The sequence below is a fragment of the Pinus tabuliformis genome, chromosome J, assembly GCF_031772625.1.
Source record: "Pinus tabuliformis cultivar Carrire ecotype Pingquan chromosome J, CPIR1, whole genome shotgun sequence".
NCBI classification, from domain to species: domain Eukaryota; kingdom Viridiplantae; phylum Streptophyta; class Pinopsida; order Pinales; family Pinaceae; genus Pinus; species Pinus tabuliformis.
This window is the reverse complement of record NC_142295.1, coordinates 436,309,959-436,382,047: the sequence shown is the minus strand read 5'-3', so window position 1 is coordinate 436,382,047 and position 72,089 is coordinate 436,309,959. Positions and strand designations below refer to the sequence as shown.

Genomic DNA, 72,089 nt, shown 5'->3' with positions numbered 1-72,089 from the left:
AATTTTACAAAGCTCCAAGCAAAGAAGATGATTACATTTTAGTTTTTTTTTCTTTCCATGCTCATACTCTTGTTGTAAAAATTGTTGTAAACATTATTGTTTTGTTTTCTTTGAATGCACATATTCTTGTTATAGTTTTTACTTTTACTTTTTATAGGGAAGCACTCATAATTTGGACATTATCAAATGTCCAAATATTCTTCTTGTAAAAATGACAGGGAAGTGCTCATGATTTGGACACTTCACTGTTATTTTCATTTCTTTCCAAGAATACAAATTATCTATTGCAAATATTCTTGTTGTAATTAATTACATGAAAGATTTCATTGTTATTTCCATTACTCTACTTCTAAAAATAAAAATAGAAAGGGATATTGCTCGTTCAAAACCTGGAACATAAAAATAGAAAGGGAGATTTCTCGTTCAATACTTGGAACATTGATGTCCTTCTAGGACATATTCTCCAACCAGTTCCTGTGTCTGGAAATAATCTCCCCTGCATTCATAGTATTCCCCATTTTATCCAGTAAGGAATCATTACTTTGAGGCCTTCATTCTTTATAGAAACCTCATAAAATTTTCCATATATGCCTTTGTTAGTTGTTTTCTAAACATAATTTTTTATTTTATTTTTTCCTACTACAAAAAATGGTTTTGATTCTCTATCCTTTATTGCTAGTAATTGAAATTTTCCATTTATTGTAGACACCATAGATGTGTGTTACAACCCCGACTTGCCCTCAAATCTATTACAACCCCAACTCGCCCTCAAGTGCTGATATGTCCTGACAACAGATTAAGTGTAGAAAGAGAGATATATCAACTCCAACGCATAGCCAGAGAGGGTGCGGCCAGTTTAGGAATGTTGAAAAACTCCAGCAAGGGAATACGTCCCCACTTGACTAGGAAAACACTATCAAACTCAACCAATTTTAAAGTATGCTCAACCAAAAAAAAATTAAAAAAATTTAGTACAGGGAAGAGAGATTATCGTTGGGCAATCAAAACCCCCACCGAGCAAATTTTCATAGAAACACTCACACAGCGGGCATGAGCTCATTATTTTGAGGCCTTCATTCTTTATAGAAACCTCATAAAAAAGTCCATATATGCCTTTGTTAGTTGTTTTCTGAACATAATTTTTTTTTTTCCTGCTGCAAAAAATGGTTTTGATTCTCTATCCTTTATTGCTAGTAATTGAACTTTCCCATTTATTGTAGACACCATAGATATGTGTTACAACCCCAACTTGCCCTCAAATCTGTTACAACCCCAACTCGCCCTCAAGTGCTGATATGTCCTGACAACAGATTAAGTGTAGAAAGAGAGATATATCAGCTCCAATGCATAGCTAGAGAGGGTGCGACCAGTTTAGGAATGTTGAAAAACTCCAGCAAGCGAATACGTCCCCACTTGACCAGGAAAACACTATCAAACTGAGCCACTTTTAAAGTACGCTCAACAAGAAAAAAATTTAATACACGAAAGAGAGATTATCGTTGGGAAATCAAAACCCCCACCGAGCAAATTTGCATAGAAACACTCACACAACGGGCACAAGCTCATAATTTTGAGGCCTTCATTCTTTATAGAAACCTCATAAAAATGTCCATATGTGCCTTTGTTAGTTGTTTTTTGAACATAATTTTTTATTTTTTATTTTTTATTTTTTATTTTTTATTTTTTTGCAAAAAATGGTTTTGATTCTCTACCTTTATTGTCAGTAATTGAACTTTTCCATTTATTGTAGACACCATAGATGTGTGTTACAACCCCAACTTTCCCTCAAATTTGTTACAACCCCAACTCACCCTCAAGTGTTGATATGTCCTGACAACAGATTAAGTGTAGAAAGAGAGATATATCAGCTCCAACGCACAGCCAGAGAGGGTGCGACCAGTTTAGGAATGTTGAAAAACTCCAGCAAGGGAATACGTCCCCACTTGACCAGGAAAACACTATCAAACTCAACCACTTTTAAAGTATGCTCAGCTAGAAAAAATTTAAAAAAATTTAATACAGGGAAGAGAGATTATCGTTGGGCAATTAAAACCCCCACTAAGTAAATTTGCAAAGAAACACTCACACAGCGGGCACAAGCTCTCCATGCCCTTTCCTATGGTACTAAGTCGTGCCCTGCCCTTTCTTTGACTTGGTGCTTTGTTTCCTCAATGCATGCCTCTTGGAGTGAAGCAAAATCCTCCCTTGAGCAAAGCAACATCCTCCCTTGTTACAAAGATCCTAAGAAGGGGGGGTTTTGAAATGATGTTTCCACCAACTCATTCAACAACCAATGCAACCATGTCACTGTAAGATTTTCAGCAATATGAAATATGGAACATGCCAACTTCAAGCTCTTCGTTAGAAAATTGTAGAAGCAATACCTAAAAGTAACTCCATCATTCAAAAGAAACCACAAGTGGCGACCATGCATTGGGTCTGATTGCCTTTTCTAGATGGCGAGGAACATGACAACTTTAAGCACTTCTTAAGAAAATTGTAGGAACAGGCCAGCTTCAAGCGCTTCTTAACAAAACTATAGGAACATGCCAGCTTCAAGCACTTCTTAAGAAAATTGTAGAAGCAATAGCTGAAAGTAACTCCATCGTTCAGAAAGAATCCACAAGTGGCGACCACGCATAGTGTCTGATTACCTTCTCTTGATGGCGAGGAAGAAATGAATGTCAAGTGGCCACCATGCATTGTGTCCAACTGTCTTTTCTAGATGGCAATGAAGAAATGAATGCCAATCAATATCATTTTCTAATAATTTTAAGAAAATGTGTCACATTCAAAAGCCCAAGAAAATTAATTTGAGCAAAGGATGGATCCTTCCCACCTCAGTGCCCCGATTGGTCCAACTAGCACACCTTCCTTTGTCGATTCTTCGATCTTGCCCGGGGAGAATACATCTCCATTTCGCAACCAATAAGTACCTTCCTTTGTCGATTCTTCGATCTTTCCGAGGGAGAATACATCTCAATTTCACAACCAATAAGTGGTACTATAGTAGGCAAGGAACTCCGTCAGGGCACGTCTTGCTTATTACGAAGGGTGCGGTCCATTCTTGGACGGGGTCTCGTCGAGTCTCAGGTATACCCCCCTCGTCGTAGCCACTTAGGCGAATGAAGGATCTCGTGGGACCTACCGCTCCCTCCCACGTCTAAAGGGGATGTCACAACATCTCTTCGAATACATAGAACCCCCGTATCAAACTAATAGAAAACAACTAACTGGGGACTACTTCAATCCATAAGATTGTGTATTGGTCATCTGCAGATCCAGTGCCAAAAATGCTTTGTCTAAACACGCGGGGCTCCCATTGCCGCAACTTGGCTTCAAACTTCTACTTTATGTTTCCAATTGCAGACATCGACAAAGACTTGCTGCTTAGAAAACCTCCTTATTGTATTTCATATTGTTTTTAATAATTTTCCTTAATTTTCAATTGGTATCAATATTTTTCAATATGTGTTTACCATAGTTTTTATTAATATATTAGTATTTTTTAATAGCTTTTAACAATTTTCCAGCATTACCAGTTATATTACCAATCAAAAGTTTGTCTTTCTTGAATTAGAGAGTGGTTATATGAATATATAATGTTATTATTTAACCATTTTCAATCACCTTTTTTCATAATTTGTGTGATACCTTTTTTTCTTTTGGTTTGATATTTTCTCTTCCATACTTGATCCATTTCTTCATTGTTGAGATTTTCAGTTTTGTATAAGATAGGCAAAATCTCAGTAGATGACACCAATAGGAATCAGTTCCTAGATTAGCTCCAGGTTGTTGGGAGATGATTAATGCCTCCTATATTTGATGAAAGTGAGTTAATGAAGTTGTTAGATTCCCTTTGCTATAAAACAGGCAACCATTCGGATTGTTTGAAGGGGGTGAGAGTTTGTGAGAATTGAATTATGTAATCTCTTGTTTGATTAATAAGATTGTCGATGCCTATGTTGTGTGGACGTAGCCTAGATTGGTTGGGTGAACCACGTTAATTCCTGTGTCTTTATGTGCTTGATTTATCTGCTGTGTATTTAGTTTAATTAGTTGTGCATCTGATCTCCAACAACTGGTATCAGAGCATGTTGGAGGCGTCATGTGAGCCTGAAGAAGCTGCGTGAAGCATAGATTTTTTGATACGTTGCTGGAGCGCACTGCTGTTGGTGCGTGGAGCGAAGCGCTGCTGAGGATTACTGCGTGGTGTGTACCCCTTGCTGGCAGCGTGTGAAGTTTGCTTGCTGGGGCGTGGCAACTCCTTGACGGGTTTGACAGTCACGAGGTGGTGTTTACGGATTGGAAGGGTTTCCTTCAGCGTGCCGTCAAACTCACGCTCCACATATCTTCAGCTCGCCACATCGTCACTCTGTCGTTTGAATCCATCTGCCATTTCAAGCCGCTGTACAGCACTGATATCTGTGAAATACTGTGGAGCGCGTGCTGGAGGTGGAGTGCCATAGATCAATTGTTGGTGCGTATGTGAATGGTGCGTTGCGTGGAGGTCTTACGCTGAGCACAACAAAACCGGTAATTATTGCAGCGTGGAGGTAAACATTATATGTAATCAATGCTGGTGTGTATTGCTGAGTTGATATTGGTGCGTATTGCTGAGTTGGTTATGTAAAATCGTGTTTGTTTTTGGAGATGCGACTTGATATTGAAAATAAAACAAAACTTGTATAACAGAAATAAAGTTTGTAATATGATAATATTAAGATCGGCACTCCAAATTGGAATCTGTATTTATGTTGCGCAGTTGCAGTAAAAGGAAAAATTTTGTTTTTTATTTAAAGCATAGGCATACGGCAGAAATATGTATGTGAAGTACAAAGGGCATATATTTGCTTGTTTTTTAAAGGCAAAGGCATTTTTTAAACACAAAATTCATTTATTGAAAGTTGTTATTTTGGAGATTATTGTGTTTTTTGGTTGATACAAAATGGCGAAAACTCAGAGTGCCCAGTTTGAAATTGAGAAGTTTAATGGCAAAAATAATTTTGAGATCTGGAAGGTGAAAATGTATGATTTGCTTGTCCAACATGGTGTGGCAAAGGTGTTGTTGGGAAAATACAAACAGCCTTACAACATCACAGATAATGAGTGGGCCGAGATGGATGAAAGAGCGATAAGTGCTATTCGACTGTGTCTAGCTGATGATGTCCTGTTTAATATCGTGTCAGAGAAAATAGCTGTTGGTTTGTGGACAAAACTGGAGAAACTGTACATGACCAAATCCTTAACCAATAGGATTCTCCTGAAGCGACAGTTGTACAGTTTGCGAATGAAGGAAGGTACATCAATTGTTGATCATTTAAATGCTTTTAATACTCTTCTTGTGCAATTACAAAGTATAGAAGTAAAAATTCAATCCGAGGATAAAGCTATTACTTTGTTGTGCTCGTTGCCCGAATCATGGGATCATTTTGTTACTTCTATAAGTCTTAGTTCATCAGAAACTATTGAGTTTGATGATGTAGTTGCATCCTTATTATCGGAAGAAACAAGGAGAAGGTTGCATTCTGAAACCTCTACATCAGAAGCTATGATGGTTAGAGGTCGTTCGAAAGAAAGACACTCCAGGAGGCCAAGCGACTCACGTTCAAAGTCGAAAGGGAAGAAGAGTAAGCTAAGGTGTTGGTTTTGTGGCAAATCAGGGCATTTAAAGAAGGACTGCTGGAAGCGACAGCAGCAAACTTCAAAAGCAGATTCTTCGACAGAGAAGAAGGAGGCAAATGTGACAGATACAGGTTCGACATCTGGTTCAGGTATGAGTGATGAAGTATTATCAGTTAATGTGTCAAATCATGGTCAACATTGGTTGTTAGATTCCGGTGCATCAAACCACATGTGTATCCATAAAGAATGGTTTAAGGAATATAAATCAATTAATGATGGAGTTGTATACATGGGTAATGATGTAACATGTAATATTGTGGGGATTGGGAGCATACAACTACAAATGTTTGATGGGACAACCAGAATATTAACTGATGTGAGGCATGTACCAGATTTAAGGAAAAATTTGATTTCATTAGGAGCACTTGATTCAAATGGATATAAAAGTGTAATTCAAGGTGGAGTAATGAAAATTTACAAAGGCATTTTACTAGTTATGAAAGCTAAGAAAGTAGGAAATCTATTTCAGTTAGAAGGAAGTACAGGGTTAGATTATGTGTCTACGGTGTCTGAACATGACAGTAGTTCCATTCACTTATGGCATCAAATATTGGGGCATATGAGTGAAAGAGGGTTAAAAATTTTGGCTGATCGCAAGTTACTTCCAAATCTAAAATATGGAAAGTTAGATTTCTGTAAGCACTGTCTGTTTTGAAAACAAAGTAAACAAAGGTTTAAAATAGACAAACATACTAGTAAAGGCATACTTGATTATATCCATTCAGATGTTTGGGGTCCAACTCCTACAACTTCATATGGTGGTTCATCTTATTTTGTATCATTCATTGATGACTTTTCTAGGAAAGTGTGGGTCTACATGTTGAAAAGGAAGTCTGATGTTTTTTTAGTTTTCAAGCAGTTTAGAGCATTGGTATAAAACAGCACTGGTAGAACAATAAAATGTTTAAGAACTGACAATGGTGGTGAGTTTACTTCCAAGGAGTTTGACAGTTATTGCAAGGATGCAAGGATCGAGAGACATAAGACCACGGTTTATACTCCTCAGCAGAATGGAGTTGCTGAACGCATGAACAGGACTCTTCTAGAGAGAGCAAGGAGTATGCTGAGTAACGCCGGGTTGCAAAAGGAGTTGTGGACGGAAGCAGTGGCAACAACTTGTTATGTGATAAACCGATCTCCATCAACGGCGATAGGCTGCAAGATTCCACAAGAGGTATGGAAAGGACACCCTTGTGACTATTCTAAACTCAGAGTGTTTGGTTGTGATGCATATGCTCTAGTGCCTAAACATCAGCGAACTAAATTAGATCCAAAGTCTAAAAGGTATATCTTTGTTGGGTATGGTGTTGGAACAAAGGGATATAGATTGTGGGATCCTACTACCCGCAAAATCATCATCAACAGAGATGTAAAGTTTAATGAATCCTCTCTTGTACAGTTAGATGTAGATAGTAGATTGAAACAGGATGATGTATCTGACTTTCAGCACATTCAGTTTGATAGCATTTCTAATGATAGTCATGATGACCATAGTTCAGATACTAGTCATGAACAGGTTTCAGAATCAGAACATGAATAGGGTTCAGGTTTAGATCATGAACAGGTCTCAGATACTGATCGGCAAGAAGTTCCTACAGATGGTAGTCAGCCAATCGAGGAAGCGCCAGAAACATCCTTAAGGAGGTTGACAAGAATCAAACGGCCACCAAGAAGGTATGATGATTATGTTACTTCAGTTGCATTTACTGCTAATGACGATGAACCTCTGTGCTATCAGGAAGCAATAGAAGGTTCGAATAGTGACAAGTGGAAAGCAGCCATGAAGGACGAAATGATGGCCTTGGGTAAGAACGGCACATGGGATCTGGTTGAGCTTCCGAAAGGCAGGAAAACTGTGGGGTGTAAATGGGTGTTCAAGCTGAAACGGGGTGTGAATGATACGGAAGACAGGTACAAAGCGCGGCTGGTTGCAAAAGGGTTTTCTCAGAAAGCCGGTATTGACTTTCATGAGATTTTTTCACCAGTGGTTAAAATTGTTTCAATTAGAATTGTGTTAGCATTAGTGGCTTTGCTTGATTTAGAGTTGCAGCAATTAGATGTTAAGACTGCATTTCTACATGGTGACTTAGATGAGGAAATTTATATGGAACAACCGGAAGGGTTTGTTCAGCATCGCAATGAGAAATTTGTCTGCAGGCTCAAGAAGTCTTTATATGGCCTGAAGCAGTCGCCTCGGCAGTGGTATAAGAAGTTTGATTCTTTCATGTTGAGTCATAAATATGTTAGAAGTGAATATGATCATTGTGTTTATTTTAAACAGATAAATAATGGCATATTCATTATCTTAGTATTGTATGTTGAAGATATGCTTTTAGCAAGCAAAAACATAGAAGAAATCAACAGGTTGAAGGCTCAGATGGCAAGGACATTTGATATGAAAGATCTAGGAGTAGCAAGACAGATTTTGGGCATGGAGATTTTCAGAGACAGAAGCAATGGTAAGCTATGGCTATCACAACAAAAGTATATTGAGAAAATACTTTTGAGATTTGGTATGAATAACGTGAAGCCTGTGTCAGTCCCTTTCGCTTCCCATTTCAAGCTTTCTTCGAGTTTATGTCCTAATTCAGATGAAGAAAAGGAATTTATGTCTCGAATTTCATATGCTAATGTAGCAGGGTGTTTAATGTATGCGATGGTGTGTACGCGACCAGATATTTCACATGCAGTTGGGGTTGTCAGCAGGTACATGGAAAATCCGGGTAAAGAACACTGGTCAGCAGTGAAATGGGTGCTTCGGTATCTGAGAGGCACAAGTAGTTATTGTATCACTTACAATAAGAGTAGTGAATTTGTTTGCGGATATGTTGATTCCGATTTTGCAGGTGACTTAGATAAGAGAAGGTCAACTTCAGGGTATGTCTTTACTCTTGCAGGTGGAGCTATAAGCTGGATGTCAAAGCTACAGAACATTGTCGCTTTATCCACTACTGAAGCAGAATACATTGCTGCTTCGCATGCTTGCAAAGAGGCGGTTTGGTTGAAAGGTTTGCTTGGTGAGTTTGGTAGGTTACAGGACAACATCAGGTTACTTTGTGATAGTCAAAGTGCAATACATTTGGCTAAGAATCCGGACTATCATAGTAAATCAAAGCATATTCCAATTAAGTATCATTTTGTAAGACAGGTTATCACTGAAAGGGGAGTCTCTCTTGAAAAGGTGCATACAAAGGAGAATTGTGCAGACATGTTCACGAAACCAGTTTTGTTAGAGAAGCTACGTTGGTGTTTGACTTCTCTTGGCTTGCAGAAAAGATAAAATAATAATAACAGGGCATCAGGCTAATTGTTGTCAAGGTGGAGATTGTTGAGATTTTCTGTTTTGCATAAGATAGGCAAAATCTCAGTAGATGACAACAATAGGAATCAGTTCCTAGATTAGCTCCAGGTTGTTGGGAGATGATTAATGCCTCCTATATTTGATGAAAGTGAGTTAATGAAGTTGTTAGATTCCCTTTGCTATAAAACAGGCAACCATTCAGATTGTTTGAAGTGGGTGAGAGTTTGTGAGAATTGAATTATGTAATCTCTTGTTTGATTAATAAGATTGCCGATGCCTATGTTGTGTGGATGTAGCCCAGATTGGTTGGGTGGACCACGTTAATTCCTGTGTCTTTATGTGCTTGATTTATCTGTTGTGTATTTAGTTTAATTAGTTGTGCATCTGATCTCCAACATTTATTAATGGTTTTATTTCCTTGCGGGTTATAGACAATATAGATGCTTCAATGTTTATTTAATTTTTGTGTGATATCACTATGTAAGAAAGACAATATAGACGCTTCAAAGTTTATTTAATTTTTTTTTTGTGATATCACTATGTAAGAAGAATACCTTACACACAAAATCCGGTAACCACTTGAAGTAAATGTTGATGCCATATTTTGATAAAAACATTTCAAATTTTGTTTAAGTTTAAGATAATTTTGTTTCATAAAATTTCTGAACGGGATGCTAATGCGATTATTATCTAGGTTAACTAGTGTTGTGTTTGTTACTAGTATGGTTGCATTTTAGAATAGGATAGTTTATATTTACCGTATAAAAGAGTTTTATTATTTATATCATTTGAATAATAAAGTTGTGAAATGATGGCTTTTTCTATTTGCCTATATATTATTAAATATTTATTATTTGTGTTTTTTTATATTATAAGATGAATTTATCATTTTTGCCTTTTGGATATTACATTTGATGGATTTAAAAGTTAAAACATGCATTTTGATGGCAATGTGATATTAAATTTAATTCAATCATTTTATTTTTTCATTATTTGTTTAATATAATGTTAAATTTAAAGTGAACTTCCTAATTTTATTGAAAAGTTTCAATATATGTGATCTCACACTCGAGACATCTTTGTGTCAATCTTCAACATAACATCTTCTGCTATTTGGAATGTCACAATGTTTTAGAACATCAATGTGAACCATATTTTTGAGTTTCGAAATGTAAGAATTGGAAATATTATTAAAGTCAACATCTTTTTTCATCTCTTAAAATACGATAATGTTTTATAACATTTAAATCTTGCACTTCATGAACACATGTTTCTTCTCATTTTATTATATTACAATTGATGAATGTAAAAATTAAAACATGCATTTGATGACTATGATATTAATTTGAATTCAATCATTTATTTCCTTTGTTATTTGCTTAATATATGACAATGCCATTAAAACAATTCACTTAAGCAGTTCATAAAGTTAGGTTTTTTCTCACTTTATTATGTATCTTAGTACCATTTCCTTTATATATCTTTTATGTTAATCCATATATTGCAATGTGGCAAAAAAAATTGACATCTCAGCAGGAGCAACAAAAAGTAGATGTTGCAATGTGACGACCATGAATTAGCATCACAATGCAATGATAAAAAAATAAGATTAGAATGTGATGAACAAAAAAATGATGCCAAAATATGATGAACAAAGAATGATGTCGCAAGGTGACGAAAAAAATTCACAACACAATTGGACAAATAAATATCAATGTTGCAATACAAAAAACAAATAGTGAACAAAAAATCAATAACACAATAATAAAAAATGAGAAAAAAATGAATAAAAAATCGAGAAAAACCAATGAACAACAAAATGTGCCAAACAATAAAGGAACAAAACATACAATGAAAAAAACATTAATGTCACACTGTCCTTAACTGAAAACAATTTTGCAATGCATTAAACAAATTTCAAACAAAAAATTGCATCACAAAGTGACGAACAAATATTTATGTCACAATCTCATAAACAAAAAATGAGCATATAATCAAATAAAAAGCAGACAAAGAAACATATAGAAAATCAATGTTTGTGACAAACCAAATCGACAATTTGTTGTGACAAACAACAAACGATGTTGTAATCAAACAAAAAAATGATGTCACAATACAAAAAATAAATATCAACATTGCAATGTGATGAACAAAACCATTATGAACCTTAGTCAACCATGACTAACCCACAGTTAAACATGCCCAGCCTTGATCAACATTGGACAACCATAGTTACCCATAGACAACATGGTCAACCTTAGTCAACAATGGTCAATCATAGTCACCCATAGACAAAATAGTCAACCAAAGTTAACATGGTCAAGTTGACCAAACTTGGTCAACCAATGTCCAACATGGTGTCACGACCCCAATGATAGTCATACCGTTTAGACCACTGTGGGCATGTAGCACTAGCAAGATTTTGTATCGAGGCACTCAACTACTCTATTTTGGCCAATGCCTCTAGCCTATGTGCCTTAGGGGAATCACTTGTAGACTTTGCAGAATTAAGTTTTCTAAACCAATACAACATAGTAACCAAAGACTTCCAATACTTAGCCAATTATTTAATTCAATCTTACTTTAGTTCATTTACTTCATAAACATTCAATTTTTGATATCAAAATTTCAAAAATTTATAACAATGTGCGATGAACATAAACAACAAGTCAAACATATACAGTAGGATGGGGAACTCCCAAACATAAACTTCTCCCCTTTTTGTATTAACTTCAACACCAAAACTGCAGAGTATGTTACAACAAATTTGTTACAACATTGGACAGTCGTTGGCCTAACCCAACACACTTGCAAAGACTTCAACAAATATACAAGTCCCACACCCAAGGCGTGCACAACCTTTATGGTTTGCACCTTGCCCAAACTAGAAACCCCAAAATTTTGTGCACTTTACAAAACCAAAAACCAACCCTTCAGAATTGCCCAAAAAACTTGCATTACTAGGCTTGCTTGGGTGAGCCTTCCTTCCTTTTCTGTGACCTTGCCTTAGTTGTGTTTCCTTCCTTTGTGACTTGCGTCATTCTTCTGTTTGTTGTGCGAACTTTTTTTTTCTTGTCCTCTTTATCGTGCGACCATCTTCTACTTATATGCATTGTTACTCATTCATTTGTTTGGACAAGTGCCCCTTCACTACTCGAGTTGACCCACCATGTCATCGTGTGGGTACCCCTTGCCATTAGGGTGCCTTGGCATGCCCGACAAGCGATGCCTTGTTGTGCACCTGGGCACCCCACCGTTATGCGGGCGTTTGTCCCCTATCATGTGCTACATGTTATGACTTCAACTTTATTTCACTCCGTTCTTCCATCGCAAGTCTCTCCTAGCACATGCCTTTGCTTGCTCCACAAGCCTTGCCCAATTTCTGCTCATGTCGCCCAATCCACACTCATCCCACATTTCACCAAGCTCACGTTGGTCGTGCATGTATCGTTAACATCCTCTGTTTTACTCACCCATGGCACTCGTTGTGCGATCATGTCACTCAACGTTCCAACTAGCCCGCTCATCACTGACTAGTGCACACAACCTACCTATGGGGGGTTGGGCGCCCCGTCTTCATGCAAGCATACCCAGGGCACTTTCCTTCATGTTGTGCATTCTATGAGACACCCACAAGTCCATTTTGTTCACCCAATCCACTCAACACTTGTTTCATTTTCCCAACATTTCGTGCCCATGTTCCATGCCCATCACATCGCATGAGTTGGGTGAAAATAACCTATAAGTCACCAAGGGTCATCATGGTCACCCGTTTGGTGATGGTTCCAACTTGGGGTCCTGGCCTCCTCCCCCACTTTAAAACGATTGTCGTCCTCGACAACAACTCCATCCAATGAACATCTTTGCCAAGTTTCAATACATCATGAAGTGTCCTTAGCTCTAACATCATGGAAGAACCATTCATCTCATGTAGTCCCTATTGCATGAAATATTCAAATTCCTTCACACAAACCTTCATCAAGGCTCATGAATCCACAAGCGAAAGACTCCTCAATCTCATGGTCACCTGCAACAGTACATTGTGCCAATCCACCACTCCTCATTATCATGTGAACTTTTGTTTCCATACTCCAACTCAAATCCAACACATATTAGCACATGGCATGCTCCCATGACTCAAACTAGTTGGTTATCTCATCCAACTGTCACGTGCAACCCATGAGAATGCACCTCCTTATGCCTTCATCGGTCATTTCTCCAATACTTTGTCACATCTACAACTTCCATCAATAAATACTCCCATCATCATGCATAAATCCTTCAATCCATTGTCCCATATCCAGGACCATGAATAAACTCCATCTCATATCGAATATGTTGCTCATCATCTCTATCAAAGGGAGGTAAGTCCCAACTCACTTGATCATATCGTACATGTACTTCCTTTGGTCATGGTCCAATAGTCCCCATCTACCAAAATGGCTAAGTCTCATTAGACTCAGCCCATGCCCAAGTATCCCTACCAAGGCACCTTCATCGTTGCAAACAATATTCAACTTCAAGGTGTCTCGTCCCTACCTCACTCGTCAAGTCACTCCTCACAGACATATCCCATACTGTGGCCAAGGTACGTGTCCCATACCACATCAAAGTCAAGTTTCCCTGACCTCAACCCCTCAAAGAATTAGATACTCCAAGACCATCATAGCATGAAGTCTTCACCTGTTGTAATTCATCTTAGGCTCCTTCGAACCATCTTCATCTCAATACTCAAGAAGCGTAGTTTTCTTGTCAAACATTCCTATTTCAAGTCGCCTTTTCCTCCTCTGTCACACAAACGCCCTCATAGTCTATTCATGTCTTCCTTCAAATGACCTTAGCCTTGTACAAATGCGCATAACATCCCCATCTGTTCCTTCTGCATAACATCTTGACACCAGAGTAACCATCCTACACAACATCCCTGCATGGCACTTCTACTTGATGCCCATATGTGACATCTCTTTGTAAGCACATCTGCTTAATGTCCCTACATGTTGTCTGCCATGCCCTTCTTCTGTATGAGTGAATGCCCTTAATCGAATGTCCCTTTCTTCAATTTTGATGCACATGACTGAAGTCGTTCAACTCATCCACTTCAACTGGACACATACAAATCCTACCATCACATCCTCAACTTCATTTGGTTAATGCCCCTGGTAGCCCTCCCATATATCAACATCGCATGTCCCTTCCTTCATTATTGTCTCCCCCACTAAAGGTCGACCAATATTGCCTCTTAGATCCAACAAGACTTCAATGAAGAAATCCACCCAAATCATATCATCTTCCTCTTTAATGTTCCCTTTCATCCTTCATTCCATGAGTCATGTTGAACACTTGGCCAAACATGACTCATTCATTACATGAGGTTCATCAACCACCAGCCTTATCTCGGGCATTTACACCATCTATCATGAGGTCTAATACCACCCGAACAAGTCCTGCATTAATCACAATAATCCATCGCATAAAAAAATGTAAGCTCACCTTGACCTTCCAAGGGAAAGTAATCCATTGAATCGGAAAACAAAATCTCCTCTCGATCAAGACAAGGGGATTCATCACACAACTTTTGTCAACAACTGTCGTGTAAGGTCTCTCTATGACGTCACTACATGACTTCCATCATATGCACGAGGTCTATCCAAGGGAGAACCTTCATCTTCCTTCCACAACTACGATATTCATCATATGATGGAAGTCACTACATGACTTCCATCATATGCACGAGGTCTCTCCAAGGGAGAACCTTCATCTTCCTTCTACAACTACGATATTCATGAATCTAATTCAACTTCGGTAGGCTTTGTCCCACCAAGCTCTTCCTCTTTTGTCAACAAACTCGCAACATTTTCTTCACACTTGACCATAGGTACAACTTCCTCTTCATATGTCGTAGCTTCTTATTCGTCATGATTAGTAGCTTCAACCTTCCCAACTGACCAACCAAGGCTAAGAAGCTCCCTTCTTACCTTTTCTTGTAAAACTTCAAGTTCTTATTACAACCTCGACCTCTCTTCCTTCATGCGACTCAAGCTAACCATGAGTTGCATAAGTATTTCATTATCCTATTGCACCCTTTCCCTCACGCTTCCCAACTCTTAACCAAGTTCATAGCCTTAATCACAACTCTCCACGGTAGCAGTCATCGTGCCATTGCATTCAACTTCTTCCAAATGTAGCCATGTCTTCAAAAAGGATATGATACCAACTGCCATGACCCTAGCGATAGTCGCATGACTTAGACCACCATGGGCATGCAATACCGATGAGATTTCATATTGAGGTTCTCAATTACTCTCTCCTGGACTACGCCTCTAACCTATGTGCCTTAGAGGAATCACCTATGGACTTTTCGGAATTAAGTTTTCTAAATGAATCTAGCATAGTAGCCAAACACTTGTTGAGAAATGGCAACAAGAAATTCCAGTTTAATTTTTCCTTGAATTAAACTGTGAATTAAAATATAATTATTTTCTCATAGCAATTTGAAAATAATTAATTAAGTTTAATTAACTTAATTAATTTAGGAAATTCAAATTGGAAGTCTTTTAGAAGACATGTATATGTTCTCCCTAACTTATAGGAGTTAAGGATGAGTTGTAATTAGTTAACTCAATTTATTGAGTTAAGTCCAGTTAAATTAGTTGCAATCAGTTTCAGGAACTAATAATGAGTAAACAGTCAGTTGGGACACTAGTGACCTAATTAGTGCTACTCTAGTTAACTGAAGATTCCACCATCAGAAACTCATGCATGTCAATTCTGAGAAAGACCCAGTTGAGACTAGAGTGCAGGGACAGTGTACTATTTGTTTTAGATTTTTCTGAGTTGCATTGATAGTGCATGCATTCAAGAACTTATCCTTGAGGGATTGCGCTAGTTTTAGAGGTTTTATTTCCCTTTAAATACAAGCTATCCTTCATAGGAATTACACATTGGAATAGAGACTTGGAGAACTTGTGAATTGGCTAAGCTTTGTCCTTGAGCTTTCTTATGAGTTGGAGATTGAATTTGCTGAGTGTTGGGATTGTTCTAGAGAGAACAAGCATTGTAATTTCATCTTGATTTTCATGATTAGTAGAAAATGGATAGAGGGGTTTTGAGCTGTGGCTTTCCCCGGATATTATTGTGTTATGTGCCTGTGATTCTCTTCCTTTATTGATTATTGTTTGCTCGATGTTTATGGGCTTCCACTGTAAAAAGTAGAAGTAGATTCTTGTCTCTTGTTTTAGTAGTTTACATGAGCTTATGAATCTATAGGATTTTCTGCATGGTATCGAAGCAAGATTATTTTTTGGACTGAGAGTTTGCAGAGAAGTTATGAACATTTCTGTGAAAATTTTCAGAAATAAAAAATAAAAAATAAAAATTTGCAGATTTGGATTGCTTGGGAAAAGATACCCAAATTCAAAAAAAAAATCGGCCGAATCGGAGTTCGGCTGATGGAGATATCGTTGATTTAAAATCAGCTCTCTAGAGGAGATTTCGAATTTTGAGTTTCTAGGTTACAGGTGAAAGTCGAATTTTCATACATACTTCAGGATTAACAGATGGTGTTCCATGGGTTGAGGCTTGAGTATGCCTTGGAAGGAAGCTCAAATTTTATATTGTGGAGGGGCAAGATGGAGGCTATGCTAGAAGATAATGGCTTGAAGAAATTCATTGATCAAGAAGTCCCCAAGCCAGCAACTACTGATGCACATAACTTGGCTGAATGGAAGAAGTGTGTGGCAAAGGCAAGGCGGATACTCCTTGAGGGAGTTCGATACCACATTGTCTCGAGTCTCCATGGCAAGGAAGCTCTGCATGCTATGTGGAAAACATTGATGGAATTGTATCAGAATAACAGTGATCAAAGGAAGTTTCCACTAAAGGATAAACTTTGTAAAATCAAGATGGAGAAAGGGGAGACGATTCCAAAGTACTTGACCAAGTTCACTCAATGTCAGGATGAACTTTGAAGTGTTGGAATCACAATTTCCAAGGAGGATATGGTGAGCCTTTCTCTTCTTGGACTCCCAAAGAATTTTCATAATTATCAGGACTTTGTCAATGGTCGGGAGAAGCCGCTAGATTGGGAACGACTATGGTCGAATTTGATGCAAGATGAGATCAAGAGGAACACCATGGATGGCTCTTCATCAAAGACTGGTGATGAAGAGAATTGTGCCTTAGCGATAAAGGCAAGGGAGGGGAAAGGTAAAATTTCTCGTTCCAAATCAGATTCTTATCATGGAGGTAAGAAGAAGGACATGACGAAAGTTAAATGCTTTCATTGCCACAAGATGGGTCACTTTGCTACAAATTGTCCATTGAAGAAGTCCAAGATAAGTCCTCAGGAGGAGCGGTGGGTGAGGCTTTGGCCTCCCAATTCGAATTGGACTTTTCCCTCATTGCATGCATGGTGTCTTCAATAATGGGAAGTGTTTGGTACTTAGACAATGGAGCTTCTTTCCACATGACTGACGACAAAGAGTTATTCAGTGAACTGGAGGAGAAAGATCTCAAGATGCATATCGAGATGGGTGATGACGGTAAGTATAGTGTTACTGGTGTGGGCACTATTACTTTTCATAGGGAGGATGCGGCTCCACTCACGTTGAAGAATGTTATGCATGTACCTGGACTGACGAAGAACTTGGCATCCGTTTCCATGCTTGAGGATAGAGGCTATGATGTGATCTTTTTGAAAGGAAAGGTGTTCCTTTGACACATAGCCACGGGTCAAGTAAAGAAGATAGGGATTCGAGTTCAGAATCTATTTAAGATAGAGGTAGAGGATTGTGTTGCTTTGAGTTCAAAAAGTGTAAAAGATGTTGAGCTGAGATGTTGGCGAGTTGTGGCATAGGCGATTGGGCCACTTGCATCATGGGCTTTGAAAATATTGCAACAAATCTCTATCGGTCTTCCCAGAGGTAAGCTTGAGCAAGTTGATACATGCAAGGGTTGTACTTTGGGAAAATACACCAAGTCTTCCTTTGGAGATAGAGACAGTCAAGTAGAGTCTATTCTGGAGAGAGTCCATTCAGATGTGTGTGGATCATTCTCGACACTATCCACCGCCAAACACAGTTATTATGTTATATTTGTAGATGACTATTATCGTAAATGTTGGATATTTTTCATGCAGAGAAAGGATCAAACATTCACAAAGTTTTGTGAATTCAAAGCATTGGTCGAGAAAGAGTGAGGCAAGAAGGTTAAAGCTCTACAGAGTGATAACGGTGGAGAATATGTCTCCAATGAGTTTAAGAACTTATGTGCAACGGAAGGGATTAAACGAGAGTTAGCGACACCTCATAACCCTCAATAGAATGTGGTTGCTAAGAGGAAGAACAGGAGCATAGTAGGGGCATCAAGGGATATGTTGCATGATCGGGGCCTACCACTACACTTGTGGGCTGAGGCATGCAACACAACGGTTTATGTTAAGAACTGTAGTCCACATCGGATACTTGAGAGTAACACACCAGAGGAAGCTTATTCCGGTAAGAGGCCAGATTTTGGTCACTTTAGGATTTTTGGGTCATCAGTTTATTTCCATGTGACTAAAGATGCACGGAAGAAGCTTGAGCCAACAGCAGAGTTGGGGATCTTTATGGGGTACATTGATACTCCCCACAACTATCGGGTGTACATGAAAATCAATGGAATGATAGTGTTTCGTAGGGATTTCAAGTTTGATGAGGATAAGGCCATGCAAGTATCCCTTGAGAGGGAGCTTGAGCTACATGCGGAGGAGTAAATTTTAGTTCCTAAGGTTGAGGAGCCTCAGATTGATGTGGAGAAGCCACATACAGAGCTTCCGGGAGTGGAGACATCCACTTAGGCAAATTCTTTCAAAGAGGTAAGAAAGCGCACTAAAGAGGCTGACAGATTGTTGGATGATGCATGGGAGAATGTGGGAGAACCCTCTTCTCAGCGCAGATAGAGGAGGTCACCAAAGAGGTACACTGGATACATGGCACTTATGGGTGCATGTGTTGTGACAAAGCCATCTTCCTTTTAGGAAGCAGTGCAATAGCTGGTTTGGGTTGATGCGATGGTGGAGGAGTATGACTCCATAGTTCGAAACAATGTTTGGGATGTGGTCTAGAGACTGGAGGACAAGTCAGTTGTGAGCTCCCGTTGGCTTTACAAGGTAAAACAAGCTACAGATGGTAGTGTGGAGAAGCATAAGGCCAGATTTGTGGCCTGTGGCTTTTCATAGGTAGAGGGGATTGACTATGATGAGACCTTTTCTCCTGTTGCAAGGTACTCATCTATCAGATCTATTTTGGCACTATCAGCACAAATGGGTTGGAAGAACCATCAGATGGATGTGAATACTACCTTCCTTAATGGCATGATTGAGGAAGAGGTGTACATAGAGAAGCCCAAAGGTTTTGAAACCTTGGACCATGAGTCGCATGTGTGCTGACTCAAGAGAGCGTTGTATGGGTTGAAGCAAGCACCCTGTGCTTGGTACACCAAGATAGTTAGCTACTTCACTAGGTTAGGCTTCACGAAGAGTGAAGCATATGCGAACCTATATCACATAGTGGTGGAAGGTAAGCTTTTGATCATTGTACTTTATGTAGATGATCTCATATTGACAGGTGATGAGAAGCCCATCTAATCTTGCAAGGAGGACCTGGCAAGAGTGTTACACAGTAATTTGTCACTGTCTCCCTGTCAGTCACCCTACTGTGTCAGGAGTTCACAATAATCAAGTTCATGCCTTCTGAACCGGCCAAAAACCCACTTTCCGAAAGTTTTCCTCATCAGCGCGTCTGTTTCTAAAATACCCGCGATGACTGGCGCTTCATAACAGCCCGCGTGCGCTGCCAGCGCGGAAGTACACGACTTTCCCGCGCTGATCGAATTTCATGACCAACGCAGCCTCTGTTTGTATTTACCCGTGCTGACATGGCCCTTTCCATTATGTCTTTGTGACGTCAGCGCGCCAGACCAGTTATGCACCCGCCCTGATCCAGTTTGGGCGAATTTGTTCCAACAGCCAGCCTTCCAGATAACTCCAGACTTGGTTGTTGGCCTTGTGAGTATCGCCTCCTTTCTATGGCATGTCTGTTCGACCCTTTGAACCTACTTCCCTTGAAGATAAGCTCATCCTTCCACCATTCAAGGAGACCCCTTCTCCTATATAAACCTCTACCATTACCATGAGTAGCTAGTTTGGAATAGCTTGGATTGTGTGGAGCTTATAGTGCTCAGATTGCTGCTACTATAGGTAGTTGGTGTGATAAGTGTGAAAGTGTTTGATTGCTTAGGGAAGGTTGTGTTGTTTTGCTTGTGTGAGAGAGAGAGTTTCTTGTCTTGGGAGAATCATTTCCAAAGGTGAATGCTTAAGAGACTTGCTGACTAGCCCCTCCTGAGAAGGATACCGACGTCAGAACATTTGGTTGTACTCTTCTCTGCTTGATTAATAATAGATGACTACTATTATTGTTCCATTCTCATTTGTCTATGCAATGGTAAATCTGAATTACATCCTTTCTGACTGATGTATAGTTGCTTTTATTAGATTTCACGCTTGTGTTTGTTTCCTCTTCGTGTGTGCAGGTATCTATTCGCGGAGATCGCGGAGGATCGTGACCAGCCAGAGCAGAGGAGCGAAGGTGGTATCTCTTCATCAAACAACAGCGCTGGAATCCAAGTAGGTGTTCTTTGCCTACCTTTTAATTGCAATTAGGAACTTGCATAGTAGCATTGACTGATTGTTGCTAGACCCATTCTGGGCTAGTAGGGATCGCCTCTATCCGTAGAGGGGATTTGCCTCTCCAACAATTTGGCGACTCCACTGGGGAGTTCAGCCTTTTGTCTCTTGTGTCCATTTTTGTGTTTGAGTTTGATTGTTCTCTCTTTTCGAGTTTGGGGATTAGTTCTCTGTTTTTAGGCTTCCTGGGTCAATCTGGGAGGTGTATGAATTGTTTAAAGAGTTATGGCCTTGGTTTGGGAGTTCTTGGCTTGTTTTTGCCTCTTTTTTAAACTCAGCGCGGTTTATATCAAAACAGTTGCGCTGACAGCGCTTAGCTGTTTCTTTAAACCTGTTGTCATCGCGCTTGTACGTAAAACAGTCGCGACGGTTCTGAAATCGAACCAGCGCGCTTAATCCGTGTCCTTCCGCGCTGACAGCGCCAAGTTGCTACGCGTGACCTAGTTTCAGCGCACAGTTGCTGAAGGCTACCCGCGCTGATCCTGTAAAATTGAAATTGTCTCAGTTTTACCTCCTGAACCTGTTGGTTTGGCCATCTCCAGCTCTTTCTACTTGGTTTGTGATTTGATAGTCATTGTTTAAACTGTTGCACACTTGCTTGCAAAGCCTTGTCGAACGAATCTCATTTTTGCGCCCCGTGACCTAGTGCCATCATCCAGTTTTCACTGGACCAACCTTGTTTTGTTCGCTTGTTCACTTGTTCGCAAAAGTTCGTTGCTGCTTGCCTTTGCTACTGCGTAAACCTTCCTTTTCGCTTTCTTTGCTTGGTTGTTTAGGTGATTGTCCTCGAACCAGCCCTTCGGTTGTTTCGGCTACTCTTCGCCACCCAGACATAGATTACAATTGCTTGGGTTCAACCAGCTCTTTTCACGCTTGTTGTGTGTTCCATTGAGTGATTTTTGTTTTCTTTGCTCGGTGTTGTTGTCTCTCAAAATTCATTGTAAGTGCATTATGTCATTGAAAAGAGAATCGAACTAAAATCTTTTGCATTCAATAGTTAATCGAAAGAAAGAGCATTTTTGTTGATTTGCATTATCAAAAGAAAAGTCTCATTTCTTTGTCATTAGCTGCATTAGATTGTTTGATTGATTGTTTTCGTTTTGTTTGATTGAAAGCTCTTAACCTTCTCATAGTTAGAATTCATCGAACGAAATGATGTTCTTTGGCATATAGCTTGCATCTAGGAAATTGTGAGAGACCATACGATAGGGCCTGAAATCGAAACTTAATTTCAAGATCAACCATAAAATGAACTGAATTAACCTAAAAACGCATTGGAACTAAACGCAAATATCTAGAGGTCTAGGTTAGAGACGTGTTCCGGCGTCTTTAAACATAGTCACTATTGTTTCACATTACGGTTGGGTGATTCCTCCTTCTGTGACTCGATAGTGGTCTAACACGAACTGTGCTCCCACGTACCGTCGCGTATATAGGGAGACCCCACTAGGCTTTTATCCTTTATCCATAGGAAGCCGAGTCTACCGCCTTGTGAACCGTAACGCACCGAACACAGCATTCGGGAAGATTGACTGCAGTACGGAAAGTCCTTGGCTCTCATACGATTGCTAAGGTGTATAAGCAGTTTTACGGGTCGCTTGGTAAACCCTTTACCTAGAGTCTCCAGAGCAGTCACTTTTGATCCTTTTCGGACTCCCTAAATGAAAAGGTGCCTGTGAGCGTCTTGTCACTTCGTGCTCATTAAACATTTGAAGGAGACTGGAGTCATCTTTTCGTCCTTTTCTCGACTCTTGAAACATGAAAAGGTCAAGTTTGGTTCTTGTGTCTTAAAATTTATTCAGCCACGATAACATCACCTGGTTATATCTTGTGTGCATTAGTTTTGAGTAGGGTCTTTATCATTAGTTTTCTTTAGGTTTACTAAGGGGTCTTGTCATCCTGGCTGACCCGTCAACTCCCGGTCCGAGTGATCAAGGTTCTCCATCTTCTGTTGCTCCAGAGGTACCAGTTGTAAGCGATACTCTTTCCATTGTTCCGAGTATCCAGCCTATCAACGTACGTGCCCCGGGCGACGAAGATTACATAGAAGATTGGAATCCTATCTGGGAGCCTGACAGCGATTATACCCCTCGTACTCCTCTCGGTATGTCATCTCCGATGTCTACTTCCCCCATGGATGAGACATCTTCCAGCACAGGTGAGACACCCGTGGTGACAGACATTGAAACTCTGATCCCAGCTACCTCTCCACTCCCTCCACGATATCAGTCAGTGAGGGATAGGATAGCTGCTAGAGCTACTTCTACGACTATATGGGATCCTAGTCTTATTGCCACCACGGGGCCCTTTATTTCGCGACCTCTTAATACGCCTGTCACCTCAGGGCTTAATACGCCTGTTACCTCAGTTCCTACCAATCCAACCGTTTGTGTAGCACACTTGACTCCGGTCGTCAGTGCTGTGACAACATCCTCATCTACAAACCCTGGGGCTGGTCCCTCTTACAGTCAGGGCCAGCCAGGGGTTTCGTCTGGAGTCATCGATCCTGCACAAAGTGCTCAGCCCTCTTCTGGTGGTGTTCCAGGAGCAGGGCCGTATGATGCCCATGGGCAGCCCATTGTGGACCCAGATTACCAAGGTCCACTCTTTTATTATGATGCTAACGGTCAGTACCTCGAGAACGTTTCATCCCTGCCTCGTCAACCTTTCGTTGAAAACTCGGCACCGTTGGACGTTACGTATGATCCCGTTACTCATACTTTCCGAGGGCGCCGGAATCCTCCTGGACAACCCCAAGGACCACCCAATCTAGGCCAGCCACCTTATGTGCAAACCCCTCAAGGGAAACCACTTTATGGCCCGCCTTACCCAGGACAATCTGGGGGCCCGTAGGGACAACCCTACCCGGGACAACCCTCGGCCGTTGGGGGTCCGTCGTTTTCATATCAGAGTCAACCTTCTGGATATCCAGGGCAACCTGGTACCCAGCAAGGTTACCCAACTGGACAACCAGGGCAGCCTTACATTCAACAAGGCCAACCCGGTTTCCAGCAGGGGTACCCATCTGGACAAGCTGGGCAAGTTTATACTCCTCAAAGTCAACCAGCAGTCCAGCAGGGATATCCTCTTGGGCAGGGGGGGAAACCCTACTTACAGCAGGGCCAACCTACTGCCAGTCTGGTCATCTTTCTGGGCAAGGTGGACAACCCTACGTTCAGCAGGGTCAACCCACTGCTCAATCTATGCATCCTTCTGGGCAAGGGGGGCAGCCTGCTATACAGTAAGGCCAACCCACTGCTCAGCCTATGCACCAAGGGGGGCAGCCTGCTATACAGCAAAGCCAACCCTCTGCTCAGTCTGTGCACCCTGGGGGGCAGACGGGCCAACCTTCTATGCAGCAAGGTCAACCCGCTGTCCGCCCTAATCATCCATCCGGACAAGCTGGCCAACCTCAGGGTCAACCAACTGTTCAGCCGGCTCAGTCATCTGTTTCGCAAGGACAACCCTTGGTGGTCCACGGACAACCTGGCACCCAGCAAGTTCATCCTGCTGGCCAGCCAGGTCCATCCCAAATCTAACCAAGTCAACCTTTGGGCCAGATGATCCAAGCCCAGCCAGTTCAAGGACATTACTCTGGGCCTCAAACTCAAATGGGTTATCAAATGCAAGGTGGGCCACAGCCTCAACCTTCTTACCAGATGCAGCCTCCCTATCAGGCTCAGTATGGGGCCCAGCAATCATATGGCTACCAGCAACCCCAGGGGCAAACTTAGTTTGCTCCTTATCAAAATTATCAACAGCCACAGGTCACTCCTTACCAAAATTATCAGTATGCTGCACCTGTAGGGCAAGTTGCTAATACGTGGGGAGCTGGGGGACAGACACAGGGACAACTGTCCGCATATGGCCAGAATCCGTATGGACAGAACTCCTATGGGCAAGGCCCCTATGCACCAGGCCCTTTCGGGCCGGTTCCATCTGGACAGAGCCCATGGGGGCAACCACCACCTGGTTGGAACCCTAATGTTGCCTCGAATCCGTAGCCACAAATGTCCTTTAACCCTCAGTTATCGTTCTTAGCGACGTTGGAACTACCTGATGTGTCCAAGTTAACAAATGATCCTATTTTGCATAATCCATATTGGCCACCGGTTCCAACCAAAATACCAGGTGATTGTCCAAAGTTTGATGGCAAAGCTGGTGAAGACCCTCAGGCCCATGTAATGACTTATCACCTTTGGTGTTCCTCGAACTCATGGCTTGATGATTCTATCCGGCTCCGCCTCTTTCAGAGAACTCTCACTGGTTCAGCCGCTAAGTCGTACATCGAGCTGAATCGCGGCATGTTTCAAGATTTCAACTCGTTGGCTATGGCCTTCTTGACTCATTTTCAGTTACCTATTCGGTACGAGACTGGGACACATCTCCTCACGTCTCTCAAATAGGATACGGCTACGCACATCTCTGATCATATACATGAATGGAGAAGGCGTCGTCGCCTGATCAAATTTTGGATTCCTGATCAACTCCTGACCGATTGGTTCACGACTTCCTTTGTCCCTAAGATTGCAAAAGACATCGCAATGGGAGCGTGTGTAACTGAAGAGCAAGCAATCGCGCGAGCTCAGTACCTCGACTTAGTGTACTCTCAGTCGGGTACTTTGTATGAGTCTTTGCCAGATGCCTCGAGGCCTGGACAGCCCAAGGCTCCACCAAAGCCTTCTGTTGATGGAGTCATTGGTTCTGTGAATTCGTCATCAAAGAAATCGGCTGCGAACCCTGGGAAGCAGAAACAGAACGCCTCTAACGAAAATGCTTCTCAGGGCCAATCAATTTCTGGGAGTACCTCCGAGGTAAACGCCGTTCAGTCCACCGCGGCGGACAAATCCTCAAAAGGGAAAAATAAAGGGAAAGCTAAAGATAAATCTGGACAGCCCAAGCAGGATCCCCCTAAGCCTCCCTCCGAGGAAGGAGCTAAGTGAAAACCTAAGTATCCTTGTCTCATCTGCGATGAGGATCACTATACCAAGGATTGCCCAAGGCGGTCCGAAGTTAGTCGACTTTTGAAAGGTGCTCCGGGGCCTCCTGCTATGCTTAAAGAGCCTTTCCCTTCCCAGCAGACCCAAATGGTGGCAGATCCCTCTCAATCCTCTTCCTCGTTCGGTTCTCAAGTGTTCATGGCTGGAACGATCCCCATCCATGTTTCAACTCGAGCGAAAGATTATCCATCTCAAGCCGGGAAAGAGCCGGAGGTTCCCTCCAGCGCTCCTCCATCCAGTTCTGGTCCCCTTCACATCGAACGGCCCAGCACTGAGACGATCCCCCGACCCCCTCCCAAAGGTGTACTCAGGAAGTCATCTTATAACCCCAATGCTCGTGCTGCCCAGCACTATAGCATTGTCAAGGACTTAGCTCAGGCTCTGTCTGCTATGTCCGCGTTAGAAGTCCTCCAGAGCTGCCCCTCCCAGAGGAAGTCCTTGCTATCAGCCATTGGTGGCATCGACCCGGCAAATTCGGATTTAATTTCTTTTGATCTCGAGGGTTTCACACAGAGACTGCCTCACCAAGTGGCTTTCCTTATACAGGTCCTCATCAATGGCAAAACGATCCATCGTATAGTCATTGATGAGGGTGCCTCAACCTGCATCATGTTTGTTGCTTGCTGGAAGGCTATTGGTTCTCCTGCTTTGAGCCAGTCTCCTACGACCCTGGAAGCTTTCGATGGAAGAGAATCTCGTCCATATGGTATCCTCCCACGATTGGCTATCTCTTTAGAAGGGAAAACCGTAGAGGTAGAGGTTGAAGTTGTTGACGCTAATCTCACTTACAACCTCCTCCTTGGATGAAGCTGGACATACGCCATGCAAGCCGTGGCTTCCTCCTTGTTCCGTGTCGTTTGCTTCCCTCATCAAGGGAGAATCGTTACGGTGGACCAGCTGTCCTTTTTTGCTTCTTCTTCTGAAGGTAATGTGCCGTTCGTGGAGCATACCTCCAAGTCGTTAGTGAGTGTGGGTGCCGGACTGTTCAAAGATCCCTCCTTAATGGGAGTCTTTCCCCTCCCACCTCCAAATCTCGCCCCTGTTAACATGATTTCAGTACGTTCTGATCCATGGGTTCTTCCTCCCTTGCATCAGGAAGACTCCTGGGGTGATATGATGCCGTTGAGTCCTGCCGAGCTCAACTACATCGAGATTGTCGCTGCATCGGCTCCCCCTCCTGAACCTGCTTTTCTAAGCAGTGTTCCCGATTCATATGATCATTTCCCTTGGCTGGGTGATGAGGCCACTTCGGATCCCCTGAAGGAAACATTTCCCTCCGATGAGGCCATCATAGAGACTATGTCTCTCGAAGATCTCCCTTGGTCAGATCACCACCATCGCTCTTCGTTTCTCCCTCCACATTCGGAAATGGTCGCATGTCTCGAGCGGTTTGCTTCATGTGTCCCATCTCCGCCCCTCCAAACACCTGTTCAGCTATATCAAGTGTCTTCGGAGGGCAATATGGGTAACGTCATGCAAACCCAGCCTATCGACATCTCTGTCAAACCAGGGATTGTCGAGAATATTTTCATTGGAGTCACATGCACTCCTGAGGAAGTTCAACTCTATACTGCTTTATTTCGTGAATTCTGTGATGTCTTCGCATGGTCTTACGAGGAAATGCCCTGCATTGACCCTAGTATTGTGGTGCACGAAATACCTACTTATCCAGATGCTAAGCCTGTTCGTCAGCGCTTACGCCCAGTGCACCCTCGAAAGGCTGCAGCCATCAAGGCTGAAGTCGAAAAGCTTCTCTGAGCTGGTTTCATCTATGCCATTCCCCTCACGGAGTGGGTATCCAATATAGTCCCTGTGAATAAAAAGCAGGGCACTATCCGGGTCTGTGTTGACTACCGCGATATCAATCGTGCCTGTCCAAAAGATAACTTTCCTACGCCTTTCGTTGATCAGCTTATTGATGACTGCGCAGGAAGTGAAATTTATTCGTTTATGGACGGCTTCTCTGGCTATAACCAGATCAACATAGCCCCTGCCGACCAGCATAAGACATCTTTCATTTGTCCTTGGGGCACCTTCGCTTATAAGAAGCTTCCTTTCGGTCTCAAAAATGCCGGTACCACTTTCCAGCGTGCGATGTCATATGCTTTTCATGATATTCGACACATCGTACAACCTTACCTGGATGACCTCCCAGCTCATTCAGCTAAGCGTCAGGACCATCCATCTCATCTACGCGAAATTTTTCTCCGCTGTCGACACTATCGTATTCGACTCAATCCGCATAAGTGTGTCTTCTGCGTAGAATCTGGTCGACTACTCGGGTTCATCGTCTCCTGGGAAGGCATCCGTTTGGATCCCCTCAAAGTCGAGGCCATCTTGAATCTTCCTCCCCCTGCCTCTTTGCAGCAATTGCAGAGCTTGCAGGGTAAAGCGAATTTTCTCAGACGATTCATTCTGAATTATGCCGAGGTGGCTAAGGGTTTCACACGGTTATTAAAGCGAGACACACCCTTTCGTTGGGATGTGATCGCCCAGGAGTCTTTTGCGCGCCTTAAAGACCTTCTTGTCTCAGCTCCGTTCTTAAGACCTCCGAACTACCACCGTGATTACACTCTCTATCTAGCTGTCGCTGACACCACCATCGACATGGTTCTAGTGCAGGATGATGATGCCGGCACCGAGCACGTTATCTATTATCTTAGTCGCAACCTTCTGGATACGGAAACTCGCTACGCATATGTCGAGAAGTTGGCATTGGCAGCTGTCTGCGCCGTCCAACGATTCCGGCATTATATCCTGTTGCGCACAACGACCGTGATCTCTGACTGCAACCCCATGACCTACATTTTGTCGCGTCAACTGCTAGGGGGCAAATACTCAAAGTGGATTGTAATCCTCCACGAGTTCGACTTGGAATTTACTGCAGCCAAGTCTAAGAAATCTCTAGTCTTTGCTGAACTGCTCTGTTCCTTACCATCTCATTCTGCACCATCTCATCCGGAGGAGCATATCCCGGATGAAACATTGTTTCTCATCAGCACCCTCGACCCGTGGTACAGGGACATTATCGTATATTTGCAGACGTCTTCCTTCCGTCCCAATGTATCGAAAGATGCTCGACGGCGAATTCGTCACCAATCTCAACCCTATCGCATTTTGGGCGATACCCTGTACCGCCTCGGCGTTGATTCTGTTCTCCGCCGATGTTTGACTCTCGAGGAGGCTGAGCGGGTGTTGAATGACTGCCACTCCGGCGCTTGTGGCGGCCATATGTCCGGATATGCTACCGCCCAGAAGATCCTCCGTGCTGGTTATTTCTGGCCTTCCATCTTCAAGGATTGCATCCTTGTTGTACGTGCATGCCATGAATGCTAGGTTTACCACCGGAAGATGCGTGCACCTGCTGCACCACTGCACCCCGTTGTTACCGTAGGTCCATTTGCCAAATGGGGCATCGATTATACGTCCTGTAACCCTCGTTCGGCCGGGGGGCACGGGTATATCATCGTTGCCGTCGATTATTTTACCAAATGGGCCGAAGCGATGCCTACATTGAACGAAGACGGTTACACGGCGGCGCAGTTTCTTTTTAATCATGTCATTACTCGTTTCGGAGTCCCTCAGGCTATTGTCACGGATCACGGAAAGCATTTCCGTAATCACATGATGACGGAACTAATGACCCAACTAGGCTTGCATCAAGATAGTTCGACACCGTACTATCCACAATCCAACGGTCAAGTCGAGGTCGTGAACAAATTTTTGATCACTATGCTTCAACGCACCGTCAATACGCACAAGTGTAATTGGCATCTGATGCTGTTCCCAGCCTTGTGGGCCTACCAGACTTCTGTGAAGGACGCCACCGGTTTCACTCTGTTTCAATTGGTTTACGGACTGGAGGCCACCCTTCCCATCGAGTGTGAGATTCCTTCGTTGAAATTAGCTGTCGAGTTGCTTCCCAACACCACTCCGGTGGAGGAACGGCTTCTTTACCTAGAACGGTTGGACGAGACTCGTCGTTTAGCTTCTCTGGCTATCGAAGCGCAAAAGAAGAGAGTCAAGGCTCACTTTGACCAGAACATTCATCCTCGTTCCTTCGTTGAGGGAGATCTAGTACTGCTCTATGATCAAGCTAAAGATAAGCTGGGGGCAGGAAAACTCGAATCCATGTGGCTAGGTCCCTATATCGTGAAGAGAGTTTTACAAAAGGGCGCATATGAGTTGATTTATTACGAAGGAAATCCTCTTGACAAGCCCCGCAATGGGCTTTATTTGAAGAAATATTATGCATGACTTCGTGCACTCAGTTTGTACATACGCGTGTTTAGTGTGTTTTGTGTGCATGATTTCATGTTTTGCTTTGGTGTGAAGGCGTGTTTGCCTCTTATTGTGTTTTCTCCTTCTTGTGCAGATGTCTAGTGCACCTTATGTTGGTTTCGCTGATGGCGCCTGCCGTAGTACTTGCAATTTGTCCTCTGCGGCGTGGGCAATCTATGATCCTCACGGAGAGTTGCTAGATCTTCAAGGAGTCTGCCTTGGTCGTACCACTAATAATGTTGCCGAATACAGTGCCGTAATTGAGCTACTAGCCGAAGCAGTTGATCTCGGCATTCGTGCAATGATGGTAAACCTGGACTCCCAGCTTGTCGTTCATCAACTCAACGGGCGATATTCCGTCAGAGACCAACGTATCCTAAGGTTGTATCTACGTGTGAGATTGTTAGAAAGGAATTTTGACTATATCACATATCAACATATTCCGAGACGATTAAACACGTTGACTGATGCATTGGCAAATCATGTGTTAGACAGACATTTGCAAAATAGATAAACATCATACAAGAAAACATAGAAAGCATAATAGAGTAAAGCATATGTAGATAAGATATTTCCCAAGCATAGTTTGCATGCGTGCCGTGTGTGCTTTTAAGCTTGCATTTAAAACATTAAAATACATGGGTCTTGTGTTGTGCAATTCATACATAAGATTACATTTGTACTGAACATTTGCATAGCATAAACAAAACATCATCATATGTAACAAGATCCATCCAAAAATCGGTATGTATCTATATATATATATATATATATATCGTGTGGCACACTAAGGCGCTCAAAAATAAGTGTGTATGTCAAAAATAGAGTCACTGTCCTCAATACATCCGAGACATATGTCTCTCAAAACATCAGTGGAAATAAACCTAGGCGACTACTGTGCTGGGTTATGCTCTCTGTAGCATACAGCCGCTCGTGCCACCCGCCTCAAAAGGCGGTGCATCTTGGGTGCCACCCCCACTGTGTGGATCTGATGCTCTATAGGGACCTCCTCGACCCCCTGGTAATCCGGCACTCCCTCCAGCAAACCCTCAAGGTTGCGAGCCACAGTCTCCGACGTATCCACTCCTGGAGGAACTAAGGCCAGGTCTCCAGCTCCTTGCCCCTCTCTCCGTGCCGTTGGGGCTAGGCCAATGGGTCTCACGGGTCCCACATTTGCATACAGTGACATTTATTAACACATGTACATGGAAAATCAAAAAATATTAAAAAATATTGAAAAGAGATCAAGTATCATACCTCCGTCGTCCCAATGCTCTCCTGCAGGCAGTGGCATGTCAGGATCGTTGCGGAAGTCCATGCCAGCATATGGCCAGTCCTCCACAATGACAACCTGGCGGTCCAGCCACTCTCTGAAATACACTCCCCAAGATACTAGGCGGCCTCCACCTCCACGTGGCATGACACAGGCCCATCGGCTGGCCCTCGTCTCTCGGGGACCCCTAGGTAGATCTACAGCCATCGTCTATAGCTGTAGAGCTGGCACCCGCTCCAGCATGAGCGGCAGAAGAAGCGACCCGTATGCAAACTACTTCGTCTCTCCGCGACGACAGTTGTTTAGTTGCCTCTTCATGTTGTTAGTCACAGCTGTCGCCCAGTTAAAAATGGTGGGCTGTAGGCACTCCAAAGCTAGCAATAGTTGGTTCTTCGAGGCCTCATGATTGGCCAAAGAACCCGCTGCTCGTGTCACTAGGAAGAGTATAGTGCGAAGGGGCATGTCTCGCACTGTCGGGATACCAACCTTCCCGCTCCGTGTTTTCGCGGCTCCTGGGCATACTCAAGCCATCAGCTGGTCCAATGTCTCACCGCTGGGTCGCTGCCCCTCCAGAATGGGCATCTAACCCCGGCGTGACAATCCAGTCAAAAAGTAAATGTCCGTGGAGTCAAACTCGATATCCTCGCCACGGATTCTGAATTTCCCATCTACGGGGTTCCAAGCTCTGATTAGGAACTCCAGTAAGTCAGGTTGTGCCCTCAAGCGCGGAGTCAGGAAGAATTTTAGGAAACCGCATGCCCGCATTGCATTTCGGCATTCGGGAAGTGCATAAGCCGCTATATCCTCGTCATCATGGGATCTCTCTTGCCACACAAAAGACATTTTGCCCTGCAAGACCATGAAAAAACATTAGAGTGCTAATTGTGGAAGTTTGAACGTTCATTTTATTAAAAATCAAATTTTTCCGCGCCAGCGCGACTGTTTTTAAAACAGTCGCGCTGAAAATGGCGCCCCTTTGTTTTTTCCTTGGGTCAGCGCGGAAGCACACGTGTTTTCCGCGCTGACCCAAGAGGTGGTACGTGTAAAAATAAGTCGATCAGCGCGGTCCCGCGCGGGAAACCCGCGCTGACCGAGAGCGCACCAACGCTCAAAGAATTTGCCCAAATGGCCACATTCCACCATGGAATTGCTTAAAAAAATGCTCAAAATGAAACGCAGGGAGAGGAGAACCTACCTGGAAGAAGCTGCTGGATGAATGGTGTCCGCACGGGCTGGAAATCGCTCCGTCAACTTTGCAGCTCCTCAACGTTCTTCACGATCCAAAATGGTAACAATGGTAAAAATGACTTTTACCCCCCCTATTTATGGTAAAAAACTCATAATTTGCTATAATTTCTTATCAATGTGGGTTTTGGTCGTATTTTTACCATGGATTTGGCTCTAATGTCGCTTAATTATGCCTTTATGCATGTTTTACTATGTTTTTATGCATATCGAATGGATTTATGCGGGTGGTGTTCTTGTGCAGGTTCAGGTAACCGGCATGGTCGTAAGCAGTCTTTCGTATACTTGGTCCCAAAAATGTCGTCTTTGAGCTCTTTTCCGACATAAATCGAGAAAAGATTGCCGAGCTTCCTTTCGGCTCGTTAAAGGGAATGAGAGGTGGTCGTTTTAAGCTCTTTTTCCGACCGTGTAACTTAAAAAGATTGCCGGGTGTTTGTCGTTTCGCACTCGTTATTGGCTCTAAAACGACGTGTTTCCGACCGCTTTTTTACTTTTTCGGGTCGAAGGCACTATTTACGAAAAGTACTCCTCGATCGTAATGGTCGGGCGGTTCTTTCGAGCATTGTTTTATACTTTTTCGGGCTCGAGAGACACAACTTTACGAAAAAGGACCCCCCTGGAGTTTCCTTTTCCGCTGTCTTTTCAGACTCTCTAAACAAGAAAAGACGCCGAGTTTTTCCTTTGTCAGGCTCGTTAAACACTTGATGACATCGGGCATCGTCGAAATGACACTCTTCAAGCATATGCTATCCCCGTCAAGCTTGTCATCCAAAAATAACCGGGGTACCTGCCATAAATGGTGGGGAAAATGGAACTGTGATTGTTGTGTCGGCAGTATGTCGCTCTTGAACATGGCACTGGTCTGCATTCGTGTCGGGTGGGAATTTCTCATTTTGTTTCACAACTGACCTCCGTGGGTACGGGTTATCCTATTTGACCTCTCATTTGCTCATTGCCGTCGTCATTATACCCTCTGCTCATGTGATGTCAAATACTGCTAAATCCACTGTCGTGTCGCCGATATGTTCAAGAGAAGTTGACCTCTGCAATAATACAACCTCATCTGCTATCTCACACAAATCATTTTACCTCTGTCTCATGTCGATGATGTGGGAAACATTATGGCCCACCTTCGGTCAAGGTCACTTCCTGTCGACTTCAGCTCATTATCCGGGAAGGTGACTTAGAGACTCCCTTCAAGTGCGTTAGAGCCTGCATGCCTCAATGGCAGGTTCTTCGTGTTCGACGCGAGGTTTTCATCATTGGCCTCCTATCGAATGATTCTGCGGGTGTTCGACACCAGCTCATTGATTCACACGCTGCAGATTGTGCCTATAGTACCTTGAGGACCATTGTCATTATTGGTGGTACCTCTCGCGTCTGTTAACAGTTCTCATCATTGACTGGTAATCAGACGATGTCCATGCATGTTCGACTTCAGTTCATGTATTCACATGCTTGGACTTGTACTTTGTTCGGGTCGGGACGGAGCGCAAGACCCTGGATCTCTGTCTGTTATGGTCCAGGTTGCGATGATCATTACATGACTCATTGATGGATGGCTGCGCCCATACCTGAGTCTTCATGGATGGCTGCGACCATACCTTATCATTATTCTGGTCTCTTTAGCTGGGTGGCTGCGTCCATTCCACAGACCTTTTCGCACGTCTTTCGGATGGTTGCGCCCATGCCTAGACTGCATGTACTTGATTATCAGAGATATTTGGTCCTTCCTGGTGGTGTTCCAGTTTGGCAACGTTTTGTAAAGCATTTCACCCCTCCCACTCTCTCGGTCTTCATGCTTTAGGGGGCATCTGTTACACAGTAATTTGTCACTGTCTCCCTGTCAGTCACCCTACTGTGTCAGGAGTTCACAATAATCAAGTTCATGCCTTCTGAACTGGCCAAAAACCCACTTTCCTAAAGTTTTCCTCATCAGCGCGTCTGTTTCTAAAATACCCGTGATGACTGGCGCTTCATAACAGCCCGCGTGCGCTGCCAGCGCGGAAGCACACGACTTTCCCGCGCTGATCGAATTTCATGACCAGCGCAACCTCTGTTTGTATTTACCCGCGCTGACATGGCCCTTTCCATTATGTCTTTGCGACGTCAGCGCGCCAGACCAGTTATGCACCCGCGCTGATCCAGTTTGGGCGAATTTGTTCCAACAGCCAGCCTTCCAGATAACTCCAGACTTGGTTGTTGGCCTTGTGAGTATCGCCTCCTTTCTATGGCATGTCTGTTCGACCCTTTGCAACTACTTCCCTTGAAGATAAGCTCATCCTTCCACCATTCAAGGAGACCCCTTCTCCTATATAAACCTCTACCATTACCATGAGCAGCTAGTTTGGAATAGCTTGGATTGTGTGGAGCTTATAGTGCTCAGATTGCTGCTACTATAGGTAGTTGGTGTGATAAGTGTGGAAGTGTTTGATTGCTTAGGGAAGGTTGTGTTGTTTTGCTTGTGTGAGAGAGAGAGTTTCTTGTCTTGGGAGAATCATTTCCAAAGGTGAATGCTTAAGAGACTTGCTGACTGGCCCCTCCTGGGAAGGATACCGACGTCAGAACATTTGGTTGTACTCTTCTCTACTTGATTAATAATAGATGACTACTACTATTGTTCCATTCTCATTTGTCTATGCAATGGTAAATCTGAATTACATCCTTTCTGACTGATGTATAGTTGCTTTTATTAGATTTCACGCTTGTGTTTGTTTCCTCTTCGTGTGTGCAGGTATCTATTCGTGGAGATCGCGGAGGATCGTGACCAGCCAGAGCAGAGGAGCGAAGGTGGCATCTCTTCATCAAACAACATCGTTGGAATCCAAGTAGGTGTTCTTTGCCTACCTTTTAATTGCAATTAGGAACTTGCATAGTAGCATTGACTGATTGTTGCTAGACCCATTCTGGGCTAGTAGGGATCGCCTCTATCCGTAGAGGGGATTTGCCTCTCCAACAAAGAGAGTTTGAGATGAAGAACATGGGGCTCATGCATTACTTTCTGGCATGGAGGTATGGCAGGGAGATGGGGAGTTGTTTGTTTCTCAAGGCAAGTATGCCAATGAGATACGCAAGAGATTCTGCATGGAGAGCAGTAAACCCATGGAGACTCCTCTAGCTGGTAACTGGAGGAAGGAGGATGCTACTTCAGGGGAAGTAGTGGAAGCTACTGTTTATAGGCAGCTTGTGGGTTCGCTCATGTATTTGGTGAAAACACGACCAAATATGTGTTATGTAGTTAACCAGCTTAGTCAAGCAATGGTTAGGCCTACCAAACTGTATTGGAAGGCGACAAAGCATGTATTGAGATGCCTCAGAGGCACTACTTAGTTTGGGTTGTGGTACAGACGGACAGAGGGAGTGAAGCTTCAAGGCTTCACCGATGCAGATTGGGTGGGGAGTCCATTTGACATGAAGAGAACTTCAGGAGGGATCTTTAGTATTGGGTCAGTTGTAGTTTCTTAGTACAAAAAGAAACAAAGATCAATTGCACTTAGTTCGACAGAGGCAGAGTACATGGCTGTAAGTCAAGCAACATGTGAGGCTATATGGATGAGGAAGATCTTGGTTGGTTTGTTTGGTGAGCAGGTGGATCCGACAGTGATTTATTATGATAATCAGAGTTGTATCAAACTCTATGAAAATCTAGTTTTTCATGATCGGTCCAAGCATATAGATATCCAGTATCATCATCTCAAATATTGTGTATTGAGGCGGATAATGTTGTTATATTACATTCCCACCGAGGAGCAAGCTATTGACATCTTGAAAAAGGAATTGCCAAGATGTAAATTCGAGTTTCACAGAGACAGGATCAGGGTAGTGGATAATCCATTTCTTGTTGAGAGGGAGTGTTGAGAAATGGCAACAAGAAATTCTAGTTTAATTTGTCCTTGAATTAAACTGTGAATTAAAATAGAATTCTTTTCTCATAGCAATTTGAAAATAATTAATTAAGTTTAATTAACTTAATTAATTTAGGAAATTCGAATTGGAAGTCTTTTAGAAGACATGTATATGTTCTCCCTAACTTATAGGAGTTAAGGATGAGTTATGAATGAGTTGTAATTAGTTAACTCAGTTTATTGAGTTAAGTCCAGTTAAATTAGTTCCAATCAGTTTCAGGAACTAATAGTGAGTAAACAGTTAGTTGGGACACTAGTGACCTAATTAATGCTACTCTAGTTAACTGAAGATTCCACCATCAAAAACTCATGCATGTCGATTATGAGAAAGACCCAGTTGAGACTAGAGTGTAGGGACAATGTACTATTTGTTTTAGATTTTTCTGAGTTGCACTGATAGTGCATGCATTCAGGAACTGATCCTTGAGGGATTGCGCTATTTTTAGAGGTTTTATTTCCCTTTAAATACAAGTTATCCTTCATAGGAATTACACATTGGAATAGAGACTTGGAGAGCTTGTGAATTGGCTAAGCTTTGGCCTTGAGCTTGCTTATGAGTTGGAGATTGAATTTGCTGAGTGTTGGGATTGTTCTAGAGAGAACAAGCATTGTAATTTCATCTTGATTTTCTTGATTAATACAAAACAGATTTTGAGCTGTGGCTTTCCTTGGATATTTATTGTGTTATGTTCCTTTGATTCTCTTCCTCTATTGATTATTGTTTTCTCGATGTTTATGGGCTTCCGCTGTAAAGAGTAGAAGTAGATTCTTGTCTCTTATTTTAGTAGATTACATGAGCTTGTGAATCTATAGGATTTTCTACAACACTTCCATTACTTAGCCAATTATTCAATTCAATCTTACTTTAGTTGATTTCCTTCATAAACATTCAATTTGCGATATCAATAGTTCAACAGTTCATAACAATGTGCGATAAACATATACAACACGTAAAACATATGTAGTGGGAGGGGGAATGCCAAAACAAAAACTTCTCCCATTTTCTATTAACTTCAACTTCAAAACTTCAGAGTATGTTACAACATTAGGTAGTTGTTGGACCAACCCAACACACTTGCCAAGACTTCAATAAATATACAAGTCCCATACCCAAGGCATGCACAACCTTTAAGGTTTAAAGCTTGCCCAAACCAAAAACCCCAAAATTCTACACACTTTATCGAAAACCAAAAATCATCCCTTTAGAACTTCCCAAAAAACTCGCATGACAAAGCTCACTTGAGCGAGCGTTCCTTGCTTTTTTGCAACCATGCCTTAGTTGTGTTTCCTTCCTTTGTGACATGTACCCAACTTTGTGGTTATTCTCTTTGTTGTGCGATTTTTTTTTCTTGTCCTCTCCATAGTGCAACCATCCTCTACTTATATGTGTCGTTGTTCATTTGTTTGGGCGGGCGCCCCTTCACAAGTTGGGTTGACCCACCGTGTCATCGTGTGGGTGCCCCATGCCATTTGGGCACTCTGACGTGTCCAACATGCAATGCCTCGTCTAGCACCCAGGTGCCCCATCGTTGCGCGGGTGCACCCAGGGCATAAGCATTTGCTTTATCATGTGCCACACGCTATGCCCTCACTTTCATTTCACTTCATTTATTTCATCACATGTCTTGCCTAGTCGACTACCATCACACGTCTCACTCGACCTATGCCTTTTGCTTGTTCCATATGTCTTTCTCGACTATTGCTCATGTCGCCCCGTCTACATCCATTGCACATTTCACCCCACCAGCGTCTGTCATGTGTGTATCACTGACAGCCTCTACCCAACTCGACCATGGCACCTGTTATGTGGTCGTGTTGCCTGACACTCCAACTTTCTTTCCCTTTGTCGACTCGTTCACGTGACCTGCCTATGGGAACTTGAGCGCCCCTCCTTCTTGTGGGCGTGCTTGGGGCGCTCACCTTTGTGCCATGCATTCTATGTGGCACCTATAGGTACACTTCATTCAACCAATTTGCCCAAAACTTGGTCCATTTGCCCAATGTGATGTGCGTGTGTTCCACGCTCGTTGTATCACACAACTTAGGCGCACACGACTTATAAGTCCCCAAGGATCATCAAGGTCACCCATTTCATGATGGCGCCAACTCGGGGTCGTGACACATGGTCATACTATGATCAACCATGGTCAACATGGTCATACATGGTTAACCATATCCATTAGGGAAAACATGGTTGACCACAATAATCTATAGTTAAACACTAAGCAGCGTTGTTAACCATTTTCACTCGTAACCAACCATATGTTAATTGTAGTCAACCATGGTTAGACATGGTTACCATGGTAAAAAAATGGTCACTAAATTCAAACATGGCCAATAAGTTCAAACATGTAAATTGGCCCAACCACATCAATAAAGTGGTTGATATACACTGATCAAATGCCATTTTATGTCTTTCATATGTTGATTGGTGACATTAGCTTTAAAAGGTGAAAAATGATATTAACAGATGTATATCAACTACTTTATTATTGTGATTATACTACTTTTTACTTTTATTGCCAATTTAAGAGGTGATAAGTAACATTTCCTTCCTAACCGTTTCCAATATTTGAGCTGAGAGACTCATACTACAACTTGATATGATGGAGATATGTAAGTATGTCAGTGCTCAAATTGGACTTGACACTTGTCGCTTTACACACACACACACACACATTTAAAATAATAATAAAAAATCGATATAATAGAAAAAATAAAGCAACAAGGATAAAAAAATATCCTTGTCTTGGGGATGAACCACAATAGATGGTTCGAAATGTTGACTCAAATTCAATGATATAATTAATCCGAAATGCATTTTGAATAAAGAAAAAATAAAAATTAATATGTTTCCTTTTGTTTAAATAAAAGTACTATAAAACATCAAGAATCTCACTCTATGAATGACCATATAAAAAGAGAAGTGGTTAAAAATATTCATTCTTACTCTCAACCATAAATAAAATATTTCGATGTCCATGTAACATAACATAACCTTATATCAACTTTATAGAGAAATAAGTCATTAAAAATATATATATATATATATATATATATATATACATATACATATATACATACATTATATAAAGCAATTGAAAAAAACAAGTATGGTTAAAACATTTTAAGTATGCCCAACTAAATTTCGAAGACATTGAAAACGCAACTTAAAAATTGAAAAATTAAACATAATTTATATATAATATTTATGGATCACAAAAATCTAAAATTTAACATAGTTTATATATATTATAAATCTATCCTATTTTGAAAATGATCATATTTATGAAGATGCAAACATTATTTTATATATATATATTTTCTAGAGAAATAGACACGAGCGATACAAACATATATATATATATATATCTTCTAGAGTGATCTAATTGGTCGAGGTACAAATATTTTATAGATATGTTTTCAACCATTGAACTTAACTTAAAAATTTCAAGTTAAATCTCTATCCCCTGACAACGTTATAGGAATTTCCAAATTTAGCGGAAAGTAACCCAAAAGAGTGGTAACTCCCGGACTTGCCTTTTGCCATAGGCATCGCACACTAAGACGCAAGGACAATTATTGAATTGGGCCATGTCGACACACTTGTAAGACAACAGTACAATTATTGAATGGTACGGCTTTCAATGTTGGAGAGAGACCCGACTTTGGCCATGTGCACTCGGAAAGATACACGTATTGAGAATTAAATGAATTTGTACCGAGATCTGAACAAAGTCGCAAATTAAATGAATTTGTACCGAGATCTGAACAAAGTCGCTTACCGATAACGTTAGCATTTAAACCCAAATTCATATCCCTGCCCACAATTATTTCGAGTCACGGAAAAACTTCAATACATAGTTTGTCATTGACAGAGGTTCTGGTTGGGCAATTAAATGCCTCACGTAACAAATTTGTGTATTTATACTCATCCATACCTTGCTTGAGAGACTCAGGCACGGACGATTCGACTGTCCCAAGGTAAAGCAGAAGCTGAGATACTGTGAGGAGAAAATTTTATCATGGCCGGTATCAGCAGTCAGAACAAGGTTGTCGTGTTAGTTGGAGCAGTTGCCATTTTTCTGGTGTGTATGGAGATGATGGTAATACAAGCAGAATCTGCTGGAGTAAGTTGTGGGACTGTCACCTCGGATCTGAGTCAGTGTGTTGGATATCTCACGTCCGGGAAGGGGAAACCAACCCCCGGTTGCTGCGGCGGAGTGAAGAAGTTGGCAGGTCTCGCCAACACCACCCCTGCAAGGCGGGCAGTGTGCAGTTGCCTGAAGAGTGCGTATTCCCAATTCCCCAACGTTAAATCAACTGCTGTCTCTGGTCTCCCGGGCTCCTGCGGTGTTAATCTTCCCTTCAAGATTTCTCTGCAGACCAACTGCAACACGTACCTTCCCGTCCCTCCCTTGTTATCATTTTAATTTCTATGTAGCATTTATCTCTCTGACTCTGATTTTTCCACGCTGATTCTGATTTTGTTTTGCTTTTGTTTTGGTTGGTTGCAGGATCAGTTGAAAGGTTTCTCGGTTATCGTCGCACCGACCTATGCAAATATGCATAGCTAGTACTACGTAGAATGTGGAGTTAATAAGTGTAGTGTTATTATCTTCTCTATGTATGTTGATCACTTTCGTTGTGATCATGGTAGTAATAATGTCATCAAAATGATATGATATTTAAATAAAATGCATGCGGACTTGTACCGCTGCGTTCATATGGAAATAATGGCTCATAATGTGTTTGTCTTTTTGGTTGTCTCCCTTTTTGATATACTTTGTATCATTTTCTTTACAGGCGAATGGGTTGTGAACTGATGTAATCTTTTGATGCTGTATGTTTCATTTATTTATTTCTTTCACATTAGACACATAAATGAGCGAAAGCCTACCCATCTGGAAAGCCCTTGTAGATAAATCCAATTTCCATGGATATAGAGCTCTATTTTCGAGAGTTTGTCCACACTCTGGCTTAGTTCTTAGAAGAGATGGGTGAATGGAATTTGGGTTAAATGAGCAATTCGAAGTTAAGACATTGATGATGAGGTTGATACCTGAATGGAACCCAAATTTTAGGGTAATGCAAATTGAAAGCGAAGAAAAAAATTCGTTACTTCCCCCTGATTATTTTTGCAAGAACCCTTCTACAAGAAGCACCTGCTAATGGCTTTGCCCACTTAAAAGATAACTCATGTCTTTGGATGGTTCTTGTCCATTTAAGGTGTTATAACCCTTCTACAAGAAGCACCTGCTAATGGCTTTGCCCACTTAAAAGATAACTCATGTCTTTGGATGGTTCTGGTTCTTGTCCATTTAAGGTGTTATAAAATGCATATACTCCGAGCACTTGGGCAGTCTGAGAGGAGTGAGTAATGTTATTATCAAGTTTTTATCTAACCACATGCCCCCACCTGGCCAAGAAAGGAAGAGCTCTCCCAGGTTCTAGAGAAATATAGAAAAGCAGATCATGGAATCATGTTTTAATAGTCATTGCACCTTAGATTAGATAAGTCCTAACTAACTTTCTAGTTCTTTCCAGACTCGCTGCAAATAGATCCAAAGAGAGAAAAAGATGCAACATTGTTTATTCATCATTTAAAAAGAAGATGCAACATTGTTTATTCATCATTTAAAAAAAAAATGCAACATTGTTTATTCACCATTTTTAAAAAAATGCAACATGGTTTATTCGCTATTTCTATTGAGAAGCATATAAAGCTTCTTTATTTAGTATATACCACAAATAAGCATAGGCTACTTTAAGTTGCGAGTGTTTCACAAGCGATAGTGCTACCCACATCAAAAAAATATTTAGTATATATATACAAATAAGCATAGGCTTCAAAAAAAAAAATATTTAGTATATATATACAAATAAGCATAGGCTTCTGTAAGTTGCTAGCTTCTCACAAGCGATAGTGCTACCCGCATCAAAGTTCTAAGCAGACATTTCACTTCCCACAATTTTCTTTAAGTTGCTAGCTTTTCTCAAGCGATAGTGCTACCCACATCAAAAAAAAATTATTTAGTATATACCATAAATAAGCATAAGCTTCTTTAAGTGGCTTTCTGAGCTTTCTGAGCTTTTCACAAGAGAGAGTGCTACCCGCATCAAAGTTCTAAGGAGACATTTCACTTTCCACAATTTCCTCTACCATAAGAAATCTCAACAAGCCTAACGCCAAATAGAGATTCATATCCTAACTTTGTGGAGTGGCAAATAGCTACCATATTAAACCCCAAACAAGCAACATGCTCATAGTTTGATGTGGTAAACCCCAAACAAGCAACAAGCTCATCGTTTCATGTGGTAATCCTAGTATAAGCCTTCTGTAGTGTAGACAGATAAGTTCCATTCAAGCCCAAGAGGTGCATCATCTCAACACTTATCTAGCTTTGGTCCTAAATACTAGTAAGTGGATTAAGCATTGGTCTTAGGTAATTTTATCAATCAATCGGACCAACCAATTTATTAAAAAGGAAAAGAAATTTTGTATCACAACTCTAAATGACATTGGTAGTGACTCTCTAATTTGAGACCTTTGTGCTAAGTTTTCTAAACTAGAAAGGACACCTAATCATAGGGAAAAGTCATGATTAGTGACTTCTATTAATTAATTTTAGGGAAAAGTCATGATTAGTGACTTCTATAATTAATTTTAGGGAAAATCACAATTAGTGTTTTCCATTAATTGCAGACAAGAAAACACTGTCATAGCTAAACTCATAATTAATGCATTACATTAGTTACAAATTAAAAAGGACCCAATCATAGTTAAACTCATAATTAGTGCCTTCCATTAATTGCAAACTAGAAAGGACCCAATAGGGAAAGTCATAATTAATCCCCTACATTAATTGCAAATATTTTGGATTTTTTTTAATTGTTAACTAATCCGATCTAAAATAGTACGAGACATAATAAACATAACATATATATTTAAATCTAAGATTCTTCTTATATGATTATATGCCAAATTTGCCAAAGAGAAAAATGTCCTTCAACTTTCATTTTTTTTGTGCCTTTAAAAAACATAATAAACATCATAACACTAGGTCAAACATTTTATATTTGTGACAATAAAAATTCATAAAAATTAACTAAATCATATATTTATTTAAAATTATTATTATTAATGACAAAAAAATATTCAACTTATAAGTTAAAACATATATACATTTAAAAAACACATGTAATAAGGTTATCAACCATAAAGTTTCATCTATACTTTATTGTGAGATTATTAATTTGTCCAACATATATAGATTTAAAAAAATATTTAACAAGATTTTAAGTATGGAGATTCACCTCCATTTTACATGGACAATTTTAATTTGTAAACAACCATACATGTGCCAATACTATGACTTATCAAATATAATGCCTAAAATATCATAACTCATTTCATATGAATTTTTTTAATTAATCAATTTAAATAAAAGGGAAAAAGTGGAATAACTACTTTGGACATAAATCTCAAACTTTGATTTTTGAATACTTTTAATATCTTAGAATATTCTAGGAAGCTTAAATTCCTACCATTCACCAATAATTATTGATGATTAAGTTAAAATTAAGTCATATTCCAGAATAGAGATATTTATCAACACAAATATGTGATATAATTTTTTATAATAAATTTAATTATTAATATAAAATATAATTGTGTTAATGGATGCTCTCCAATCTAGTATTGTAGAGATGTAATATCATGTTTAACATTTTGACTCAGTAAAGAAAAACAATAATTTTTTTTGTACTTTTCATTCTGCCTTTCACCCAAAATTGGGTTTATAGCTGGGAACAAAAAATCTAACCAATTTATTGACATGTCAAAACTTGTAAGTTTTTGCAAAAAAAATAAAATATGATCTTCTCTACAAATTTATGGAGACTCAATGTTTAAATTAGTTTTATAAATCTCAGGAATCTATTCTTAATTCCTATTTTGGAAGATTTATGGTTGGTCAAAAACTTATTTATTCTCTTTGGATGTTTTCATATATACAAGGAATGAAATGAGCTCGCAGACAGGCTTTCAAAAACAGGTTTAAATATGGATAAGAGCCTATGGCAAATACAAGGGCAGCGTGAAGACTCTACATATGAATTCTATGATCGATCGTTTATAGAACAAGCTGATCAACAAAACAGTGCAAGTATTGTTTCAAGTTTTCAACTACAATTTGGACTCTGCAGCAGAGCTTGGAGTCCAAACAGACCATTTTAAGATCAATCTATCATTTATGAAATATTAAAATGTCTACCTACTCAGCTTGCAGAAGGTGCCATCCCCCCGGTGCCTTAAATGCCACCCGTGCATTTAATACACTTTTGTGTGTTAGATAGGTGTTGTCAACAATTTCAAGTTGGTGCAATTTTCTTTTCCCAACCGTGCATTTAATACACTTTTGTGTGTTAGATATGTGTTGTCAACAATTTCAAGTTGGTGCAATTTTCTTTTCCCACCCGTGCATTTAATACACTTTTGTGTGTTAGATAGGTGTTGTCAACAATTTCAAGTTGGTGCAATTTTCTTTTCCCACCCGTGCATTTAATACACTTTTGTGTGTTAGATAGGTGTTGTCAACAATTTCAAGTTGGTGCAATTTTCTTTTCCCAATGTTGCTCATGTGAACAAGGAGTATTTTGGTCGATTCCAACTATATAGATAAAGTGAAGTATTTTGGTCGACTCCAACTATAGATAAATTGAAGGGAGGAGCAACAATAAAGGGCTAACAGGGATTCAAATAATTCCAATTTTCTAGGGACGTTTGATGAACTCTGCCGTTTGTTTTGTACGCTAGTTATAAGTTGCTTATTTACAAAACATTTGTCACCATTCCATTAGTGATTGATCACCGGAAGGATGGATTTGGGTTGAAAATTTCTCCATTAATTTATTAGTCAATAGAATCTTCACTGAAATCTCTCCTTCAATATGAACTGACCTTGGTTTTCACTTTGAAAACATGCATCTCTAACGTGAAAGCTCAATGAATTTTGGCTAGATAGGCAGGGATGGAAATCCCTTTGACAAGAAGAGATAAATTAGGAGCACATTTGGTTGTGAGGTCTTAATGTAAATGATGAATGACGAGAACCAAATTTCTTAATCATGATATACATGTCGAAGGCCATATGCATATTCTAAGTAAATAACGAAGAAATAAACGTACAATCTCAGACACTGTTAATATTTAATTGGCCTAGGTATTTTCCTTGTTTTATTTTTGGGTTGTAGTGGCCTAATGCAAATCTTTAAAACATTTTTGATGAAATAATTGCAGATGATTGGACCTTGTTCTAGCCCATCATTGTTCAATTTTCACAACTTGCCAGCCATCGTTATGTGACTGAGCCAATTAAAAACATTCATGTAGTTTAGCCATGGTCACTGTCATACTAATACATAGAAATTGTTTTTGTTTTGTAATTTTCCATTTAAATGGTAATTTTAACCCTAGAATAAATTGATTTGTGTGTTGAGAGTTTTCATTTCTTTTATTTCTTTTAATTACCTTAATGTATAAATAATATTATGTACAAGAATCATGTGAAACCTCTAGATTTATCTTCTCCTTTTGAAATAGATATATAATAAGATACATTAATTATATTTTCATTCCATATAAAGATGATAAGATTCATCATAATGATCCATATTGACAGGATGACTATAGATCACATTAAAATTATATATATATATATATATATATATATATATATATAAATTTTAATTTTAGTTTTAGGTCACATTTTAATTTTTATAATATTGTTTAATATTTTTATTATTAAATAATAATAATATTTTTGGTATATTGATAATTATTTTACATTATATTTAATTCTTTTTATTGATATAAGAAAAATATGTAAATATTGAGGATGATTAATTTTTTTATTATTATTTTATGTGGATAATGTCTATACTATCATGCTTATTTAAAAGAAGTACTATGTTGGAGAATACAACTCTCCGTATTCAATTTTTCATTAACTTGATCCGTATTCAATTTTTCATTAACTTGATATTAGTTTTTTTTGACAGGAAAAAAAAAAAATTTAAAATCCATCCAAAGTTTAACATTATGAAATTAAATATATTATTTTTAAATAAAATTTATTTCTATTTATCTCAAATATAATTGATTGAATTGTCTCCCTTCTTATTGTGTAATGATGACAATAATTGGTTTTTGTGTACTCTATTATTAATTACTATGTACAATAAATATAAATAATTTAAAAAATAACATTATATATCAATTACTATGTACCATAAACACAAATGGTTTGTAATTAAATTCAAAAATTCAATTTTACCATTGGTGTAAAGTATTGAATAGACAATTTTTATGGGTTTTATTTTTTAAATTATAAAAAAATAATTTAAAAAATATAAATTTGAAAAAAAAATGTAAAATAACATGTGTACAATTTGTACAACTTTCATTATATCAATATATACTATAATAACATGACATGTGTACTATAATATAAGCATTATATAAAAAATTGACATCATTCAATATTAAATAAATAATTATTAACTTGTTATCATTCTCTTCAATGTCAATTATATATATATATATATATATATATATATATATATATATATATATCTATATAACTTTTATCTACGAAAAAATGTTTAATTATATTAAAAAAATTAATAAAAAAAGGTTAAACAAATATTCATATAACTCATTTTACAATTTTATTATTTTTGGGAGTACACACAACACATCATGAAATTAAAATATTTTATTAAACTAAGCCGTAGGGAACGCTAGCTATGCAACCTTGTTTGTTTTAAGTGTCTGATTATATTTGATTGTGAGGATTATTTGCAAGGAAAATTTTAAGAATGAAAATTTACCCTAAATTTATTTAAAAAAGGCACTAGGTTGAGGTACGCAATTTTTATTTGTCTTATGTGTCTGATCATTTTTTATTGTGAACATTATTGGCAAGGGAAATTTTAAGGATGGAAATTTATCTTGAAGCTCAAATCTTACTAGTCCTTAATATGTAAACTGTAAAGTGTTTGGTGGTATTTACATAAAAATGTTCAAACTTCTAATGATTTTATATAACCTCTATATTATATTGGTGATATTTATGTGAAAATAATTTTATATTATAAAATGCGGGAAAATCATTTTTATAGAAGATGGAAATTGACTAATCTATTTTCTTAAAAAAAACATGAAAAATTAGGGCACCTGCGAATGTTAGCCCCTAATTTTTCTCCGATTATTGATCATTATCAAGTAAAATTAGCCCCTAAAACTTTCCATTGTTATTGGTCATTATTAAGTATACTAAAATTAGCCCCTAAAATTTTCCATTGGTATTGGTCATTATTAAGTAAAATTAGTCTCTACGAGTAATTTCTTCCTTGTCTCTAGTAATTTGTTAATTATGGTTAGATGTAAGAGATTCTCTTTAAGTATATGCTCCCTAGATTGGTGTGATGTTCATATATTTTCTCAATCAAGGATTGGGTGTCCAAGATAGTTTGTGTGGTGTTTTGAATAAATTGACCTCATGACCATAGTCTATATGTCATGTTTTGATTTGTAGTAGTTCTTAAAGAGTTTCGTATCTAGTATCTCCATTAAATGAATTGTGCATGTACCTAGATCTATGTAACATGAAAGAGGCATATATACCCCTTTATCATGTATCCTTAATGACTTGGTAGCTTGTCTAGTTTAGTTTAGTAGCCCGTGTTAGGGAGTTCTTAAATGCTATGAGGAGTGGGCCATGTGTTGGTTGAATGCTCTATGAGTGAATCATATTATTGGTTGTAGACTCTAGGAGGTGAATTTTTACATTTAAGGGGAGTTCATCAATAGGTTGAATGAAACATGTATGCAAAGGACATTTTAGAATATTGATTGTTGCAATAGTTGAGTGTCCATGCATTTTGATGCATGGTTGGTCCTTTATATCAACATAAAAAATGTGGTGATGTTTGTATGATCAAAGTATGAAGTGAAAGTGCTAGGTTGAACTAGAGGTAGACTTTAGTGACCAAGAGGTTCTTAAAGTCACGTTGAAGCATTTGTTATAAAGAAGAAGATATTGAAGACCTCAATTGATGAAAATTAAGACTAACTATTAAAAGGAAGTGTTGAAGCATGTAGCTCCTACTTGTCTTTGTGTCTTAAGTGTGTGATAATATTTGATCATTATTGGATATATTTAGTCTCTATAAAGAGTCTTTCCTATTCTCTAAGAGTTTGTTAATTCTTTCCAACAAGAGGCTTCTTATATTAGTGTAAGATTGAGATATATTCTAAGATAGCTCGCCAATCTTGAGACAAAGCTTCTAATATTTATTTTGTACTTCTACATTGTTTAACTTTGATTGCTCAAACACAATTTTGGTATGTGGTAAGTGTTTATTCTCTTATCTTAATGTATTATATCGACTAGAATGTGATATTTGATTATAAGGGATTAATTATCTCCAACTTGTGTATTTCTCAATGAAAACGTCCTCAAATTACAATATAACAACAATGAGTAATGAGGTAGCGAGATAGATATTAAGAGGTGCATATTTATCACTCTAGATCCATGCATCTCTTTGGCATCAATTCCTTTCATTCTTACCGATATCCCTTTGTCTTGTCTTTAGTCTTAGTTGTGGGTCATGGTGTCCTTCCAACACCGTGTATTAGTAGTTTAGTGAATTTGGCCAAATGGGTAAAGGGTTATAGTTCAGTGTTGTAAATTTGATCCATTGGGGTATTGTATATTAGTTTTATGTTGTGAATTTGATTCATTGAGGTGTGGTATATTAGTGTATATGGTGGTAATATCATGCATTCATTCTTGTTAATATTAGTGTATCTCTTATGATCCAAAGAAATGCTAAAATATATACTTTATCTTTAGATCCTATAGTATATATATTAGATTATATAAATTGTAGCATAAACCATATTAATTGATCTATTTTTGAGTTCTTATTAATTCAATCTATTCTTATTAATTAAATCTCGTAGTTTTACTTTGTTTGTCATAGTATGTATCTCATAAGATCTCCTTATTTATATCTCATATATACAAATGCTATGGCATGTTCGGCTCAAGGAAATTTGATTTCAAGGTTATGGAGATTTTCTTATGACTTCATGCAATTTCAAACCAAGATTTAAGATTCAATAAATCATTTGTGTGTTATGGTCATTTTTTTTTACTTATATTAAATATGTGAATTTTTTGAACATAAGTGTGTTATTGAAGGGTAATTTTTTAATCTAACATTTGTTGATGAAGGGTTAATTTATTATCAAAACATCACTCTTGAAAGACAAAATTTTAAACATAATGTTCCTTAACTGGTAGCATAAAGACCGAAAACATCAACGAAAAATTGTTTCATGGGTAAAGAGGAATCTGAATTCCAACGATCGGATTTGCTTCGATTAACTTTTTCTACCTTTATAATTTGTTTTTTTCATGCTTGCATTTCATGGGGGTGCATCTACAAAATGTGATTTTGTATCTTTTAAAAGAATTAAAATTATGGTTTTTTCTGGTGCAAAAAAAAATTAAATTAAAATAAAAATAAAAATTAAAAACATAAAATTAATAATTAAACCAACATAGATCCATCTTAGCTCTAGATCTATGTCAAAATGGATCAAATCTCTTGAGATGCAAGCCTCTTTTAAAGTAAAAAGAGATTTGATCTTTTTAGTGAATTGGTAGATCCAAAATTAAGATGACTCTAAACTAATATTTAAGAAAATGATATTAATTTAAAATTATTATTTATATCTATATTAACTTAAAATTATAAAATAATTTATATTTCTTAAAATTTTAATGAAATTTATTTTAAAAAATTATTAAAATTTTATATAATAATTATTAAAACAAAATTAATATTTCATATTAAAAGTAATTATTTTTAATGATTATTTCATATATATATATATTCCATATAATTTAAATACTTATCCATGATCCTACATGTAATACTTGTTTTGCTAAATAATTTAAATAAATATTTAATATTATAATATCCCTTTCAATCCTTACTATTTCTGATAATTAATGGACTTGTCTATTTTTTTGGGGTATTATTATTATTTTTTAAAATGAATTAAATAAATATTTGTTGCAATATGTAACAATTTTGGTCAAAAATCTATATAATAAAATTAATAAAGGCAAAATAAGACCGTGGTCATGGGCCACATATTACATGCTGAATGTTGGGCAAAAACATAGTGATGGGGATCATTTGTGATTAATTAATGGCCATGGAAATTGGTAAACACGATGGAAAAAGCTTTGGAAAGGAAAAATCGCATTAATTGACATTTTATTTATGAAAATAATGGAAATTAGAAGAAAAAAAAGGTGAAAGGTCACAAGTTGCATGTGAGGAGGAAAATGAAGGAAAATAATGGAAAATTGAAGAAAATAGAGGCCTCATTAATAAAAAATCATTTTAAAGATCAATGTGAAGATTTTGTCAGTTTTAGGTTGGATCTCTTTATTCTACTCTCTCTCTTTCATACTCTTGGACACTTAGAGTTTCTTCGAGCACTCTTGGAGGAGTGTGGCATACTTGGAGTTTTGGAGCAGGAAGGCAAAGAAAGAGTAAGAAGTCACAAGAGGACATCAAGATCAACAATTGCAGGTACCGAGTGGCATGTGTGATTTCCTTGCTAGTTTTAGCATGCATGGCATATGCATGTGGTTTCTTGGTTATGATTTGTCATTGGCATGAAGGAATGCCTGAATTGATGGTGGATTTTCTTAGGCTTGCCATTTCCTGGATATCCATGGTGTTGTGGGTGTCTTTATTTTTATTTTATTGTTGGTTCTCATGTTCCTTTGGTTGTGGGTTGAGTTACTAGTTTCTAGAAGCCTTTGTTGAACAAACGCTCTGAAAGCTCTGTAACAACTTGGGTAGAGTTACTAGTCCTGGAAGCCTTGGTTGAAAAAATTGCTCTGGAAGCCCTTAGATGGGTTGAGTTATTAGTCCTGAAATCCCTGGTTGAAAAAATGCTTTGGAAGCCCAACAATAGCTGTGGGTTGAATTACTAGACATGGAAGACCTGATTGGAACAAATTTTTTAGAGCCCTGGACAACTTGGGTAGAGACCAATCTGATGATAGTTAGTGATGTCTAATTGTGAGGTGGAATCACTGATTGAGGGTTAGTGATGTCTAATTGTGAGGTGGAACCACTGATTGAGGGTTGATGTGGTTTGGCCTCTAGAAGCCTTGGCTCGATTTTGTTGGATGTGTTCCACATTCATGCTTGGAATATGACACGAGTGTGACTAGCTGAAAGAGAGATTTGGTTTAGCAAAGTCTATGGTGGTCGGGTGGTTCGTGGAAGTCCCAAATCTCATTTCATTTTGCATAAGCTAATAAGAGATTATTTCTTCTTTTATTTGATGGGTAAATATAATTGTTTATATGTGGTATTTATGGCTATGGTATTTTTCTGTTAATTATATGTTGGTTATGAGAATATATTATGACAATGATGATATATGGATCTCATCATGTTTTGATTTGTAAATGAATGAACAATGAATATATGACCTAATAGATGATAATGCAACTAATGTGATAAAGCATCAATAACCTAGTAAAAATAAAGTTGTTGTGTTGGTCAAAATAGTTGTCATTTTTCTTCTGTCTATGGAGATGATGGTGATACAAGCAGAATTTGCGGGCATAAGTTGTGGAACGATCGCCTATGATTTGGGCCAGTGTGTTGGATATCTCAGGTCTAGCCAGGGAAAACCAACTCCCGGTTGTTGCGGAGGAAAAGTTTGGCAGCTCTGGCCAACACAACCCCTGCGAGGAGGGCAGTGTGCAGTTCCCTGAAGAGTGCATATTCCCATTTCCCAAACATTAATTCAGTGGCCGCCTATGGTCTCCCAGGATCTTGCGTTGTTAATCTTCCCTTCAAAATTTCTCTGCATACCAACTGCAACACGTACTTTCCCTTCCCTCCATTGTTATCATTTTAATTTATGTGTACCATTTATCTCTCCGACCGTGATTTTTCCGCATTGATGTTGATTTTGTTTTGTTCTCGTTTTCACTGGTTGCAGGAGTAGTTGAAAGGGTTGTTACTCGTTCTTGCATCGTCTGACGAGAATATGAATAGGCAGTACTACGTAAAATGTGGGGATAATTAGTCCATTGTTCTCTTCTCAAGTTTATCTGTGTCCTGCATATCTGTTGTGGTGGTCACTTTTGTTATCATCACGATAGTGATAAAAGTTATCAAATAAATAAAATTCAGACGCGCTTATGCAGTTATTCACATTGAAATGATGGGGCGTATTTCTCGTGCAAATAATGAAACTTATATTTTTCTTTGAAGGGAATCCGTTATGTGTGTGTGGATATATATATATATATATATATATATATATATATATATATATATATATATATATATACTCGAATGAAAGGGATACGTTAACTTCTAACTTCTTATATATATATATATATCAGGTTAGAAATTCGAATGAAAGAGATACGTTAACTTTTAACTTCTATGTCAATTAGATGTTTAATATTATCTATGTTTTCGGTCTTTTTAATAATTTGTTGAAACAATCATCATATTTTATTATTTAAAATATGTTTTTAATTATATATAGATTTAATAACTTGAAAAAATTCCAGTAGAATATAATTCAAATTTGCTATTCCATCAAATTTCCGCTACCCAATTTTAAACAATTTCAATCTAAAAATATACCAAAACAAGCTCCAAAACACATAAAAGATAAACTACCGCCAAAAATAATAATATAAAATATAATATTTAATAATATTATAAACATAAAACAGATAAACTATGCCAAAAAAATAATAATATAAAATATAATAATTAATATTATTATTATATAGATATAATAATCGTATATATTACATAAAGTTAAATATATAAATTCGGAAGTTCTTAAAATCGAAAAGAACTCATTGGAAGCTAACCCAATTTTGGAAGTCTATCATTCATCATGTTATCAATTTATCTTCATTATAATCTCCCTCAAGGTTTTGAGTTTTCCTTTCTTTAACTTCATCCAAGTTTTCTAGATTTTTCTCTCTCTACCTTTTCTATAACTCCCCCACCTCTTTTTTTTTTCTAATTGTAATCCTTGCTTCCATTAAAAAAATTAAATCCTTCCCCTTTTAGCATTTCTATTCTATAATTGAACCCTCTCTTTCCCTTTTCTATTTATAGTTTTTCCACTTCTTATTTTATATTCAATTTTATTTCTCCCTCCCCTTTCTATATATATTTTGTTTCCCTTAGTTTTATTTTCTATTCAATTTTATTATTACCTTTTAACTTGTTTAATTTCACCAATTTTTTTTATAATAATAATAATTAACAATTTACCTTATCCCCTAAATATTCTCTCCCTCCTTGTTTTGGGTTTTTTAATCTTATTTTTATTCTCCCCTCATTATCGCATTCATTAAGTCCTTTGGCCTTTAACCCTTCTTTGAATTTTATTTAAATTTTCATGAGTTATATTTATTTATTATTAGTTTTTCATCCACAACTATATTTCTTCCTATTTTATTTTCTTCACTCTCACTACCCAATCATAACACAATCATAACAGAAAATTATTTCTAATCTTTGTCTATGGTTTGACAAACTAAATTCTTAACACAAGAGTTATATTTATTCTTATTTTAGGAAAAATCTTTAACTATATAAAATTAATTAAATTTTAAATATTAAATATATGCAAAATTTAGGACAAGTTAGATTTGTTTCTTCAACATCTTAACAATCAATCAAGATCCATAAAATTCACTATGGAATCTGAGATTAATGGTAGCCTTCCCTTCCTTGATGTTATGGTCTCTAAGAAGTCTGATGATTCATTTTCTCACCAAGTTTTTTGTAAGAAAACACACACTAAACAATATCTTCATTATGACTCCCATCATTATCCTGCCCAGAAGTTGGGGGTTCTAAATGCTCTAGCTACTTGTGCTTTGCAGGTTTTTGATGAAGATCACCTGAAAGGTGAGAAAACCCATCTTCTTAATGTTTTTGAAATGAATGGTTATAAGAGATTGGAATGTATCAGAGTTTCTCAAAAGGCAAGCAAAAGGTTTGAAGATTAAGAAAGAACTTAGAAAATTGGCTTCCAATGTTCAACTTCCCTTTATACAGGGAAATACAGACAACATTTCTCGGGTGCTTAGGGGACACGATGTTTCTTCCACCTTCAGATCCTTGAACACGATTCATAGCTCCTTGAGATCAGTCAAAGACCAGGTGAATCCCAAATAACCCGGCAAGGCAGGCTCAAATGAGCCTTCGACCAGCCTTGATGGTGCCCCATCACCCCACCTTCCAACCAAACATCCCTCAGCCCTCCAAGAACCTTTTATCTTTTATAGAGGATGTAGACTTCAGCACAACAATCTCTCACAGTGCATCCTGCCAACAGCCTTCGGCCTGCCTGCCCTCCAACCTTCCACATCTGACAGTGCCTCCTAAAGATTGGCATCATATATTAAATTGATCAAAAACTCTTGTTTATTTGATCCCTTGTTCCTATGAGACTACCTACATTGGAGAAATTGGTTGTTCCATTAATCAAAGGATTAAGGAACATGCGGTCGACATAAAACACTGCAAGACTCGCTCCACGGCTTTGGCAGAATATGCAAAGAAGACTAAGCACCACATTAATATTGAGGACTCTCAAGTCATTGCCAAGATTGATCAATTCCATCATCGTAAATTTAGGGAGGCCACTGAGATTTAAAAAGGTCCAAGATGCTTAAAAGAGATATTGGTTGGAAGATAAGTCGTTATTGGATCCCCTCTATTTATTCCTAGATTTCCCTTTTTTGTGTCTGTTTCCTTTTGTGGGAAGGGGTTTAGATATAACCCCTTTTTTCCTTCTTCCTTTATTAATTCTATTTTAATAATATTAAAAATGTTAATTACTTTTATAATTTATGTATTCAAGCTTCTGTGATCCATAATGAATTAAGAAAAGCCTTTCGGTAGAAATCACATAAGAGAAAATTTAGGCCGACGCATTTCGAACCAACAAGTGTGGTTCATCATCAGGACCAGATGAAGAGGCAGACCATGGCAAAGAGAATAGAGAGCAATGTAGAGACATAATTTCCAAGTAACTATTATATTTGAACAATAATATTTAAATTATGATATTATTTTTTTAATATATTAAAAAAAAATATTATAAAGTAATGGCTATATTACGATTAGTTTTTGAAAAACAATATTTAAATAATGATATTATTTTATTAATTTATTGCAAATATTAATAGGTAACGACTATATTAAACGATTATTCTTTGAAAAATAATATGTAAATTAATTTATTAAAAACAAATATTACTAGTTTTTGAAAAATAATATTTAAATAATGGTATTAGTTTATTAATTTATTAAAAAATATTGATAAGTAACGGCTATATTAAACGACTAGTTTTTGAAAACTAATATTTAAATTAATTTATTAAAACCAAATATTACTAGTTTTTGAAAAATAATATTTAAATTATGATATTAGTTTATTAATTTATTAAAAACAAATATTAATAAGTAACCGCTATAATATTAGGAAAAAATGATGAGGGATTCTTGGAGATCTGCAACCCTAATGACCTTGCGGCAATGAGGTAGGCGGCATGGAAAACCTCGAAAACAAGCAGACAGGCATGGAAAACAAAGCGGACAGGAGGTACAGAAATGATAGAGGAGACCAGGAGGGGAGAGATCCCCTCCTACAGAGATGCAACAACGGGCGAGGGAACAAGCAATAGAAAACTAGAGGATGATAAAAGGACACCGGGACCAGTCCTTGGAGCAAAATGGTAGGCAGGGAGCAAAGGTAAATGCATGCCATGCGCAACAGAAAGACCGAGATTCGTTATCCCTATGAACAAACTCAAGCGTTACCGAAGTTACATGAAAGACCATGCATTGATATGCAAGTTTATTGGTGTCTAGCTGTCTGAGAAAGACCTGACAAGATGGATCCAGCAGAAATGGTAGCCACGCGGCTATTAGGGCCTAGATTTGCCTCAGGCTGAAAAGGCAAGGTTCTAGGTCCACATCAAACCACGCTCAGCCTCGTACCTAGCCCTATGAGGACATGAGAGGGCTCTCTCCAGGTCGATCTTGGCAAAATACAAGCGATGGGCTCGAGATGACTGAAATAAAAGCTAATTTTAGGCTAGGTATGAAGTATAAGGGTTTGATTTGAATTTTTTGGGGGGTTTTGTGCTGGAATAGGGAAAGGAAAAATGGGCTCGGGGATGAGGCACAGTTTCTGCAGAGTTCTGATTGGGACAAGGAAGGCAATCGTTTTGATGCTTTTAAGTGAGTGAATGGATAGATCGGACTGGTGAGGAGCTAAGGAGAGCAAGAGAGTCTCAAGAATTCTCCTTAAACAGATGAAAACATGGAAATTTAAACAAATTCAAAGGCAGAGCATAGCAGTTAATGGATTCTACCTTAATCACTCATTTGTTCAAATTTAGAAGAAGAGACAGGAAAATGATACACATAACACTAATGAAATTACAATTACTTAGAGAAAAACACCATCAAAACATAAATCCACATGGATCCCAAACAGTGCTGCAAAACCCTGGTCTTTCCTTAGCCAAAAATGCAGAGATAGAATGTACAATGATATGCCAAAGCAATCCCTAGTGTCCAACCCTGAAAATGACTTAGAAATTACATGATATAGACTAACCCAACCTATTCCCTTGCCTCTAGGGGTCGAGCTCATCATTCTAGGAGCTGTTTCAACCAATTCTAAACAAGGAACTGAAATCTAGGTAGTCAAACAACTTACCCCTATATGCTAGGAAACTAATTCATTCATTAAACTTTCACTTTTTGGTGAATGAATCCTCTAGAACAAGTAAATAAGTGCCAAAATTATATCATGTTTATCCAATTACATCAAGATAGATCAAAAATTACATCAAAAGCAAAACTAGTCAAACTGGCCGAATTTCTGAGCTGGAAGGTGAAAATTTGAGCAAAAATCCTTTATGCGCCGTGCCAATTTGAGGCTGAGTTTGAGGCACTTCCTAAAGTCCAAATTGAGCCCAAGATAGCTCATTGGAAAGCCCTACCTGTCTACTTTCCAACCCAAGTGGAATATTTCAATTTGGATGTCATTTGCCCCTCCAAAACTGCAATTTCCCAGTACTGCTTCCTGTGTGTCAAAATAGGGGCAGAGAGGTCATTTTGTGAGTGTTTTTGACCTCCTGAGGACTCAAAACTTGCTCAAACTTCTTGGCCATGCAACAAAAGTCATGAGTTTTCATGCCAAATCTAATGATGTAAAATTTTTGCAATCTGGAGCTCCCTATCAAAAGCGCGCACCACATGGCGCGGCGCATAGGGAGAAAAACCCTGTTTTTTGTGCCAAAATTTGTCAAAATGCCAAAAATGCCCCAAATTTCTTGAAATTTGGGTTGGAGCTTCTTCATTAAGTGTCATGCTAGGCTAAAGAGGCTTCGGCCAATATCTGAAGACGATCGAGCTCCCTTTGCCTCTTTTTCTTCCTTATTGCCTTCTTTAGTTTTGCCTTTAAATTCCTGATTCGTGCCTTGGAACTCATATGTCGCGTGCCATGTAGTGAAAGCCATGTGTCTCTCAACAATGCTTTGTCTCTATCGGCCTTGTCCAGGGGTCCCTCCAAATGGATGCTGACTCTCTCGAGCCAAGACTCTCGGTCGGCATTGATCTCCTGCTCAAGTGAAGTAAAGTCCACCCTCCTTTGGGCAGCTTGGTGATTCTCGAATATGTTTGCCACCTCTATGAGTCCTCCTGGGTGCATGTACCTCTATGGGAGAGTCACTTTGGGTCTCCACTTCATAATCAGATGAATGCTCAGATGCCATGACTGCTATTATTCAGACTGCCTTGGAGAAATAGATGTAGGTGTATGAAAACTGTGCTGAACTGCTCTTTTAGTGATATGCCTAAACTCTGTCACCAGAGGGACTGTTAGGAAGGGGAAAAATAGTAAGGGATTAGGGACTATCGGGACAAGTTTGTTAGGGAAATGTAGGAGGGTTTGAGGGGTTTTATGCAAGGATAATTTTAGGGGCGAATGTTTGCCCTTTGGCGAAATTAAGGGGTTTTAAATTTTTAGTGGGCGAATATTTTGTATCATAGTACATTTTTACAAATCACCTCAAATAGCCCACCTTATTTTAAGGGAGAGGGTAAAAAAGGTAAATTTAGCCCTTGAAATTAGGACTTACAACCTTCCATTCGCCCATTTTCAAGAATAGGTTTTATTTAAGTGAATCCATTCGCCCATTTTCAAGAATATGTTTTATTTAAGTGAATCCTATGGGCCAAATACCATATTTATAAAAGAGGTATGATAAATTAATAAAAATATAAATAAATGAGAGGTATGGTAAATAAATAAAACATTTTTTATATTTACTCCATAAGTCACCTTATATACATGTAAGGGTGTAAACAAATTAAAATATAAGTAAAGTGGAGGTATGGTAAATAAATAAAACGTCTTTTTATACTTACTCAAAAGGTATGGTAAATAAATAAAAATATAAATAAACTAGACGTATCATAAATAAATAAAACCTCTTTTTATATTTAGTCCATAACCCTCGTTCTATTTATGAAGGCTCAAGAAAGAGGTTTTATTTAAGTGAATCCTATGGGCCAAATACCATATTTGTAAAAGAGGTATGGTAAATTAATAAAAATATAAATAAACGATAGGTATCGTAAACAAATAAAACATTTTTTTAAATTTTCTCCATAAGTCACCTTATATTTACGAACACTCAAAAAATGGGTTATATTTAGGTGAAACCTATGGCCAAAATACTATGGGACAAATACCATGGACTAGATTGTTATTAATACCATGCAAAAAACCATTATTAACCCTAATATTAGAATTAATAAAAATAAAAATGGCACATGGTATTGACCCATGGTATTCACCAAAATGGCGCATGGTATTGACCCATGGTATTCACCTGGAATGTAGCCTATTTAAATGGGGGAATTAAACCAGCATGTAGCCTATGCTAAGATTCACTAGGACTTTACAAAGTTTTATTATTTAGTGAAAGACTCGCCAAGATCTTACAAAATTTTATAATTGAGTAAAATATTCGCCATGCCTGGTGAGAGATTCGCCAAAAAATTATATATACATATTATATTATTGATAAAATCGCCTTCCATTTTTCCTATATACCATGGAGATTCGCCCATTTATTATATTTATAAATTTAGGGGAGGTTCTTAAAATTTTCCCTGGTTTTATGTATAGGGTTAGGCGAGTTTTGTAGGGTTAGGGTTTAGGGTTTGGAATTTGAGAAATTTGGGACGGAGAATTTGAGATAGGGGTTTGTTGAATTTAGGGAGTAGGGAAGCTTAGGAATGATGGAAATAAGGGAGAAATGGGATGGGGGAATGAATTTGGTGAAAACCCTAAACAACAACTTTCATGTGAAGATTTTGACATGGTAGGGTTTGAGTTTTTGTTTTGGCATTACTATTCATCAACCACCATACCCTAGCACAAACTTGGATGAAACACAAAAATGGAGGCTCTAAATACTTGTGGGATGAAGAATTTGCAATTTGGAGGAAGATTTCAATGAATTTCAGGTTTTTTTCCCAATGTGCCACGCCTTCCCTATGCACCGTGCCAGTGTAAATTTACACTGGAAATTACTGCCCAATGCGCCGTGCCTTCCCTATGCGTAGCGCTTTTTCCAGGAGACTTTTCGAGGCTTTCCTGGTGTCCAAATTGGGTGCAGGATAGCTCGTTGGAAAGTTCTTTGAGTATAATTTCCAACCCAACTAGAATTTTTCAATTTTAAGTTCATTTGCCATGTCAAAAATCAAATCTTCCAATATTGCTCAAAATGTGCTAAATGAGGCTGCCTAAAGGCAGAGTGCTGTTGCAGTCAACTTTTGAATGCCTTCCTCAACTCCAAATTGAGCTCATGATAGCTCATTGGAAATATATTTGTGTTTAGTTATCATTTGAATCATCAAGAAATTAATTTGGCCAACCAAGCTAGGAGAAACCTTGATTTTCCCAAGGTCACTTCAGAGGTGCATTCAATACTCGTGAGGCAACGGTATTTTTGACATTTCTCTAAAACCATGACACCTGTGTAAAAATTGAAAGAGGTTTTTCTTCCTTGGCCTATTTTGGACAAAAACCTCTCTCATTTTTCCAAAATTCATCTTTTATCTCTCATAAAAATCATTTTAGTAAAACCTACCCCGATGTGTGGAACAGGGGATTTGTCGAAATGAAGCGAAATAAAGGGGATAAGGGGCTTCTAAATTCTTGAGGAAATTTTGGGAAGTAGGGAGGGATGTTAGGAAGTAGGGGAAAGTATAATTTCAAATATTTAGTGAGGGGAAGGGGTCCAAAAGTACTAAACACAGGCCTAACCTTGAAATTGTCAAGTTGTAGCAAGAAACTAGGGTTTGTGGAAAAATGAGGAATTTGGGGGATCTCAGTGATGGGAAGTGTTTAATAAGGTACATTAAGGATAGGGGAAGGTGTATGAACATCAGGATACAAGTTTTTCTGGTGATTTGACCATCCAAGAGAAATTGCCTTCAAAACCCTAGGAGAGGGAAATGACCTTACCTCGGTGCAATTGAAGCATTAACAATGTGTAAAATGATCCAATAGAACCTGACATGATGATGACAACCCTTTGAATGATGGAACACTCATCTGAATGGTGACATGGACCGACTTTTGGACAACTTTGACAAAAGTAAAAGAAAACCCTAGACCTAATGCCTAGTGACCAAATTTTGCTTGAAGACTCACTGAAATGACAAAATTTGACCTTGACACCTTAAAATGACTTTGTAAGAGCATATTTGATCACTGGAGGAAAGCTACAAAGACTGACACTAACATTGGCTCTAATGGGGATGGTAGCTCCTTGGAGGTTCCAAGAAGGGCAGATCTTTGGGAGAGCAGATAGTGCCTTCATCCATTGGGCAATGGAGTCAAAAACTCCAGCTGAACTGCATGACTGAAAACTGATGACTTGAAAAAACAAACTGACTCTCACTCAAGTCAAAACTGACTCAACACTTAAACACAACCGACAAACTGGAAATGATGCTCAAGGTAGCGCTTATTCATCAAAACCTACTCTAACAGTTTCATTCATCACCTGATCAAGTGAAATGAAACAACCAATGCAACCAAGTAAGTATTCTGGTTGCTGTTTGAATTCTCCACAAGTGCTCGCTTATGAACAACAAGAGAGAACTACTGAAAGGCAACTCCCATGAAAACTTGCAAACAGAGCCATTGAATACTATGGATTCTCTATCCGCCTCCAAAAACACTGCATAAGGATCTCGAAATTCATGCACACTGGGACTTAGCTCATCCAATGGATTACTTCTCTTTTCCTCATACCATAAATGCAAACTTTCATCTGTGCTTTGTGACAAGACTCCTGCTAAAAATGACAAAGAAACCGGTTGCCGGATCAAGTTTATATCAAAACACGTCTCAAGCTCATAGGTAGCTAATGGAGAAGGACTTTGACTGAAAACCTCATCCAACACATCGACTATTGGATCGTTGAAAACTTGAAAGACTGCTGCAACCCATTTTCTATTGGCTCCAATGAGATTACATGATTTCCTACAGGCTGCTCATTTGAAGATATACCATGCAATTTACCCTTCAAAAACTGAAATGATTCAAAATAGAAAGGTATGGAATCATCTTGCATCATTTGATCGTATGTGCCAGCTTCCAAGTCCTCATCTGCAACTTGACAATCAATGGCATTTGGCGACTGCAAATCTGGATATGAGAAGTCTTGAACAAGGTTTTCATTTCCCTCAAGATGGTCCAAATCAAGACTTGTTGACAGTTGATCTCTGAGTGCATGAATGTTGTCTCTGATGAACTGAAACGAAGCAAAACAAAAAGGCAATGACCCTTCACTTACTTCAAATTTTGCTGCACTTTCCTCGTCACTGTCATAGCTGATATGCATCGGTTGATCACTGTACTCGAGCTGCTGAAAGTGAACTTCCTCCTCCCACAAACTTGCTGCTGATTTGTCTGCAAGATTAGCTTCTGTTTGGAGAACATAATCATCATCATACTGATCAAACTGAGGCAAATCTTTAGTATAAAAGACATCATCAAGCATACATGTCATATCAACAGATCTCTCTTCTCCAAGATGATATATAAGACAATCATTATCAGATCTATGACAACTGGGATAAGAAAGAAGATGTTTTGGATCAGCAACTTGTTCTTCTTCAATCAGCGAGCCATGGGCTTGAACATCATAATCATTCCTTGCGGTGATCTTTTGCATCATCTCTTCCACTGCACTTACCAAAATGTCAAGCTTTACCTCTAGAGATGTCGATTTCTCCGGATCTATGTTTTTCGTCTCTTCTTCTTTCAACCTTGCCCTTCGGATTTGCAGATGAGCCTCTACATTTACTGCACTATTCTGCATCTCCTCAAGTGTTGCAACATTCCTTTCTCTCAGCTGAAACTCCATTTCCAGATCAAAGGCACCCGATAGTGCAAGAGAGCAGATCTAGGAGGAGGCCTTATATCAGCTGGTATCGAATAATAAACTTGGTTAAATCTGGCAGAAAATTGTTGTACTGTCTCCCCTGACTGTCTTTTCAGCTGGTTATACTCTTCTATAATCAAGAAAAGGTTTTGTCTTACCACCCACCTGTCAAGGAAAACTTTGACGAACTGCTGGAAATCTGAGATGCTTGCATTAGGCAGGGTTTTGAACCAACTCTTGACTTTGCCTTGCAAAGAAAGAGCAAAAAGCCTTATACTAACATCTTCGTCATCAACCTCCAAAAGGTCTAGAAAAGTCTCAACATTCTGCACATGTTTCTCAGTGTTGACATTCTTACATTCACCGTCAAATCTCGACAAGTATAGATCATAGTTTTTGGGGAAAGCATGAAGAACATAAGGTAAAACAAGAGGTTTATACCTATCTGGGATTATAAAAGGTGTAGGGGTATATACAAGAGTGATGGGATCAGGTTTGTTTTCTTTAGGCTCATCACGCTGAAGAGAGTCATCATGAGATGTGGGAAAAGTAAGGAGGCCAGGATTAAAGGGAAACTCAGTATTTACACATTTTGAATAGGTCAAGTGAAGATTTTGATCACCTTCATCATACAACAAATTCTGAAAAACTTTCAGAACAACTTCAAGAATAGCAAAGAAGTAATTTACAAGAAAGCAAACTAGATCCAGAATACCATTCCACTTTGGATACCCGAACTTTGTGTAAGATCCTTCCATTTTATCAGAGAAAGAGTTAGTCCTCCAGTGGAGTCTTTACAGGAGTCACTATGTGAATTATTTCAGCCTTCTTATGTCTGATCTTGTCCACCATCAACCATCAGATCTGAACTTGATATATGTACTGGGGCAATTAACAAGTCAAGTGTCACGATTACAAGCTAGACCGGAGATTGATTGAAGCAGGGTTTATCTACTTCCGCTAATGCAAAGCAAAAGCGCTTCGAAGGCTACCTGGCATAACTTCAGGCTCCGTCTGTAGCTTGTAAAACAAATAACACTAACAAGCAAACCATTTGTTCATCCCCGGTGGAGTCGCCATTATGTTAGAGCCTAGATTTGCCGTAGGATGGAAAGGCAAGGGTCTAGGTCCACATCAAACCACGCTCAGCCTCGTAGCTAGCCCTACGAGGACAGGAGAGGGCTCTCTCCGGGTCGATCTCGGCAAAGGAAAAGTGATGGGGCTCGAGATGACTGAAATAAAAGCTAATTTTAGGCTAGGTATGAAGTAAAAGGATTTGATTTGAGTTTTTGGGGGTTTTGTGCTGGAAACAGGGAAAGACAAATTGGGCTCGGGGATGAGGCACAGTTTCTGCAGAGTTCTGATTGGGACAAGGAAGGCAATCATTTTGATGCTTTAAAGTGAGTGAATGGATAGATCAGACTGGTGAGGAGCTAAGGAGAGTAAGAGAGTCTCAAGAATTCTCTTTAAACAAATGAAAACATGGAAATTTAAACAAATTCAAAGGCAGAGCATAGCAGTTAATGGATTCTACCTTAATCACTCATTTTTTCAAATTCAGAAGAAAACACAGGAAAATGATACACATAACACTAATGAAATTACAATTACTTAGAGAAGAACACCATCAAAACATAAAGCCACATGGATCCCAAACAGTGCTGCAAAACCCTGGTCTTTCCTTAGCCAAAAATGCAGAGATAGAATGTAAAATGATATGCCAAAGCAATCCCTAGTGTCCAACCCTGAAAATGACTTAGGAATTACATGATATATACTAGCCCAACCCATTCCCTTGCCTCTAGGGGTCGAGCTCATCATTCTAGGAGATGCTTCAACAATTCTAAACAAAGCACTAAAATCTAGGCAATCAAAACAACTTGCCTCTATAAGGTAGGAAACTGACTCATTCATTAAATTTTCACTTGTTAGTGAATGAATCCTCTAGAACAAGTTAATAAGTGCCAAAATTACATCATGTTTATCCAATTACATCAAGATAGATCAAAAATTACATCAAAAAGCAAAACTAGTCAAACTGGTCGAATTTCTGAGCTGGAAGGTGTAAAATTGAGCAAAAATCCTCTATGCGTCGCGCCAAATCCTCTATGCGTCGCGCCACTTTGGAGCTGATTTTGAGGCACTTCCTGAAGTCCAAATTAAGCGCAAGTTTTTTTTTTGGAAATCCCTACCTGTCTACTTTCCAACCCAAGTGGAATTTTTGAATTTGGATGTCATTTGCCCCTCCAAAACGTCAATCTTCCCAAGACTGCTTCCTATGTGTCAAAATAGGGGCAGAGAGGTCATTTTGTGGGTGTTTTTGACCTCCCGAGGACTCAAAACTTGCTCAAACTTCTTAGCCATGCACCAGAAGTCATTATTTTTCATGCCAAATCCAATGATGTAAACTTTTTGCAATTTGGAGCTCCTTATCAAAAGCGCGCGCCACGTAGGCGAGATAAAAAAACCCTGTTTTTTGTGCCAAAATTTGTCAAAATGTCAAAAATGCCCCAAATTTCTTGAAATTTGGGCCGGAGCTTCTTCATTAAGTGTCATGCTGGGCTAAAGAGGATTCGACCAATATCTAAAGACGATCAAGCTCCCTTTGCCTCTTTTGCTTCCTTATTGCCTTCTTTAGTTTTGCCTTTAAATTCCTGATTCGTGCCTTGGAACTCATATGTCGCGTGCCATGTAGTGAAAGCCATGTGTCTCTCAACAATGATTTGTCTCTATCGGCCTTGTCTAGCGGTCTCTCCAAATGGATGTTGACTCTCTTGAGCCAAGACTCTCGGTCGGCATTGATCTCCTCCTCAAGTGAAGTAAACTCCACCCTCCTCCTTTGGGCAGCTTGGCGATTCTCGAATATGTTTGCCACCTCTATGAGGCCTCCTGGGTGCATGTACCTCTGTGGGAGAGTCACTCTCGGTCTCCACTTCATAATCAGATGAATGCTCAGATGCCATGACTGCTATTATTTAGACTGCTTTGGAGAAATAGATGCAGGTGTATGAAAACTGTGCTGAACTGCTCTTTTAGTGATATGCCTAGACTCTGTCACCAAGGGAAAAACAATGAAAGAGGGACTATTAGGAAGGGGAAAAAATAGTAAGGGATTAGGGACTATCGGGAACAAGTTTGTTATGGAAATGTAGGAGGGTTTGAGGGGTTTTATGTATAGGGTTAGGAGAGTTTTGTAGGGTTAGGGTTTAGGGTTTGGAATTTGAGAAATTTGGGACAGAGAATTTGAGATAGGGGTTTGTTGAATTTAGGGAGTGGGGAAGCTTAGGAATGATGGAAATAAGGGAGAAATGGGATGGGGGAATGAATTTGGTGAAAACCATAAATAGAAACTTTCATGTGAAGATTTTGACATGGTAGGGTTTGAGTTTTTGTTTTGGCATTACCATCCATCAACCACCATACCCTAGCACAAGCTTGGATGAAACAAAAAAATGGAGGCTCTACCTACTTGTGGAATGAAGAATTTTTAATTTGGAGGAATATTTCAATGAATTTCAGGCTTTTTTTCCCAATGCGCCACACCTTCCCTATGCGCCGCACCAGTGTAAATTTACACTGGAAATTACTGCCCAATGCGCCGCGCCTTCCCTATGCGTAGTGCTTTTTCCAGGAGACTTTTGGAGGTCTTCCTGGTGTCAACATTGGGTGCAGGATAGCTAGTTGGAAAGGTATTTGAGTCTACTTTCCAACCCAACTTAAATTTTTCAATTTGGGTTCATTTGACCTATAAAAAATCAAATCTCCAAATACTGGTCAAAATGTGCCAAATAAGGCTGCCTAAAGGCAGCGTGCTATTGCAGTCAACTTTTGAATGCCTTCCTCAACTCCCAATTGAGATAATGATAGATTATTGCAAATATCTTTGTGTATAGTTATTATTTGACTCATCAAGAAGTTCATTTGGCCAACCAAGCTAGGAGAAACCTTGATTTTCCCAAGGTCACTTCAGAGGTGCATTCAATTCTCCTAAGGCAACGGTATTTTTGAAATTTATCTAAAACCATGACACTTGTGTAAAACGTGAAGAATGTTTTTCTTCCTTGGCCTATTTTGGACAAAAACCTCTCTCAGGTTTCCAAAATTCATCTTTCATTGCTCAGAAACATCATTTTAGTAAAACCTACCCCGATGTGTGGAACAGGGGATTTGTCGAAATGAAGCGAAATAAAGGGGATAAGGGGCTTCTAAATTCTTGAGGAAATTTTGGGAAGTAGGGAGGGATGTTAGGAAGCAAGGGAAAGTGGAATTTAAAATATTTAGTGAGGGGGAGGGTCCAAAAGGGCTAAACACAAGCCTAGCCTTGAAATTGTCAAGTTGTAGCAAGAAACTAGGGTTTGTGGAAAAATGAGGAATTTGGGGGATCTTAGTTACGGAAAGTGTTTAATAAGGTACCTTAAAGATAGGGGAAGGTGTATGAACATCAGGATACAAGTTTTTTCGGTGATTTGACCATCCAAGAGAAATTGCCTTCAAAACCCTAGGAGAGGGAAATGACCTTACCTGGCGCAATTGAAGCATGAACAATGTGTAAAATGATCCAATAGAACTTGACATGATGATGACAACCTTTGAATGATGGCACACTCATCTGAATGGTGACATGGACCGACTTTTGGACAACTTTGACAAAAGTAAAAGAAAACCCTAGACCTAATGCCTAGTGACCAAATTTTGCTTGAAGACTCACTGAAATGAAAAAATTTGACCTTGACACCTTAAAATCACTTTGTAAGAGCATATTTGATCACTGGAGGAAGGCTGCAAAGACTGAAACTAATAGCGGACACATCGAGTTGAAGCTAGGCGCACGCGGATTCTTTACGGTAATCTTCTCTAACCTGTAAGACAAAGAAAAAGTTTTTGAAAATGGCCCATATTTCCATAAAATGCAGGTTTATTTATGAGGTATTGGGAGGAATGCTACAATCTGGATAAAGAGAAATTCCTAGCAGCGCCCGTATGGGTCAGACTGGTTGGATTACCCATGGATTTTAGGACCTAGAAATCCTGGAAGGAATAAGGAACACCATAGGCAGCTTTGTTAAAAATAGCGGAATCAACTGAGAAAAGAAGATATACCTCTTATGCAAGTTTTTGCGTATACATGAACATTGCGAACCCCATACTAGGAGCAGTAGAACTAGAATACCACAAAGAGGTATGGCAACAGGCTCTGGATTACGAACATATACCTTTTAGATGTAGAAAATGCCACGAATATGGGCACCTCTACAAGGAATGCCCCTCAAATGCTGAGGAGGAAGAAAGAAAGACTAAGCAACAGAGGAAAAACACAGAAGATAATGAACGGTTTCAAGAGATCAAAACCAGGAAAAGACCTGCAAAGGAAACCCCTAAGGAAGGAAGAAAAGAACAACCAGCTAGAGAAAATGAGGTGAAAAGGTTTGAAATCCTATAGGTAGAAGATGAAGACGAAGAAACCCAAGTCATGGACTACCAAGAGGAAGAAGAACAGGAAGGCAGAATAAATCAAGACACAAGCAGCACCAAACAGAAATCCCAAAGAAAACAGGGGAAAAGGGGAGAAAAGAAAAGGAGGATAAACAACAAAATGAAGTAATGGAAATAGATATGAGTAAAGTGGAAGAGCCAACAACAAAAGAAGAAATTCTAAGGAAACTACTGGACAAGTGGAGGAATCTGGATGAGAGGTTGATCTTAGAAGAGGATAAAAAATTATACAAGGAAATCTTCGAAAAATATAAAGAAAAATAGGAGCAAGGAATCACAGGCATGAATGAGGAGTTAGGAATACAACCCGACAACAGCCAAGAACAACAAAGTAAAGGAAGAGGAGGGAAAAAACGAGGAATAAAGAATCTCTAGGAGTCAATACAGGCAATGGGAGAAATGTTAGTTAATATCGAAAGAGTAGTACTGCTCTCAGCGATCTTCCACCAAACCACCCCACCTTCTTAATGATAATTACATCATGGAATATTAGGGGGCTTAACAACAAGGGCAAGCAAAGGTACCTAGCAGAAAGGATTAAAAAATAAAAACCCCAAATCATGATGCTTCAAGAAACAAAAATAACGGGGGAAATAATGGAGGAGATTCTTAAAAAAATCAAGCCCACCTATGAATGCATGACGCTGGATGCAAAAGGGAGTGAAAGGGGTATTGTAATCTTGTGGAACCCTGCAAAAGTCATTTTAGACCTTGGATAGGAATGAAGAGGATCCTCTCAGGGAGATTCAGAATGATAGGACAAAGAGAGTGGTTCTTAGTATCGGCGGTTTATGGGCCTCATATACCGGTGGAAAGAGAGGCCTTCCTAACACAGTTGCAACGGTTGGGAAACCTGCACATAGAAAAACTGTGGGTGATAGCGGGAGATTTTAATATGATCACCTCTACCGAGGAAAAGAAGGGCGGACTGCAACAGGAGGATGCAGACATGGAAAGATTCAGGGAAACCCAGGCAGCCCTAAAAATGATTGATATAAACACCATTAATGGAAAATATACCTGGAATAATAGAAGAGGAGGCAACAGGCAGATAGCCTCCAGACTGGATAGGTTCCTAGCAACGGAACACTTTCTTGGGAAAGACATATTCTATGAAGAAACTATCCTACCATGCCAAGGATCAGACCACTGGCCAATAAAACTTGAAATTGCCATGAATAATCAAAACTAGCACAAACTGTTCAGGTTTGAAGCCTTTTGGCTGCGAGACCCAACCCTCATAGAAAAAATGGAAAACTGGTGGCAGAATAGTGAAGAGGAAATAAAAGGAAAAAACAAGATGCACACACTCCAATTAAGATTAAAGGAGTTAAAAGGCAAAATCAAGAATTGGAACAGAGAAGAATTTGGCAACATTCAACAGGACTAAGAAAAGCTCCAAACAGAAATGAAAAGGATACTGTTATCACCCAAGAAACTCTCCTAGGTTGTATCTCAGAGATGCTCGGGAACATTACAAACTCAACAAAATGTTGGAAATGGATGAATGGAAGGCATGATGTATATTCAATCCAGATAACCACTTCTACTATGCTTAACTCCAGACATGGGTGAACACCCCCAGACTACAAGGCTTTAGACCACCAATTACTCACAGTTTGAGGATTATGTGAACATGGAGAACACTGACCACACCAGTAGATGCACAAGACCATGTGATGGCCAGCTGCAACCAGTAAAGAGGTCTGCAAATTTATTTCCTAATGCACATACAAATGACAGCTCTCTGGCACTCAGTAAACATAAACTCGCATAACACATTCAATGATACATACTAGATTTCAACACAGAGGTGGGATGACACCCCTTTAATGCTAAATATCAAGAGCACATGAACAAATGCATAACAGGCACAACCTATAACAGAGTAGAAATGGAAAGTGAGAAATTAATAGCAAAAGAAGCTTATATTAGCTGAAAATGAAGACCATACGCTGCAAGTATCACAGTAGTTATAGTCTCCAGAAGTTGAACCTTACATCAAAACAAAAACCATCAACCCTCATCACATCTTGTTTCTGGGATATATATAGAGGTTGATTACAAAATTATGTGTTATTCTATGTGTGGAGGGGTCATAATGGTCCACCAACCACTTTAACTATCTGCTATGGGTCTCTGCTACACTCTGCTTACTTCAATAAATTAATTTGACATTCTCTGATGCTCTGTTGTACTCCTTGAGCAGGTGGAGTGTAATATGGAAGAAGTTCCATAATTGATAAATGCATTTAACTGCTCGAGGCTGGTCCTTTTCTTCTCAGCCACTCTGTTTCTTGAATGCGGTTGTTGGAGAGGAAATGCACTTGGTATTTGGTAGATGATCACTGTCGTCCTTCAGGTGCACGGCATGACCAGGGTGTGTTGACTTCATGGAGGATGTACAAGTGGGCGGAGGACGAACATCAACCGTTGGATCGCAGTGATCGATGGCGGGGATCGTTTTACAGAAGGTATGGGGAGATATGGGATCAAGATGGACGAGGGCTGTTGGATTAAACACAGGAAGATCCAACGGTGATCGGGGGCGGAAGTTGTGCGGGGACTTAACAGCCGGGAGTAATGGACAGAAATGGGAGGCGGATAGTCGTGAGCCATCGGATCTCGGGCGGACAGATCCGATGGTGATCGGGTGGAAGACATGCATTGGGGGTTAACGCGTGGGGACAGGCGAGTAGGTGGTAAGTGGTATTGCCCGCACTGCTCTTGGTGGGTGAGTGGTAAAGGTACAATGGCCAATGATCATAGTCCTTGTGCGACATGTGACAGATGTGACAGGAGGAAAACAGCCGTGATCGCGAGTTAACACACGGGCAGTTTGCGATAGCGGGAGGAGCGAATGCCGTCCGATCGCGCGGCAGATGATCGGATGACGGGAAAACCAATGGGCAAGTTGTGAGCGGCGGGAACCATCGGATTGGGGTATGGCAACCAACGGCTGGGATTACGGTGGAGGGTTAATGAAGGCGCGCGAGAATATGAGCGCAGGTTATATGTGGCTTTAACTTTAGCGCTTGGGGCTTAAGAGCGAGGGCACTTTACTATGGTTTTTAAGCCAAGAAGCATGAGAAATGAAGATTAGAGGAAGGCAAGGGAGATAGAAGAGGGGGGAAAGGCAGCCACCATAAATCTTTCACTGAGCACGACCGCGGACCTATCTTGCCTTCAACCTTTGAGGATCAATGTTATAACAGAGCTAACAGATACAACAGAAAATAATAGAAGAAGGGAAATTTAGTGATACAACACTTCAAAGGCATATTGATGGAGACACAAAGCAATAGAGAAGAGGAGATAGCAAAAATAAGTCAATACATTCCTAAAAAGGTAAACAGTGAGCAAAACATGGCCCTCCTAAGGGTAATCACTGAGAAAGAGGTAGAGGATACAGTGAAGACAATGGCCAAAAACAAAGCCCCAGGCCCAGATGGATTTACAACAGAGTTCTTCCAAGCAACATGGAGCTTTATGAAACAAGACATTGTAAACGCAGTGGAAGAATCAAGATGTAATAA

At 39.2% G+C, this 72,089-nt stretch overlaps 1 protein-coding gene across 1 annotated transcript; it reads left to right on the top strand.

Moving 5' to 3' along the window:
- Positions 1-40,352: 40,352 nt before the first annotated feature.
- LOC149227679 (non-specific lipid-transfer protein 4-like) lies at positions 40,353-41,149 on the top strand. The gene is made up of 2 exons (XM_089375547.1): positions 40,353-40,811; positions 40,930-41,149. Exons 1-2 carry the CDS (start codon positions 40,438-40,440, stop codon positions 40,937-40,939), a joined length of 384 nt encoding a protein of 127 aa, XP_089231673.1. The 5' UTR covers positions 40,353-40,437; the 3' UTR covers positions 40,940-41,149.
- Positions 41,150-72,089: the final 30,940 nt, after the last annotated feature.

Excerpts from the sequence above, each read along its gene's own strand:
- LOC149227679 (XM_089375547.1), top strand. The coding sequence starts at position 40,438 with ATGGCCGGTATCAGCAGTCAGAACAAGGTTGTCGTGTTAGTTGGAGCA.